Below are 72,089 nucleotides of genomic sequence, written 5' to 3'. Positions count from 1 at the left end.
TAAACCAAAGTCGACCATTTGCCTTCCCTACCACAGTTCTCACATGCTCGTACCATCTCATATCACTTTGCAACGCTACGTCCAGGTATTTAAACGACTAGTAAAACTGAATCCGAACATTAGAGGTTTGTTCTTCCTACTCATCAGCTTTAACTTACATTTTTTCACATTTAGGGCTAGCTGTCATTCATCACGCCAACTGGAAATTTTGTGTAAATCTTCTTGTATCTTCCTACAGTCACTCAACTTCGACACCTTGTAAGCGTATTGTCATATCGCTGGTTTAGTTGTGGAGTATCTTTCCGGGCAGTCTGTCTGTCGAGTCGTGCGCGGGACACGGAACTGTTATGTTGTGTAGTGTGTAGCTCTGCATGTGAGAGGCATTTTGGTATGGAAGTTGAAGTCCTGCTACAAGTGCTATTACAGTAAAGTGACAAAACAAGTAAATGATTCAGAGGAAAGTGCGTCAAGAAGTAATTTAAAATTGAGCAGTGCTGCTGATAACGGATTTGTGTATCCTCTCGTTGCGTGTCGTACCGTACTGTATCAATCATCCGCGCCGTGTTCGGTTTCCCAGAATGAACTGATGCGAATCAGTAGAAATTAGTTACCATAAAAGAGTGCAGTCAAGTGCCAGTGCCTTGTAGCGGGCGTGAGGACGTGCGTTCGATCATCGCGTTTCCGCATTATCAACAATCAGCCGCGCTGCGACGGTTACGCGCACGCTCGTACAAGTGAGAACTGAAAAATTAACTTTACGAACAGTGTTATATCATTAATAGTGTCAAGCAGGACTATTACCAGATATCTGTATGTGCGACGAGCGTAAGAACTTTCGGTCGATCATTCGGCTTCCGCATCATCAACAATCACCCGCGTTGTGTCGGTTACGTGTATGTTCGTCTGAGTGATATTGTGGACAGATAATCATCAAGATTGTTGATTGGGATAAACATTTACGACTTAGAATGTAAACAGTGCAACGTGCGCTTTTCTTTTATCGTCTCGGAATATAGTTGTTCATACCAAACGTAAGACAGTGTTGTGTTTTGACGTTGAGCGTCTCCCCTAAACCCGCTTGCATAATTCGATAGATAATTTCAGGCAAGCCAGCAGTAGTGTGGAGCAGAACAGTACGACCGCCGCGGGGTTATCAGGTACGTGGTGTGGACAGGGCGCACGCTCAAGAAAAGCAAAAACGACAACCCCAGTATAAGGTACCACCCCACCCAATTGTACTCCCGGGCGTGTTACAACCTTACCATACGCCACAGCACAATCAGGAAATAACCGCAGATTGCTGCACACCCTGTCCGCCAAATCATTTGTGTGTATAGAGAGGCGCCGGCCGAAGTGGCCGTGCGGTTAAAGGCGCTGCAGTCTGGAACCGCAAGACCGCTACGGTCGCAGGTTCGAATCCTGCCTCGGGCATGGATGTTTGTGATGTCCTTAGGTTAGTTAGGTTTAACTAGTTCTAAGTTCTAGGGGACTAATGGCCTCAGCAGTTGAGTCCCATAGTGCTCAGAGCCATTTGAACCATTTTTTTGTGTATAGAGAACAACAAAAATGGTTCAAATGGCTCTGAGCACTATGGGACTCAACTGCTGAGGTCATTAGTCCCCTAGAACTTAGAACTAGTTAAACCTAACTAACCTAAAGACATTACAAACATCCATGCCGGAGGCAGGATTCGAACCTGCGACCGGAGCGGTCTTGCGGTTCCAGATCTCGCGTCCGTCGGCCGTCGTAATTTAATATATATATTATTATTGTTATTATTATTTTTTGATTGTTGCCGACTTACGTGGTGGGCCATAATAAAAATGATATTTAAGTTGAACAATGTAATAAACTTTTCATATTAATTTCCTCGGCTAGTCAGTTCACTTTAAAGCAAAAGATCTTTAGTTATTAATTACAATTGCGGCCCACACACGCGCGAGAGTATTTTTCTTTCCTCCGTTAACCATTGTATTGTAGTCAGAGTCCTGGCTCTGGGTCTCGGCTATGGTACTGAAAATAAGAATCTTAAAGCTAAGTATTTCTGCAACTTCGTGCGGCTGTGGAGAAAAATTAATATTATGCTAATAGCGGGCGAGTTTTCCGCTTCCGCTAATTTTTCATAAGTTAATATCGCCACGTAATGGCGTCGTTGGCTGCATCGGCCGCTGCGATTGTTGAACTGTAAATTACTTGAATGCAGGTTAATTCAAGGAAGGCGGACATGAAATCGGGATCACCTCTTACAAATTAAAAGTGCACAATAATATTAAATCGGTAAATTATATGCTTAACTCATACAAATATGCTTACATTTGCCAGCACTCGCAAGATGTTGTACGTACACAATAAAGACAAGAGGAGAAGTGAAGTCGACTAAAAAAATTAACAAAAGAGCGTATCTTGTCGTCTCTTTAGATCATTCTGTCATAAATTATTTCTTTGCAATCTTAACCTACACAGAGAAATTATTATTTTACGGCTACATGATAAAAACTTGGCACTGGGGACGCTATATTGCCCCCCGAAATGTTTATGTCATAAAAAATGTTCGGGTTTTTTGACATAAATATTTCCACTTTCATGTCCACAGTGTCCACACGCAGATTTTTCTTTCACAGTCTATATATGTCACATCGTATATTTAAATCGGTAATTACTGAGGTGTGTTGCGCACAAAGTGTAATACAGATGAAGTTATCTACATAACAATATAATATACAGTTGGTTACGTATGCAGTCATGTACAAAAGGACATAGAATACAACTAGTTTTATTTTGGCTGCTTCTTCTTAGGGTTGCAACTTTTGCAGTGTTCAAAGGTATACAATCACGAGTTAGTCCATAAATTTGAAGTCCCAGGGGTGTCAACTGTTCGCTCCCCATTTGGCGCGGCCGTAGGGAAACCTGGGGAAAACCTCGGCGGAGCGACAGACTTACTGCTTTGGTCACTTTCACTTAATTGTTTCTGGAATGTCATTGGAGTACAGGATGTGCATACAAATATTTTTGTTGCACTATGCAAAAAATGAGGTCATTATAACAATTGATTGCGGTGTCATTGATGATCTACGCCGCGACGTTTAGCTCGCGACGGCGTCGGTTGGTGTGTTCGGTGCTCGGCGTTCGCGGCGGCTGCGGAGAGGTCAACGCCCGCCCGACGCCAGCGTGTATCTCGCCGTCGCGGAACGTCAGAATCAGCTGATCGGCTGCACGGTTGGCGATGCGCTTCTGTCTCGCCCGAGCGTGGCGGAGTGGGATGATATCCGCCTCCCGCGCTTGTTGGCAGGAGTCAGCTCTGCTACGCATCTCCGACGTAGTACATGAAACATACACACAACCAACGTAATATTTGTTTCCCGCTGCAGATGGCTACGCTAGTGGGAAAGGAGCATTTATTAGTGCGGCAGTTGTTGTTAAGTTTTCGCCAGTTTCCGAGTGTCAAGCTAGCACTGTCTTGCAGAATACATGACATGGATCTTCTCCCGTGAATGAAGTTTAGATGCGCCACTGTTTCCATTACACGTCAGTTTTTGTCTTGATAAAATTATTTATGTTTTCGCCGCACTCGCAGGCACTGATGAGTGTCCCAATACGAGCTTAGCACAAACATTCGCCGTTTCTGCGGTCGCTGTTTTGCAGCAGTCCACGCATCGCATTCAAATCTCGCATTATTGTGCTCACTGAAACTACAGTCTGTCCCAAAAATATTGACTGTGGGTTCACTTCACGTTAACAGTTCACATTTATAAGCAAATTCACAGTTTTTCGTGCGTAATATTGGCGTTTGGCGTCCTCACCGCTGTTGAACGTTCAATACTAGCACTTCACTGTCCATATCACAGTTTCACCTTCACAGTTTTTCACACTGTTTAAAGTAACTGTTTCGATTAGTTCACAAACACTAACGTATTTCATTCAGTCTGAACTGGATTTTGGCTCGTGCTGGATTTTACCAGTCTCTCGCACTAATTATCTCTTTTCATTTTCCACTTAGAGTCGTACTTGCCTTCAGATTTTTTGACTATACAATTGTATTTCCGTCTCATCTGAGGTAAGTCCCCATGTTATGTCTGCCCACTCATTGCGTACTTGCCCTCCAGAGCCAGGCTCGACTTGACAAAACTTTGCCTCTCGCATTATCGCACACATTTTATAATCTAGGCCTAGCGTGCAAGTTCCTAGATTAGTGTTTGATTTATGACTTTTGTTTACACGATAAATTCGTGTAAATCTCTGCCTTAGCAGATGGCAATGTATTTTAACACTGCTAAGCGGTAGTCGCGTTTACTGATTTGCTTTGTACCTTTTCCACAACACATGAGGTACCTTGGGTGATGTACACCCTGCACTCATATTGTTAAGTAAATTATGCTTGAGCATATTTCAAGATCGTATAGACATAAATACATGGAACAACATATACATTATAATATTAAATTTTCATAAGTTTCATTACTACTACAGTTCAAAAATATTCATGACACTCTAATGAAAAATTCTGTCATCATTACATGCTATTGAAATTTTTTTAAAATGTTTTTTAGCATTTTTCAACATGAAATTTTTAAAATATTCTTAAATCTACGTTCATTATTTTTCTTCAAAATGCAATTGTTTAAAAATACTATTATTCCTTAACATCTACAAAATTGAATCGCACTAATCCTGTGTGCCTCATTGTCTTTAAATGTTACACTAAAATCTTGACATTTACACACAGAAAAAAATTACACTATAAACTTAACCTACTACACACAAATGTAATCGTTGCTCTACTGAGCGAACTTCTTTAAGTCTTTATATGGATAGAGTCCTTTAATCTCTCCCGATTCTACGTCACCCAACAAATAGCTACATCCATGTGGTATGTCTATGATTTTGTAGGGCCCGGCATACACCAGTTGCCATTTTTTATTCTTTTTCGCTAACAGAGATGACTTGGGATGAGTCCTTATTAGCACCAAGTCACCTGGTTGATACACTGTTACCTTCTTTATTTTCTTGTCATACTTCTTCTTTCGGCGCTCCGCGCACCTCGTTAAGTTATTCAAAGTCTCAGCTATAATTTGTTCGTGAGGTACAACTTGTCGTGGTACAGTTGGTAATGGTGACAGCCAGCTGTCGGTTTCATTCTTTCCAAACATGACTTCTAGTGGAGTATAACCGGTGGCTGAATGTGGCAATCTATTGTGGAGTTCCTCAAAAGTCGAAACGTATTCTGCCCACTTGGTGTGGCGATTCGGAATGTAAGTTCTCATGAACCTGTTCAACTCTTTAAAGGTACGCTCTACAAGACTGCTCTCCGGGTGAAATCGGGCTACAAAAATATGTTTAATACCTTGCTCTTGTAGAAACGTTTTCCATTTGAGACCAGTAAAATAGGTGGCATTATCAGATAATATGATCTGTGGTTTGCCAACATTAACAAAATAATCTGTTCGTAATTTCTGAATGAGGGGTGTGGCCGTTGAAGCTTTTACAGGATACAATTTTAGAAATTTGGAAAAGGCATCATATACAGCAAATACATATTTCACACCACCTCTGCCAGTGGGTAGTGGTCCTAGAATGTCAACAGAAACTAGTCGTAATGGTTTGTTAGGAACAACAGGATGCAATTCACTTACAGTGGGCAGATTTGTAGGTTTCGTCCTTTGACAAACTACACATGTCCTTACAACATTCTGAATTATTCTTTTCATGTTCTTAAAATGGCATTGTCTTGTGAGAAGTGCTCTACATTTTTCAATACCCACGTGTCCCCACGAAAGGTGCACGTGCCAGATTAAATCACTGATACATACTTCCGGTACACAGATACACCACAAGTCCTTGTTAACATCCTTCCGGTAATATAATACCCCATTTTGCACAGAATAATGGCTACCTATCTGATTTCCACCCGAAGATAGGAGTTCTTGTTTGACTTTTCCCCAAGCGGGATCTTCGTCCTGTAAACTAGGCAGTTGCTTGCACGTCTGCAGGAACTTTTTTCGACAAGTAGGGTCTTTCATAACTAAAATTTTGTACTCTGTTGCCTGTTCTAGTATTGTTGTTAACTCAGGCAGACCTTGCGGCAACCGTGACAAAGCATCAGGTACTACGTTGTCACAACCTTTTATATACATTATTTGAAATTGATATTCCTGCAGAGCAAGCACCCACCTAGTCAACCTGTCGTGCATTAACTTGCATGTCAGCAAAAAACTTAAGGCCTGATGATCACAGAAAATTTTTACATTTTTTCCGTACACATAGTATCTGAACTTCTTCATGGACCATACTACTGCTAGTGTTTCGAGTTCGGTGACTGTATATGATCGTTCACAACTTGACAACACTCGGCTTGCGAAACCGATTATTCTTACGTTCTTGTTTCCACCATCCTCATCGATTTGAAATAAACATGCGCCTAGTCCGACAGTGGAGGCGTCTGTAGCAAGTCAAAATTCCTTTGACATGTCAGGATGTGACAGTAGATTAGCATTTAGAAGGGCTTGTCGTATTTGCTCAAATGACTGCTGGCACAGTTCATTCCATATCCAGGGTGTATTCTTTCTCAACAAGTTTAACAGGGTATTATCATTTAAAAGCTTGTCAGGTATGAATCGTCTGAAAAATGACACTAGACCCAGAAATGCCTTTAACTGTTTCTTGGTTCTAGGAGGAGGGAAGTTCTCAATTGCTGCCATTTTCTTCGGATCGGGCACAATACCTGTAGGTGATATTACATGACCAAGAAATTTTATTCTCTCCCTGCCAAATTTGGATTTTGCGAGGTTTGCTGTTACGCCTACCTCAGAAAATCTTTTTAGTACGCATCTCAGCGTGTCCATGTGGCTTTCCCAATCGGGAGTAGCTATTAATAAGTCATCGACATACAACGTTACTCGGTCCAACAAATCTGGTCCTAATACTTTATCGAGTGCTGCAATGAAGACACCTGCACTAACATTTAATCCAAATGGTAAAACTTTAAATTGGTAACTTCTGCCGGCAAACACAAAGGCAGTGTAATTTCTTGATGATTCAGTTGGTGGGATTTGCCAATACGACGAACGCATATCGACAGAGGTCAGATATTTAACTCCATAAAACTTCTGTATCTGTTCATCCAGGTTTTCTGGTCGCGTTCTGACAGGTACAATTATTTTGTTAATATCGCGCGCATCAAGCACGAGACGTATACTGCCGTCCGCTTTCGCTACGGCCACGAGCGGACTGCTGTACGGGGATAGAGATGGTTCAATTATCCCCCAATCAAGCATTTTTCTTATTTCCTTCGTAACTGCCTCCTTCTTTGACCACGGGATGGTGTAGTTTGCGTGACAGAAAGTATCGTGAGGTACCACTTCGATGTTATAGGTGTAGCCCTCGATAACACCGGGTTTTTCCGAAAACACATTCTCATAATCTGTAAGTAGTTGAGTCAATTCGTTTTGTTGTGCTTCAGTCAAATGTTCTGACTCCCTAACTTTCATGGGTATCAGTTTCCTTTTTTCCTCTTTGTCTTCAGTAATAAATTCTTTATAATATGCTTGTCTTGTACTTAAGTCAGAATATAAATTCATTACCTGTATTCCTTCGTATCTCGACTGAAAGTTCCGGCAATATTTACCGTGCACTTCCCGTGTCCTCAACAACTGTAAAATTACACGTCTATTCTCATTCATAAGGCTTACTTCCCCGCACAAGAGGTCGATTTTTGCGTCCCTCTGGCGTAAAAATTCCATCCCCAGGATGCAAGCAACACCTAATCCCTTAACTACTGGAACGAGCTTTTCATTGCTTCATTTCCTACCGTAAACTCGACTTGCACCTGGTGCTTTATGATATGAGATTGTGCACCTATTGCACCTGTTACACGACAATTCTTCACTGGCAATACTGGTATTCTATTATTTTGACTCAAGTACTTGTAAAAATTTGCACTCATGACATTGGTTGACGCACCGGTATCGACTATTATCTGTATTGGTGCTCCAAACATATCTGCTTGCAATATAGCCTGCACAACACTTTTGTCGGTTCGGTTACATTTCTGCGGTATGTCTACAAGTTCCTTTTCTATTTTTGTTCCTTCATTGTATCTCAGCATACAAAGTTTATGGCTGTCATCCGTGAATGTGCCCTCACTACACCATCCTGCAGCCAACAACGGAGAGCGTATTGTGGCTGTCTTTAGTTTAACGGATGAGCATTAGTGGGTTGACAGTTGTCTGTCACTTCCACTAACCTCACACTGTGGTTCTGGTTGTTGTTGTTGCTACTGTTGGGTTGGCCGCCATGCCTCCCCGATGGTGTATTTTGATATTGTGTATGGCTCTGGTTTTGCGGTGGTCGGTTGTAACTCCCTGACATATTCTGTGACGGACCTGGGTTGGCGTTCCATTGTGGCGCTGTGTTTTGTTGCCACTGTGGTGTCGGTTCGTTACGACCACGCCACTGGTTTCGGTTGTTCCGCCATTGCGGATTGCAGTTACAATTATATCCATTACTCATGCTTCCATCATGATGTCTCTTTCGATTTTGACGATTATAACCGTTGCCGTTATAACCATTGCCATTGTTTGTGCCTCGATTCTGTTGCCGGTGCTCTTGCCTATTCCCGTTATTACTACCGTTACTGTGGCTGCTATTGTAATCGGCTTTTTGTTGATTACAGCCTGCATGGTTCCACTTGTTTTCGGTTTTCATATCTTTGATCAATAAGTCAACAGAATCCACTATTTCCATGAATTGTTCTATATCGTATTACGGCACATTGATGAAATATCTTTTAATTTCGCTGGGCAACTTCATTTTTATTAATCTGATTATGTCACGATCGGACATTGGCTCGTCCCAGTACCTGGTTTTGTTTATATACTTTTCGAAATATTTGCGTAACGTTCCCATCTTAGGATTGTACATTTCTGGACTGTACAACTCCTTTCGTAGTCTTTCTTGGACGCTATCGGACCAGAATTTTTGCAAGAAGGCACCTTCAAACTGTTGCATCGTTAAACATTTTTCGGACACGTCGGTGGCCCACAGTGCCGCGTCACCTTGAATAAAGGAGACCACGAACTGTATTCCTTGTCTTTCCGTCCATGTCCTGGGAAACACATTCCTGAAGCTCTTAATAAATACAACAGGGTGGACATTTCGTTTTTCGCTATTGAAGGGTTGGAATGTCCTGTGTTTTATTACATTGTCCTCTTTTTTGCACATCTGACTGTCACATTCTGTGACATTCATTACTTCGTGATGTGCGCTGCACGGTATCGCATGTTGTTCGTGCTCATAATTCGCATTAGGTTGCGGTTGCGCACTCGCACCCTGCCTACCGTCAGCGTTATTACAGTAATCAGTACGCGGAGTCGGATTCATTATCTGTCCGCCACTGTTTACATTGCTTTCCAACGCAGACAGTCTCCGCGCGACCTCCTGTTGCCAATTTGGCAACTCCGCTGTCACACGGGACTTGATCTGTGCTAATTCGGCATGTAGTGCGGCAGCGCTAGCGTCAATATTTACACTCGCGGCCGCAGTCGCTTGTTCTACAGCTGTTTTTACATCGCTTTCAATCTTTGCAGATATCTCGCGATCCTTTACTTCTAGCCATTCATTTAATTCTTTTTCTACTTTTTGAGCTTGCACTTCCAAATATGCGTCAATACTTTTCCGTGCATCTATCTCCACATTATCCACGCGGTTGGTTAAAGTCTGGACATGATCTTCAAGCCTAGCCTGCGATATCTGTAATTTTTGCATTTCGCCGGCTAAGCTTTGCACAAGATCGGGTATTTAATTTGCACGCGTCCCGCATCTCGGCAAGTTCGCTTCGGATACTGTCTAGTTTCGCTTCATTGCGCTGCTCTTGCTCACGTAGCATCTGAGCCAGTTTCTCGTCTCTTTCTTTTTCCCTCTGTCCTAACATTCTTTCTTTTTCCCTATCTCTTTCTTCTAACCTGCGCAGAAATTCTGCAAATGGGTCTGCAATCGGTGAGCATACTGGTGCCCTGCTTAATCTAGCACTCGATTGGCCCCCCTGCCCAGGCAGTAGAGTTGTTACTCTATTCCCATTCTGCTGTGGAGCGTCATTCACCGTCCACAGATCCTCGCCCCCCGCTCCGGAAATTATGTTATCCGAGGCGGTGGCTTGGGATTCGTTTACGTATTGCAAATGACCCTCACTTTCCATATTAACAAAATTTTGTTCATCTGGAACGGATGCTTTAGCTTGTCCTATCTTACCCATAATAAATTCACTTTAAGCCACTGACAAATCTTTAACACTGATACACACACGAATAATTATCCCCTCCAAAAATAAACATATAAATAAACAAAACGAATAATTATCCCCTCCAAAAATAAACATATAAATACACAAAACACCGAAGGTATCTCATGTGCACATGGATTCGATATTCCGCACAGAGCTACCTACACAGGATGCTTGCACAGTAGGCCTTACCTTACTTATTTTTCTTTCTCGCAATCCTTTTTCTTTTCTACACTTTTTCCTCTCCAGATCTCCTCAGGGTGTGGTTTTGTTGTTGTACATGTAAAAGAATTCATATAAGCATTAATATTTTACAACAATTAGACACATACATAATTACATTCAATACAATAGAGTCAGATTTCGTAAATTTCGTATTTTCTTTAATCGGGCCCCAAAGTTGCGGCGCCAGTCTCGCGTCCGTCGGCCATCGTAATTTAATATATATATTATTATTGTCATTATTATTTTTTGATTGTTGCCGACTTCCGTGGTGAGCCTTAATAAAAATGATATTTAAGTTGAACAATGTAATAAAGTTTTCATATTAATTTCCTCGGCTAGTCAGTTCACTTTAAAGCAATAAATCTTTAGTTATTAATTAAAATTGCGGCCCACACACGCGCGAGAGTATTTTTCTTACCTCCGTTAACCATTGTATTGTAGTCAGAGTTCTGGCTCTGGGTCTCGGCTATGGTACTGAAAATAAGAATCTTAAAGCTAAGTATTTCTGCAACTTCGTGCGGCTGTGGAGAAAAATTAATATTATGCTAATAGCGGGCGAGTTTTCCGCTTCCGCTAATTTTTCATAAGTTAATATCGCCACGTAATGGCGTCGTTGGCTGCATCGGCCGCTGCGATTGTTGAACTGTAAATTACTTGAATGCAGGTTAATTCAAGGAAGGCGGACATGAAATCGGGATCACCTCTTACAAATTAAAAGTGCACAATAATATTAAATCGGTATATTATATGCTTAACTCATACAAATATGCTTACATTTGCCAGCACTCGCAAGATGTTGTACGTTCACAATAAAGACAAGAGAAGAAGTGAAGTCGACTAAAAAAATTAACAAAAGAGCGTATCTTGTCGTCTCTTTAAATCATTCTGTCATAAATTATTTCTTTGCAATCTAAACCTACACAGAGAAATTATTATTTTACGGCTACATGATAAAAATTTGGCACTGGGGACGCTACACAGACTGCAGCGCCTTTAACCGCACGGCCACTTCGGCCGGCTAGAGAACAACAGCAGTGCTATCACACTTAATTGGACCACCCCATTAATGTTCTTTTAAATAAGACATTTCCATTGCGCGACAGTATCATTGTTTTAAACTAATCTGCTTATCATTTTGGGTGGTTCCTCATTCTGTACATCGTAGGGGTATGCACTCAACAGGAACCGACACACCACATAAATCTTCCTCCCAAAGTTGCATGCGTCCCTGACTGAATAGCGAAGTGACAATCCACACCGAAACGTCACAACGTCGTTAAATGCGAACTTCTCTTGTTTTTATGGTTCTTGTTCGTTTCCCCAGATTTCTGCGTGCCTTGGTACTTGCAAAATGACGTATATCGTCACCGCTGTTGAAGAAGGAAAAAAGTGTGTTTATGCTAACATCGACCTACGCCTAATGTTGAACTGTAAACTTGTCGTACCATTGGTTCTTGATTTTAATGTTATCGTCTCGGAAATATCCGTATGACATCAGAGAGTGGAAGTATGCAAAGTATGTTATCTTACTAATTTCTACATCCTCAAAATTGGCAATTACTCTGATTGCAAAAGTTGCTGAACCTAGTCGCTTTAGGAGATCCAAAACATGAATTTTCCAATTAAGACTCTCACCTATATGTACACCCAAAAACTTAGTATGCTCTACCCTGACTACTGACTTCTTTTGATGTGTTATGTTTATTGAAGGAATTATACTTTTTGCAGCAGAAAATTGGATGTACTGTGTTTTTTCAAAGTTCAGAACAAGCCCATTCGCAGAAAACTAATTAATAACTTTTACAGGATTAATAGTTATGCTTGTATCATCAGCAAACAGTGTCAGTTCAGCATTTTTTTTTTTTCACATATGAAGGGGGGTCATTCACATATATCAAGAACAGGAGGGGTTCCATGATCGAACCTTGTGGAACACGTAATGTAATTTCACCCCAGTTAGATGAAGTGGCAAACTCCTTTGAATCACTTGACGCATATAAAGAGACTTTTTGTTTCCTGTTCTGTAGATACGATTCAAGCCACTCATATGCCTTTCCTTTTATACCATAGAATTGTAATTTCTCTAACATATTAATTGAGAATAATTAAGATTAATTGAGATCTGCAATAAATTTCAGCTAGTAACAGCGAATACTCTGTCCAAAAATCACAAGAAGCGGAATACTTGGAAAAGACAGGGAGATACAGGAAGATATCAGTTAGTCTACATCATGGTCAGTCTGAGATTCCGGAATGAGGCACTGGATTATAATGCTTACCTGGGGGCATATACAATCTCAGATCCAAACTTAGTAATAACGAAGAAAAGGCTAAAGTTTTAAGAGACTAGTCAGGAAGAATTAATGTGCACAGATGTGGGATACAGAAATACCAAGGAATGGTGTTCTCTAATGTTGTAGATACTGCGATAAGGAATAGCTCAGTAGGAAGTTACTTGAAGAGGAATGGACATCTCTAAAAACGGCAATCACAGAAGTTGGCAGGAAAAAGCATAGGTACAAAAAAGGTAAGTGCGAAGAAACCATGGGTAACAGAAGAAATACTTCAGCTGATCGAAAGAAGGAAGCACACAAATATTCAGGGATATTCAGGAATACATAAATACAAGTCTCTTTGAAGTGGAATAAATATGAAGTGCAGGGAAGCTAATGTGATACGACCACAGATAAAGGGTTAAAAACCGAATAAGAAATGATTGTCGGAAGCACTGATTCATCATATAGAAAAGTCAAAACATCTTCGGTGAAATTAAAAGCAAGGGCGGTATCATTAAGAATTAATGCAGAGGAGAGAGCGGATAGGAGGAATGAGTATATTGAGGGCCTCTATGAGGGAGAGTACTTGTCCGACGACGTGGTACAAGAAGCGGGACTCGATACGGAACAGGCAGGGGATCCAGTATTAGAAACAGAATTTAAAGGAGTTTTGAAAGACTTAAAGTCAAATTAGGCAGAAGCGAAGATAACATATCATGAGAATTTCTAGAATCATTAGGGAAAGTAGCAACAAAACGACTATTCACGTTGGTATGTAAAATTTATGAGTTTGGCGATGTACCATCTGATTTTCGGAAAAACACCATCCACACAGGTCCGAAGACTGCGAGAGCTGACAAGTGCGAGGGTTATCGCACAATCAGCTCAACAGCTCATACATCCAAGTTGCTGGCGAGAATAATACAGAGAAGAATGGAACAGAAAACTGAGGATGTATTAGATTTCGAACAGTTTGGCTTTAAGAAAGGTAAATGCACCGAAGAGGCAGTTCTCACGTTGCGGTTGATAATGCAAGCAAAACTAAAGAAAAATCAAAGTACATTGATAGGATTTGTCGACCCGCAAAAAGCGTTCGTGTTAAATGATACAACATGTTCGAAATTCTGAGAAAAATAGGGGTAAGCGATAGGTAAAGACGGTAATATGCTATATGCACAAGAGCCAAGCGGGAATAATAAGAGTGCTCTGATTAGATAGGGTGTAAGACAGGGAGGTAGTTTTTCGGCCCCACTTTTCAGTTTGTACATCGAGGAAGCAAAAACGGAAAGAAAAGAAAGGTACAAGACTAAAATTAATATCCAAGGTGAAAGGATATCACTAATAAGATTCGTTGATGACATTCCTACTCTCAATAAAGGTGAAGAAGTATTACGTGATCTTCTGAATGGAATGAATAGTGCAATGAGTACAGAATATGGGTTGAGAGTAATCGAAGAAAGACGAAAGTAATGAGAATTAGCAGAAACGAGAACAGCGAGGAACTTAACATCGGAATTAGTGGTCAAGAAGTAGACGAAATCGAGAAATTCTGTTACCTAGGCAGTAAAATGACCGGTTACGGATGGAGCAAGGAGAGCATAAAAAGCAAACTAGCACTGGTAAAAAGGGCATTCCCGGCCAAGAGAACTCTACTAGTACCAAACATAGGTCTTAATTTGAGATTGAAATTTATTAGAATGGACGTCTGTAGTTCAGCACTGTATGGCAGTGCAACAGGGGCTTTGGGAAAGCCGGAACAGAAGAAAATAGAAGCATTTGAGGTCTCATGCTACAGCAGAATGTTGATAATTACGTGGACTGATAAGGACTGAAGAGGTTCTCTGCAGAATCAGCGAGGAAAGGAGTATATGGAAAACACTGACAAGAAGGAGGGACAGGATGATAGGACATCTGTTAAGACATGAGGGAATAACTTCCATGGTACTAGAGGAAGCTGTAGAGAGCAAAAACTGTAGAGGAAGACAGAGATTGGAATACATAGGAATTCGTGGCTGGCCGTGTCGGACCAGTGAGAAGACTGTTGACTCAAAAAATAAAAGTGTTTTAAATAAATGAATGTTGTTCTTCAACTCAGATATAGTCAGGTTACTCAGAACCGCCTCAAGCGCAGCGAAACGTCGCTACTTGATTTTGGAGTCAACATTATTGAAATGCCATAAACACTTATCCACAGCATAGATGTCCAAGAGACGAACAATTTGCTTCGTACCCCACTTCATAATTAACTTTGTTGACACGCTACCAACTCGACAACTAATCCCAAACAATGCCCGACTACTAGTTTCGAGGCGCCAAAGTTGAAACAACCCGAAACCGTTTAGTTTCTCCAACGACATGCGCAACCGTACACTGAGCATGCCCCAAGACTGGAAGTACAATTTCGAAACTCGGTTCCGCAACCTAGTGTCGTCGAATAAAGGTCTTTAATTCTCATGCATACAGTCTTTCATCTCGTATCAAAAAAATTTTGTTTTTGTTTTTGGTGTAGTTCTGTCCTCGGTAACCAGTGTAGTTCCACAGAAACTATGGCACTGATTTGTTCAGTTTAACATATTGGAAATCACAGGAAAAAAGCGAAATATAAAGAATGTAGGAGAGGAACACGTGTGTTTTTCCTGCTGAGTATTGAGGCCGCGAGAACACCGACAGCTGAATACCGGGAGCACGTTGAGTGCAGTCTGTTAGCGAGGCCAGACGCATTAGCGTCTGGAGGGCGGCTACGAATGACCAGGATACTGTAACAGCCTCATGTTTCAGTGCATGTTCGACAACTGAATAGTGGCTGCCAATGCCGTATGTCAATGGTCCCAGACAGCTTACAGGTAACTACTACGTCTGTGTAAGAGGCTGATGTTTGTGTGCAATAGAACCTGTGAGCTCTGAACCTGCCAACTGTCAGGTAGCTTTCTGTTTCACCTACTAACCTTCTAAATCATACAGTAAAAATACATAAGGGAGAAGAAAATCGATGACCTTCGAGTAATGACGATGACAGCAAACATGACAACGACGGTCGCGTTAAGAAAGGTATAAATAAGTTTTTTTCCGGACATTATTCACTCAGCCAACTTCCGATAGATGACATGCTGAAAATTTTAATTAGCAACAATTACTTCCTTAAATAAAAGACGTATTCAGTCACAAACATATACCCATGACTTGCATTCCAAGCATGTGACAAAATATTTTGCAAACATATGGGAATTATACGCTATCTGTAGGGTGGTCGGAAACAGTCTCAAAAGCTTGTAAGGGTTAAAATTGAAAAAAATGAGCCCCCGGTCACAATTTTTTAGTCTTATTAACCAGGTTTCAACACTTCTAAGAGTACCTCCAACAGAACTTAGACATCTCATGATTTTTCATTTATTGAAAGGTTTATTGGCTGTATCTCATGTTATATCGTTTCCTTCAAGCTGTGTCATTCAGCCCTTTCTTTATTTTCTATAATGACGTTTTTATGCTTCAAAGTGTACTTCTAAGATCTGATGTAGACAAAATATTACTTTATCTGTCACTTTTAAACAATATATTGCCTTTTACATTATGTACTGAACTATAGCCGGCCGGTGTGGCCGTGCGGTTAAAGGCGTTTCAGTCTGGCACCGCGTGACCGCTACGGTCGCAGGTTCGAATCCTGCCTCGGGCATGGATGTGTGTGATGTCCTTAGGTTAGTTAGGTTTAATTAGTTCTAAGTTCTAGGCGACTGATGACCTCAGAAGTTAAGTCGCATAGTGCTCAGAGCCATTTTTACTGAACTATATTCATTATAATTTTCGCCTGTCTACATTCGAAAGTTAAGTAGCCAAGTTATACCTGCGGCTACTAGGTGGCGCTGTCGCTGCAAATGTCGTGTTCACCTGCCGCCCTTGTTAACGCGGGCGCCTCAGTCCGTTGACAAGACCCTGATGTTCTAGATATCGCCATAATCAAGAACATGAATCTCCATCTGCGGACGCTGGATGATCTTTCGCCGGACCACAGACCGGTGTTAGGACTCATAAAAAGGGCCACTTTGCGACTCCCACCGCCGACGAGAACAACTTACGGCTGGCAGCAGTTCCAAACGTACCTCAATAACAATGTGAGACCAACCCAGGTTGTTACTACCAGAGAAGAGATTGATGTGGCAGTCGCAGTACTCACGAAGAAGATTAACAGTGCGAAACTACGAGCATTCACGCAGCGCCTGCGACCAGAAGTCAGTTATGACGAGTTTCCACCACCACTGCAGGAACTTAAGACAAGGCGCAATCGATTTCGGAAACGAAGGGTCCGTTATCGCCATCCGGAAGATAGACGGGAGACTCACAGACTAACCCGAGAACTCCGGCGGAAGGTTCAGGACTGGAAGCAACACAGGTGGGAACTCCAAATGGACGACTTTCTGTTACGCACCAAAGATGAATGGCGGCAAATAGTTAAAAGTCTCAGACAGCAACAGCCCCCCAAAAGGGCAATTCGGTGACCCCATGGCCTCTTGTACGACTCATTGGCGTAGACGGAGCTTTATGCGGATACATACCAACAAGAGATGACTACGCCCCCCACAGAGGATGGAGATGATGCACTCCACCGTGCAGAGGAGGGCCGGAGGAAATTCGGAGGATTATCAAGTATAGTAAACACACCTCACCTGGAACAGATAGAATCGGCAACACGGAATTGAAACACCTACCGAGAAAGCCTATCGTGTTTCTCACCCGGATAGGGAACAGCTGCCTCAGGACTGGATACTCCCCAGAGGCATGGAAGATTGCCAGAATAATGTCAGTACCAAAACCGGGCAAGAATCTCTCACACCCTGACAGCTACAGGCCTATAAGCTTACTGCCGACGCTGGGAAAGGTACTGGAACGTGTCCTACTGAAACACATGCTGGACATCCTTTTGGCACACAACATCATCCGACCGGAGCAGTTTGGCTTCCAGGCGAAGCTATCGGCTGAGTTTCAACTACTACGCATCACGGAATCTGTCCAAGACAATTTCAACAAGAAAAAACATACCATTGGAGTCTTTCTCGATGTAGAGAAGGCCTACGATAAAGTATGGCGATGCAACATGATCGTCAAGCTCCGACGTACCACTCCCCTACCAGACTGCTATTTAAAACTTTTCGACAATTTTCTTCAGGATCGCAGATTATATGTTCGTCTTGATGACAAGAATACAACAACGCGGCCTGTCCTTGAAGGTCTTCCACAAGGCTCGGTCATATCCCCACTGCTGTTTGATTTATATATTAACGACCTCCCGACGTGCCACATGTTACTGCCAGTTTCTATGCCGACGACACAGCACTCCTGACTGCAGGCACCAGAATGGACCACCTCGACACACGGATGCAGCGCCAACTAGATTTAATGGACCACTGGACCCACAGGAAAAAAATAACGGTCAATGCAGGGAAAACCAAAGTTATTGTCTTCACACGTCGGAGACCCATCGCCAATGAACGCCTACGGATATCAGACCAGCCACTCTCCTGGGCAACAACTGTAAAATACCTTGGAGTGCATCTAGACGCCAAACTGCTGTATAGTCATCACATTATGGGGAAGAAGACGTCTGGCCTCTAAATGCTGGGAGCTCTCCTCCCATTTCTGAAGAGCTCGTACCTCAGCCAACGCACGAACCTCCAGCTGTACCACGCCACAGTCTAACTATCTATATTGTATGGATCGACCTCTTGGGGTACTACGTGTGCCACTAACTACAAGAAGTTACAGGTTATACAAAGCAGATGCCTACGATGGATCACTGGAGCCCAATGGTGGTTCCAGAATCATAATATTCATCGAGCCTTAAGCGAACCTTACCTCAAGGAGGTCAAGGAGAAGACACGAACCTTATTTCGGAAGTTGGACATGATACGCGACAGTACATCACAACTCACCACAGTAGGTACGGTAGAACCCTCACGTAACCACAAATATAAACTACCGAAGGCGATAGTATTTGAGCCTTCGTAAATGTTATCCCTACGTAGTTCTCCATAATTTAAGGACATAAAGTCCTTTAGCACTTCTACATATTGTTTTCAAACACACACCAAAAGCAGCGAGTTAAAGGACCCCTCTGTGTGCCCAAACTAAAGCTGAAAGAAGAATAAATAACTAAAGCGAAAATTTTTACCCTTTCCATTCCTTATAGAAGTAAAAATCAACAAAGTTGATCAGACTTCAGCGCCACCACAAAAAAACCAGTCCGTTGCAACCTGTGGCTGTACAAGTATGAGCAGACCTTAGAGGCTCGCCTTCACACATTTTGTGACTAAAGCCCTACTGGTCTGTTATTTATTTTATGCGTGACACGTAAGTACTGTCTCTGTATTGTATTGTTAGTACTTACACTTCTTTATATAAAAAAATTTTCTTCCCGTAAATTTGTAATTATGTTATAGACCACTTTAAATGTCTAAATTCGGATGAAGGTACTCTTAAAACTGTTGAAACCTGGTTAATAAGGCTAAAAAATTGTGAGCGTGGGTTCATTTGTTTCAATTTTAATTTATAAACGGTCACTGAACCGAGCAGCCATGTTCAAAACTTTGCTTGTAATGGTGTTGTAGGATAGGTTGTGCTGAGAAATGATTGCTAAGACAAAAATTCGGTATGTTGTTCCGTCTCCGAGTTAATTAGTATTATTCTTAGCCAACCAGGCTGTTGAGCTGGCAAATTCAAGCGGCCCATCAGATATAATAATTAGTGTCAATTGTTCTTATAGTGTAGATGGTAGTGCTCGAGATTGCTCAGCCTTTGGCTCGGGTTCCATCCTTACTGCGTCCCGTACCAAATTTTTATATCGCTCTCTTTGGTTTTAGGAAAACATACGAAGGACATATTTGGAGACACTGTCCTGGCGAAGTGCTTGAATTTGTGCGCTCAACGGCCTCATCGCCTAACCTCAATGCTAATTAACTCGGTAACGGCACAAAGTATCGAATTTTTTTTCTTAAAGATTATTTTTTACCATAACCTGCCCTCCAACACACTTACAAACTTCTCAGACTATTTCTGACCACCCAGTATGTATATACAGGGTGGTCCACTGATCGTGACCGGGCCAAATGTCTCACGAAATAAGAGTCAAACGAAAACACTACAAAGAACGAAACTTGTCTAGCTTGATGGGGGACATCAGATGGCGCTATGGTTGGCCCGCTAGATGGCGCTGCCATAGGTCAAACGGATATCAACTGGGTTTTTTAAAATAAGAACCCCCACTTTTAATTACATATTCGTGTAGTACGTAAAGAAATATGAATGTTTTGGTTGGACCACTTTCTTCGCTTTGTGATAGATGGCGCTGTAATAGCCACAAACATATGGCTCACAATTTTAGACGAACATTTGGTAACAGGTAGGTTATTTAAATTAAAATACAGAACGTAGGTACGTTTGAACATTTTATTTCGGTTGTTCCAATGTGATTCATGTACCTTTGTGAACTCATCATTTCTGAGAAAGCATGCTGTTACAGCGTGACTACCTGTAAATACCACATTAATGCAATAAATGCTCAAAATGATGTCCGTCAACCTCATTGCATTTGGCAATACATGTAACGACATTCCTCTCAACAGCGAGTAGTTCGCCTTCCGTAATGTTACCACATGCATTGACAATGCGCTGACGCATGTTGTCAGACGTTGTCGGTGGATCACGATAGCAAATCTCCTTCAACTTTCCCACAGAAAGAAATCCGGAGACGTCAGAACCGGTGAACGTGCGAACCATGGTATGATGCTTCGACGACCAATCCACCTGTCATGAAATATGGTATTCAATACCGCTTCAACCGCACGCGAGCTATGTGACGGACATCCATCATGTTGGAAGTACGTCGCCATTCTGTCATGCAGTGAAACATCTGGTAGTAACATGGGTAGAACATTACGTAGGAAATCAGCATACATTGCACCATTTAGATTGCCATCGATAAAATTTGGGCCAATTATCCTTCCTCCTATAATGCCGCACCATACATTAACCCGCCAAAGTCGCTGATGTTCCACTTGTCGCAGCCATCGTGGATTTTCCGTTACCGCTGTTAGTGAATGACGCTTCGTCGCTAAATAGAACGCATGCAAAAAATCTTTCATCGCCCCGTTATTTCGTTTGTGCCCAGAGACAGAACAGTACACAACGTTCAAAGTAGTCGCCATGCAATTCCTAGTGCATTGAAATATGGTACGGATGCAATCGATGTTGATATAGCATTCTCAACACCGACGTTTTTGAGATTCCCGATTCTCGCGCATTTTGTCTGCTACTGATGTGTGGATTAGGGATTAGCCGCGACAGCAGCTAAAACACCTACTTGGGCATCATCATTTGTTGCAGGTCGTGTTTGACGTTTCACATGTGGCTGAACACTTCCTGTTTCCTTAAATAACGTAACTGTCCGGAGTACGGTCCGGACACTTGGATGATGTCGTCCAGGATACCGAGCAGCATACATAGGACACGCCCGTTGGGCATTTTGATCACAATAGGCATACATCGACACGATATCGACCTTTTCTGCAATTAGTAAACGGTCCATTTTAACACGAGTAATGTATCACGAAGCTAATACCGTCCGCACTGGTGGAATGTTACGTGATACCACGTACTTATAAGTTTGAGACTATTACAGCGCCATCTATACCAAAGCGAAAAAAGTGATCCAACTAAAACATTCATATTTCTTTACGTACTACACGAATATGTAATAAAAATGGGGGTTCCTATTTAAAAAAAAACAGTTGATATCCGTTTGACCCATGGCAGTGCCATATAGTGGGACAATCATAGCGGCATCTGGTTTCCCCCTTCAAGCTAGACAAGTTTCGTTCTTCGTAGTTTTTTCGTTTGACCTTTATTTCGTGAGATATTTGGCCTGGTCACGATCAGTGGATCACACTGTATAGTAATACATCAGTCGTTGTACGTGGTGTCTTTATTCTGGTGGGACGGGATCCATGAAGCACTAAGCGCTGTGCTAAACTGGTTGTCGAGTGCCATCGCTCGTCATGTGCAGCGAAAAGTTGGACAGCGAAAATGATGTGGTCGATAGCCTCCTCCGTGTCGCAATCACGTAGGAGTGGGTCAGTCAGCTGTAGCCGATACATGTGCAGTCGGAACCGTCAGTAGCCAAACTAAAGGCGGAACATTACGACTAGAAATTTTCTGTGGTAAAAACCAAACGAGTACCACGGTCGTGTAAGAATACTTGCTAGTTCAGCTGCGTAATGTCTTCCCCTTTGTTGGTACGATAGTCACCACTTACTGATCCAAGAGTTCTTACACGGACCAATCACATTAATGCGACCAGTGCCTATGTTCGACGTCAACGCGCAGTAACTACTCAGAGGTGACAGGTGGCAGTACTAGCAGTGGAGGGTAAATAAAGCGTGTCTGGGGGACACGGAAAACAGTGCAGTCGTTGTCGTAATGCGGAAACGGAGTGGTTTATCTGAGGTTCGAATGGGAATGATCATTGGCTTTCGGACCAAGGGTGGAAAGCATTTCCGCAACGGCTAAATTTGTAGACTTTTCGCGTGCCCCCGTGGTTAAAATATACCGTGCATGGCAAAATGGCGCTATCCTGAACGGGCGCCGAGGCACCTTTGGAGGTGAACGACCACGGCAGAGATATAGACGTGCAGCTCTGATTTTCTGTGTGGGCAACTGCATCTTAATCTATACATAGTTAAAGATCTTATAAACAATTTTGTGGTAAAACCTAAAAAATAGTAGAGCCCACTTGTAGTTGCTAATCCTCATTTATTGTCGGATCAAGCTACAACCGGTGTCGCGATAATGTGCCGCATCTTCAAATTACTTTGGACTTAATGGTTTAATGTAATCCAGCCTAATCTACCTGGAGATGCGATTGGTTATCACGGTACTGGTTATACCTTGATCCCACAATAAATGAGGGTTAAGAGCTATAAGCGGACTCTACACATTTTTAGAAGACATGCAACTGCTGAACAACTTGTAAGTAGGCTGTTTAGGTTTTTATATTGGTAATGCCAAGTAGCGTTCTGTATGAAAATCACTGGCTGTGCTGTGTGCAGTCTGTGGCTGGTTAGCATTGTTGTAATTTTCGCTATTGTAGTGTTGGGCAGTTGGATGGCAACAGCGCGTAGCGTTGCGCAGTTGGAGGTGAGCCGCTAGCAGTGGTGGATGTGGGGAGAGAGATGGCGAAGTTTTGAGAGGGGACGATCTGGACGTGTGTCCATCAGAGACACTAAATTTGTAGGACTGGATGTCATGAACCGATATATATATATTATGACATTTGAACACTATTAAGGTAAATACATTGTTCTCTATCAAAATCTCTCATTTGCTAACTATGCCTATCAGTAGTTAGTGCCTTCAGTAGTTAGAATCCTTTATTTAGCTGGCAGTATTGGCGCTCGCTGTATTGCAGTAGTTTGAGTAACGAAGATTTTTGTGAGGTAAGTGATTCATGAGAGGTAAAGGTTATTGTTAGTCAGGGCCATTCTTTTGTAGGGATTGTTAAAAGTCAGATTGCGTTGCGCTAAAAGTATTGTGTGTCAGTTTAGTGTTGATCAGAAGAAGTAAAGAGAGTAATGTCTGAGTACGTTCAGTTTTGCTCAGCTGTTTGAAAAGCAAATAATGTAAGAGGTTTATCAGCACAATAATTCATTAATTTCTCTAAGGGGACGTTTCAAATTGACCGCCCAGATAAACCAACGGGCTACCATCAGTGTCTCCTCAGTGACCGATCAGCGAAATTTGCTGCGTATGGGCCTCCGCAGCAGGCGCGTAGCTCATGCACCCGTGCTGACTACTGGTCATCAGCGACGAAGTCCGCCCCCGGTAGCTGAATGGTCAGCACGACAGAATGTCAATCCTAAGGCCTCGTGTTCGATTCCTGGCTTGGTCGTAGATTTTCTCCGCTCAGGGACTGGGTGTTGTGTTGTCCTAATCATCATCGTTTCATCCCTATCGACGAGCAAGTTGCGAAGTGACGTCAACCCGGCGAACGGTCTACCCGACGGGAGGCCCTAGTCACACGACACGACATCGGCGACTGCAACAATGAACATTTTATATCAGTATGCATTTTAATATTTCTATGATAAGTTCCATTTACAAAAAAGGAAAAAGGCAGGACTGTAATAATAGACACATCAGTGCAACCAGTTTGATAGGAAGGTTCTATGGTCGGGTTTTGAGAACCAGAAACGAACTAGAAACTATATACATCGAAGAACATACTAGTTGATACAGAAACGATCTGAAAGAAAATTGGAAACACATTCAGTGTTGCCGGCCGCGGTGGTCTAGCGGTTCAGGCGCTCAGTCCGGAACCGCGCGACTACTACGGTCGCAGGTTCGAATCCTGCCTCGGGCATGGATGTGTGTGATGTCCTTAGGTTAGTTAGGTTTAAGTAGTTCTAGGGGACTGATGACCACAGATGTTAAGTCCATTAGTGCTCAGAGCCATTTGAACCATTTTTGAACATTCAGTGTTCATCGATTTCGAAACAGCTTATGACCATGTTCCATTAGCCAAGCTGTTAGAAGCACTGGAACATTATAGTATTGACACCTTATACATAAGATGTATTATACATATATGGCGTGTTATGTTATAAGTGAAGATATTTTTATTGATGACTGGAGACAGTGTACTGAACAATATGTCATCAGTACCTACTTCATTTGAAGACTAATAATTATGTCTATTAGCAGTATTATGTTTTTAGGATGGTTAGTACCCCCAAGCACATGTGTCAAGAGCAAGCCATTAATGTTTGTTTTACCCTAGGCAGCAGGTTGGTGTTCAAGTATGTACACATGAACAAAAAACTGTTAGCCTCCACTGACAAGTGTAATTCAGTTTTGTAGTGGAGTTACAACCATGCAGAAAACATCTGGTAGTAAATTAAGTAGAATCTGTCATCTCTAAATCGTTTAAAATAAAGGATTGAAACAAGGCTGCTGTTTACCTACCACATTGTTGAAAATATATCTATAAATCACCTTGCAGGATTAGAAAAATAAATAATCTGAAACGGCAAATCAGTTAGGAGACTAGTGCCTGTATACGCTTTTATTCGCAGATGACAAGGTGGTGGTTGCAACCAATGTAGAAGATATCTCCTGTATAGTGATAAAATTAATAGAAGAAGATCGCAGATGGGGACTGAAGTTGAACATCAAGAAGACAGTACGTAACTAAGGGAATGCAACCTGCAGCTCTTGAATTATCAGACAACGTAACCATAGATTTTGGAGAAGAACAGCAAGAAATGGACATTCTAAGATGAGCATCAGGGATCTCCCATTCGAACATACAATGAATGAATGTGAAATAATGCCCAAGGAAAACCGCATAATGGATGAAAAAGAAGGCAGTCATCTGGTTTAGACACTTAATGAGAATAGAACAAAAAATAATGCACAAGAATATACCTATTTGAATGTAGACTGAAAACCAGAATGCACAGAGGAAGGCAGTGACTTAAATGGATTCAAGGGATAGAAATGAGTATGACTAATGGACACTTGACTGTTAAAGACACACAAAATAGTTTATTATGCAGGATAAGATGCAAGATGCTGCAGGAGCCATAGGACTCCCCTCCCCATGATATATATGGAGGATGTTAGGATTGTAGGTACAGATATTTTAATAATTGGTACCTTAATATATATCCACTTCAGTATGTTAATTGGCTTCTTCTCTGTGTCTAATGGTGTTCTCACAAATGCGTCACTTAATTTACTACCTGATGTTTTCTGCATGGTTGTGATTGCAGCATGAAGTGAACTACACCGGTCAGTACAGACTCTCCATTTTGTGCCTACGCATTCACACTTCAATACATGACCTGCTGCCCAGGGTAAAATGACGTCAATGGCTGCCTTCTGTCACGCATACTTGGATTTACTAACCAACCTAAAAACATACTACTCATAATAACTGTAATAGTTATTCTGGATATTAAGTAAATAGTCATATGAGGTTGTTCAGTACACTGTCCTCAGTCATCAATAGAAATATCTGCGATTATGCCACTAACACAAAGTATAAAAGTTTTCGAAAACTCCCATTTCAAACTTCTAAGACTTCTAGAGGGGAGTGTGTACATAAAATTTTGAATAGGTACCCATGCCCAGAAACGTACCGTTTACGATGGTTTCACTTTAGATGTTTAACACATCCACTTCTGTATGAAGAACTGAATTTGGCGTGATGAGATGCATTACAATTATTAGGTAACAATTCGATAAGAAACATAACGAAACATCTATTTATCACATAAGGACATTTTTAGTAACACTTACACATTACATTTTTATATTATTCCAAAACAAAAAGAATCCAGCATACTGTATGTTCAGCACAGTACCGATGCATCACAACAACTGCTTGATACGTCAACATTTTACCTATGAAGCATTTCTATTACACACTTTCCATCCCACACGGTATCTCTTCAATTTCTAGTGCAGCAGCCAGAGCTCATGCCAGCAGATCTTTTTCTGCCTGTGCTAGTGTCGCATAACAAGGCAGACATTAACTGACTAACTGACACCAGGGGACCATCTGACATGGTACACGACATACTGCCTCCCTACTGCTTACGAGGACAAGAAACTCTGAGACTTTCCTGTTTCCCTCAGCAGACGAGGACGCGTTCCACATCAGAATTGAAACTGTCTTAGGATGGAAACAGTACATTTCCAGACATGGATTCCCACTCAGAATATTATTTACTCACTCCCCTCTACGAGCCCTAGAAGATTTTTAATGGGCATTTCTGAACACCGTGTATATTGGATGTAAACGCCATAAAAGCAGATATTTCTATTGAGGATGGTGTAGTGAACAACATTACATCAGTTTTTATGTCATTTTCAGACTAATAATCATCGCTGTTACAAACCATATGTTTCCAGGTTGGTTTGTACTTCCAAGTGGCAAGAGCAAGCCATTAATGCTTAATCTCCCTTAGGCACCAGGTCACGTGTTCAAGTGTAGATGCACAGATGGAAAATGGATAGCTTGTACTGACAGGTGTAGTTCACTTAATGCTGCAGTTACAACAGTGCAGTAAATATCAGGTAGGGAATTATGTGACCTGTTGGCAGGAAGACTATAACAAATTATTTTTTTAGTTTTTCCTGCAACAGCTTTTTGGGCCATCTTTGTACCGGAATATATCACCGATTTTGCATATCATCCGTCCTACATTTCGCTGGTAGATTTGTAGAGCTATGTGGGACCGGGTGTCTACGCACAAGTCGTGTTTAATCCCCATAAATAAAGGGCCGTTGATTTGTGTACGCGGGGACGGCGTTCGATAGCGGCCAGAATAGGAGCCATCGGATTCACATCAGGCGAACTTATATGAAGTTGGTATCTGTTCTTTCGGACATGTCCGAAAAAACAGATACCATCGGGGACCATGCAGCGCTCTGGAATGAAATGATAATTAAATCAAGACCCTACGCTGCCGACAGGCGTTGATATACATGAACGGGGACAGTTGAAAATGTATGCACTGACCGGAACTAGAACCCGGGATCTCCTGCTTACATGGCAGACGCTTTATCCATCTGAGCCACCGAGGGCACAGAGGATAGTGCAACTGCAGGGACTTACACCTTGCACATTCCCTGTGAGGCCCACATTCCCAACTTAATGTCGACACACCACATTCGTAGTGCCCCTGCCCATTACACTCATTACTCGCAGCAGACAATCTTACCGAGTCCCGTAAGCGTTCGGGCAATTCGTGTACATCCACACAGAAGAAGAAGGTCAATGGCCGGTTAGCCTTAACTATATGTAGTTGGTATCTGTTCTTTCAGACATGTCCGGAAGAACAGATACCATGGGTGCAATGGATAAGTCCCTGCTGTCGCACTATCCTCTGTGCTCTCTGTGGCTCAGATGGATAGAGCGTCTGCCATGCAAGCAGGAGATCCCGGGTTCGACTCCCGGACGGGGCACACATCTTCAACTGTCGCCGTTGATGTATATCAACGCCTGTCGGCAGCGTAGGGTCTTGATTTGATTGTCATTTCATTCAGACGAATTTGGTGGCCAAGACATTAACGTGATTTCACTATCATGGTCGTCAAACCACTGTAGCACGATTCCAGCTTAGAGACGCGGACAATATACTGCTGAAACGTGACATTCTTGTCAGGGAAGACGTCAGTCGTGAAGGGATACACGTTGTCCGCAGCTGACCTGATGTTTTCGATTACTATCACAGATCCCATGCAAACGCAGGAGGGTGTCTCCCATAGCATAACATACTGCTACCATCAGCCAGTGTCCGTGGTATGGCGCACGTTTCGAGCAGCCGTTCGCCAAGATGACGGCATTGGTGGAGACGATTATCGACCTGCTGTAGGGAAAACGTGATTCATCTGAATGGCCGATAGGTTTCCAGTGGTACACGGTCAAGTCTCTATGATCGCGAGCCCACTACAATCGTAATCGACGATGTCGTTGGTCAACACGTGGACACGTAGGAGTGGTCTGCTGCAGAGCTCCATGTTCGACAGTGTACGATGAGAGGTGTGCTACGAAACGCTTATGCTTGCAGCAGCATCGCGCTCTTTCGGCAGTGATGTCACAGATCACCATCTATCCTACATTACAGAGCAGGCAACCCTCCGAACCCCACCTTCTGTGAAGACTCGTGGACGTCCAATCACTTAGCGCCTAGTGGTAGTTTCACTACCCTTCTACCACTTTCCGTAGATGCCCACGACAGTAGCACGTGAACATTCGACCAGCTTCATCGTTTTCGAGGTTCTCGTTCACAGGCTGTGAGTAGTAATAATCTTCCCTTTGGCAGAATGCTTATCTGAGTGGCGCAGTGGTTAGCACACTGGACTCGCATTCGGGAGGACGACGGTTCAATCCCGTCTCCGGCCATCCTGATTTAGGTTTTCCGCGATTTCCCTAAATCGCTTCAGGCAAATGCCGGGATGGTTCCGTTGAAAGGGCACGGCCGATTTCCTTCCCCATCCTTCCCTCACCCGAGCTTGCTCTCCGTCTCTAATGACCTCGTTGTCGACGGGACGTTAAACACTAATCTCCTCCTCCTCCTTATCTGAGTGGATTTCTTCATTTGCTGCGCATATCTTCAGTAGGGTAATCCTTCATCTATCTCTGCTCGTCTTACATACTTTTCTTACTGGGTTTCGTACCCGCTACGTCACCAGGAGGCATCCAACCTTGCAGTGAACAGTGGACATAATGTTTTGGCTCATCAGGGTAATGTTCGACATGTGATTACGGTGAGACCAAATTGCCTTTAAGTTTCTACAGGGAACGAAATCTTTTGAAAGTTTTTCTTTTGTGCCAGCAGAATCCAAGGAATTGCCCCATATTTATCTTGAGCACCTCACATGACCTTTTATCTAGAAACAAAGTAAAAAGGTATCAAACAAATTCACAGGGACACGAATCAAAGTGATAGTCTTTCTAATGACTTTGTGCATTAGGAAGATATGAACAGCAGTATACGTCTTCCAGCACCCTGACTGCCACGAAGCCGCCAGCAGAGACTCAGGTTTGAAACTGTGGCCCGGCCTGGCGTCGTGGTGAAACATCCATCACCGTCCGCGCGGCAATCGACGTTTTAAACAGCACCTTATATTTTTTTGGTTGGTTATTCATTTCCTCTCCTACATAATCGTTTTACAATGCGCCACTCACTTAAATGTCATGGTATTAACAACGTTACATAAAACTGACTTTAACCTCCCGTAATAGCCCACAATGCGCGTAGCTAGGGTGGAATAACTCCTCGACTTGCTGGATGTGACAGTAAATAAATGGAATATAAAGGAAAATGTACACCAGTCACTCAGTCAACTTTCCTCAGTTGAAGTTTTGTGTAGGTATGATTATTCTCAAAAGTATCCGAAAGACCTGAATTGCATTTAGTATGACTTGTATGCAACCCACATAACATAACTGTCCTACAGGTTTTCTGTACAGCCGTCTGACTATACAAAATAGTTACTGCAAATGGCCACAAAAGATACACTACTGGCCATTAAAATTGCTACACCACGAAGATGACGTGCTACAGACGCGAAATTTAACCGACAGGAAGAAGATGCTGTGATATGCAAACGATTAGCTTTTCAGACATTCACACAAGGTTGGCGCTGGTGGCGACACCTACAACGTGCTGACACGAGGAAAGTTTCGAAACGATTTCTCATACACGAATAGCAGTTGACCAGCGTTGCCTGGTGAAACGATGTTGTGATGCGTCCTGTAAGGAGAGGAAATGCGTACCATCACGTTTCCGACTTTGATAAAGGTCGGATTCTAGTCCATTGCGGTTTACCGTATCGCGACATTGCTGCTCGCGTTGGTCGAGATCCAATGACTGTTAGCAAAATATGGAATCAGTGGGTTCAGGAGGGTAATACGGAAAGCCGTGCTGGATCCCAACGGCTTCGTATCACTAGCAGTCGAGATGACAGGCATCTTATCCGCATGGCTGTAACAGATCGTGCAGCCACGTCTCGATCCTTGAGTCAACAGATGGGGACGTTTTGCAAGACAACAACCATCTGCACGAACAGTTCGACGACGTTTGCAGCAGCATGGACTATCAGCTCGGAGACCATGGCTGCGGTTAACCTTGACGCTGCATCACAGACAGGACGAACCTGTGTGCACGAATGGCAAAACGTCGTTTTTTCGGATGAATACAGGTTTTGTTTACAGCATCATGATTGTCGCATTCGTGTTTGGCGGCATCGCGGTGAACGCACATTGGAAGCGTGTATTCGTCATCGCCATACTGGTGTATCACCCGGCGTGATGGTATGGGGTGCCATTGGTTACACGTCTCGGTCACCTCTTGTTCGCATTGACGGCACTTTGAACAGTGGACGTTACATTTCAGATGTGTTACGACCCGTGGCTCTACCCTTCATTCGATCCCTGCGAAACCCTACATTTCAGCAGGATAATGCATGACCGCATGTTGCAGGTCCTGTACGGGCCTTTCTGGATACAGAAAATGTTCGACTGGTGCCCTGGCCAGCACATTCTCCAGATCTCTCACCAATTGAAAACGTCTGGTCAATGGTGACCGAGCAACTGGCTCGTCGCAATACACCAGTCACTACTCTTGATGAATTGTGGTATCGTGTTGAAGCTGCATGGGCAGCTGTACCTGTACACGTCATCCAGGCTCTGTTTGACTCAATTCCCAGTCGTATCAAGGCCGTTATTACGGCCAGAGGTGGTTGTTCTGGGTATTGATTTCTCAGGATCTATGCACCCAAATTCGTGAAAATGTAATCACATGTCAGTTCTAGCATAATATATTTGTCCAATGAATACCCGTTTATCATCTGTATTTCTTTTTGGTGTATCAATTTTGATGGCCAGCAGTGTAATTGCTCTGCGTGGATTTCAGTCCAGATGTGAATTAATACCACGATAATGAAAATATTAGGAAATACATTGTTAGAAAAGTCACAGCAGTCACGCTTAAAAATTCAAATTAATTATACAGTGAATAACATGACAAAAAGCAACTGTCACCTTGAAATTATATCACGAAAATTTTTGTACAGGACTAGGATCCACAACTCCAATCCAGTAACTATCGTTCCTGTGAACTAACACCGAAAGACCTAAAACATTGTTTCAATCACAAGTAACAAAGTAGGCGCTGGTAATTTAAGCTTTAAATGACATGGCATAAAGTTTTGCGTTGCACGGAGATTCGAACACAGCACCTAATAGAATTGTTAACCAAGCGCAATCACATGTTAGAAATCGTAATTTTTCACCAGTATCTAGATGATTGAAAGTGAAATGACGAGAGGAAAAATTTTTACCTTGCCAGGATTCGAACCAAGCACCAACTGTCGTTGACTTCCATTCACGAGTCGACTTTAAACATCGGTTTATTTCACCGGTAGTAAGATGTGCACTTTTATGAGCTGGAAATAGTATGGCGCCAAGTTCTGTGTTGACAGAAAGTCGAACCCTGCACATATCATCGTTGATGACTACACATGAGGAGACGTTTACTATCGAATTATTTTTCAACCAGTAAGTAGAACTGGAATGTTTGAACCTGAAATAATATGATTAAACGGTTTATGTGAGACGGGGTCGAAACAGATATCAATCAATACTGTTGGAAATGCACGAGGGGAGCTAACAATCTTAAATTAGTGGTCACCTGCGTGCTACATTTTGAAATGACGCTATAGAACTTCAGTGCCAGATCAGATTTCGAACCAAGGTACGTTTTCTTGGAGACCTTCAGGATTGTGGAATCGTGGAAAAAACATGAAACGGTGGAAATGTCTCATATCAAACATATCAAAACCTGGTGAATGAGGGGGGGGGGGGGGGTGATCTCATTTCGAATCCCGGTCCAGCAGCAATATTTCCCACATCTCAAGTTCAAATACAATAAGAAATAAGTGTGCTGCGACGTTACATCACGATTGGCTCATTAATTAAAAGAAAATTCTCAATTAAGGAAGCTTACTGGTGACAGAGTTTCAACTTGGCGTGACTTCCGCCCCTGTCATGGCACAACATGCACCGACTCTTCTCCGACAGGTAGTGAATGCACATCATCTTTAATTTGGATTTGGAACCACGATGCAACACTACCATAGATGGAGAGGAGCTGCTTGTTCTTGTTGAAAATTTTTACCTGACGTGGGTATTGAGCCCAGATCTTAAGCAGATGTACCAAGAAGCATTCCAACAGAGCACCAACTTACGCACTGCACTGGCTAATGGCTGTGTCGTAAACAAAGATGCTCCACACTGAAAGAGAATTGTGATTCTCTGGAGGGTGATCACAACCTGGTCGAAACTTTCCTTTCCTTGTTCGTTCACATCGGTATTCTCTAACTGCCTTAGCTAGCATTGAGTGATTTTCACTTGATTTTGAAGTCAGTAAAATAAAATCATATAACAGCTGTCGTATCGGCCGCCGCACAGCAGCCGTCAACTCGGCGCGGCGTGCTACAACACGCGCGGCACACAGCGAGTACCGCTGGCGCCGCACACGATGTCAACAACTGGCGCAAGTGAACGCGTCGTCGCGGGGTTAGCGGCAGCGTACACCACTATCGATACTGATTACCCTGGCGGCGCTGCCCTTGCCACCAGAGTGAGCAACCGTATAAGGGCGCCATCTACCAACACTCTGATTGGCCGGACCTGCCGATTTAAGCGATCTCCCTCAGCCCGTTTAACCAGTTCAACCTTCACCGATGACTGTGTTAGTACCTGGTTGCTGGATTCACGACGACCGAACCGTACTGTGGCCTCCCTGGCTGGAAACTTGCGACGCATTGGTTTCGACTGGTTGGCAGTGGTTTGAACTTGTATTCTCTACTAGTGACTCTGATTTCTCCTCGGCGCTACAGCCAGCGAAGTGTTGTGTAGTCGAACCTAATTTTTGTTTTGAGTGACAGAAGGTCAAATAAGTTCGGTTATCACGGAATATTTGTTGTTATAGTGCGGACATAACAACAGCTAACTGCATGAACTGACAACAAGGTAGGAAGCGAAAATTTCTGCAGGAAGTGTTGCTTTCCACTTGTGATTCTGTGCTGCTGGATATATTTCTGGTCTACTCATAAATATGGCTCTGTGCGTACGAAAAGGCCAGACATCAACCACACTCTCATCTTCACGTTTTTAAACCGCATTTCGTCTCATACAATTGCATAGGCATGAGGATATTGACGTTTACTCATGCAACATTTTGTTGTATTTTACTATAGTTGGTCGTTTGATTTGCGGGAGCGTACCAAACAGCGAGGTCGTCGGTTCCACCGGATTAAGGAAGGAGGGGGAAGAAAGTCAGCCGCGCCCTTTCAAAGGAACCATCCCGAGATTTTCCTGAGGGGGATTTAGGGAAATCACCGAAAACCTAAATCAGGATGGCCGGACGTGGGTTTGAACTGTCGTCCTCCCGAATGCGAGTTCAGTGTGGTAACCAATGCGCCACCTCGCTCGGTCAGTATTTTATGTGAAGATTATTGATGTTAATATTCCACGAAGGCCAAATTTACCTGAACAGGTAGAATGGTACATAACTTCATGGAGTTTTTGTTGGCTTGTTGTTAACATACTTATCGTTTGTCATTTTGTGCAAAATTGTTTTTGCTATGGCTTACTGGAAGGTGCATATTTGAAGGTTTGCAGTTTACGCTTTAGAAAACGGAGCCTGAAATAGTAACTAAGGCTAATATTTGCGATATTTTGTTAAGATTTAATAGGTTGCAGGCAGCGAAGGCAGGTGGAAAGGTTTGTGCATAGAAGAAATTAAGTCAAAAATTTTTTTTCATTTCAAGTACAATCGCATTGACCTCAATTATTCGCCACATTCAAGAAGACCTACGGGCTTTAGTGAATAACCTTCTTATGGTTTATCAATGTCGTGTTCCCGGTTACTGGCAAATGTGACGAACTGCGACCATTTAATCTCCGTGGTACTTCTGCACTTAGTGTTACATGTTCAGTGAAAGCAAAGAAAGGATGTTTACGGCTAAACATTCAGACAACTATGAGATGATTAGAGACGAAGCAGATGCTAAAGGTGGAAAAAGTGGGAAATGAAATCGACTTTGCTCATACACCGAAAAGATCTGAACACTTGCCTTGGTCGATTTAAGGAAAGAAATGAAAACTTAAATAAGGATGGTCACATCTGACCATTTTGAATCACTGTGCATGAACTTCGTCAATAGAAAACAGAGGTTGGCAAAACAGATGCCAGTGTGAGTCCTCAAAATGTTACTTTATGCAACAGGTGTACAGAACTGAATGGAATGTGTCCATCGCAATTGTGATCTGTTCTTAACAGCTGAGGCGTCTTGGGGTCGCAACACATGAAATGCGTTCAAGGAAACTGCAGCTAGTGTTACTGCTGTACGAGAATGCCCGTCTACACTCTGCTAATTTCAAAAAACAAACGGCGCAGGAGTTCGGCGGGGAAGCAATACCTACCGCGCTTCTTCTTCAGATTTCGCGCTCTCAATTGTTTAAGTTTATCGCTGCTTATCGACCAACCATCAAGAAAATTTTTCTGTGGACGAAAATGCCCTTTAAAATTGAATTACCGACGTCTTTATATCCAAACTATTAGCTCTCTACAAGCGAGAGACCATCGGCAGACTATTAAAAGGGGGAGGGGGAATACATTGATCATTAATTTCTCTCTTATGTTTCAGTTTTATCTTCCATAAACCAACGAGAAACGCTATCAAATATGCACTGTTGTAATATAAATGAACTACAACTTACAAGGATACCCTTACGACTGAAGTCTAAGTTAATAAAACCAATAGTACTGTAACAGGAGCCCTGCGCAAACATCACGCATTGGCGAGATATTACGCACCTTTGCCCCCCAGGTGGCCTAAGAAAGTCGTCTTTACTAGGAAGCATTTCGGGATTAACACAAATATATATGTAAACGTTGCAGTGAGAGTAGACCCAAAAAGAACCAATTTATCAATTTATTCAGTACCACACACAATCAGTTGAATTGTGTCTTTCAAAACAAATAAGATGTGCGTCGGTATAGGCAGGAAAACATAGGTTTTAACAAGGGTGGAAGGTCTCAGTTTCTTAAATGATTCACATTTATATCCACGGGGAGGGGGGGCTAGATCGAAATTGCGATGCCACTTAAGATGGTGAAGTTAAGCAGCTTAACATTCATCTACCGACTCGGTGCTTCTAAGAGTGCTCTCTCAGTGGGGTATTATTTACTGATAGACATTTAGTGATATTAAATATGAGATTAGTTATAGAATCTATGCGGAATGACCTTCCTGGAATCGGATAATAAATTTGATATCCCATTGTCACACCTTAAGTGAGAATAAGTTAGATTATTTATCGGAAATGACAACAAACTGTGATGTGTATTTAGCAGGACAATTCTCAACCACACCAGGAAGTAAGTCGACGATTACATAGTTGTCACGCGTTTTCTATAATGATTCCAATTCTCCATTCAACTTGTGACAGGGAAAATACGTTTGCTCAGCTGACGTGCTGAACCAGCTAGCACTATGTAATCTTGCCTTTCGAAGAGGCGAGTAAGCTGTCTGCTGCCGCGTTTCTAGTAGCCAAAGTATCTGAAACAGAGATCAGTGAGTTTTATTCGCATTCCCATAACTGTGATTTTGATCTAAAACATAGTTACGAATAATATCCAGACTCACCAAGTGTAATCGAATATCAAAATAAAGAGTGGAGGGAATTATTTCGGTCTTCACCAGCTGCCGTAATTATTTTTTTTCTGTCAAACTATGAAACCCATTCGCCAGGCGCCTTTCAGTTCTTTTTATTTTCCAGCATCACTCGTTGTTATACAGTAAAATTTATGAGATGACACTTTTTATTCTTTCGATCACCATGAACTTACAAATAACTTTTCTTATGAATACTGTTATTTGCATATACAGAAAGCTATGAATGACGTGAAGTTGAAAATCAAGAAGCGAAGTGGATTCATAAACTTCAAATAACTGGACCCGGTGAATGTGCGCAGAGCAAATTCGATTTGTGCCTCTGCTACCACGAAGGGAGAAGCAGCTGTTGTCGGCACATGTGAATAGGAACACAAGATGCTGACAGTATTTTCTGTATTGTCTTAAAATGTACTTCTGTATCTGTATCTACATGAGTACTCCGCAAATCCCACTTAAGTGGCTAGCAGAGTGTACGTGGAACCACCTTCACAATAATTCTCTATACAGCACGCGGAGAAAACGAACAGCTATATCTTTCCGTGCGAGCTCTGATTTCCCTTATTGTATTATGATGATCGTTTCTCTAAGTAGGTCGGACACAACAAAATATCCTCGCATTCGGAAGAGAAAGTTGTTGATTGAAATTTCGTCAGAAGATTCGGCTGTAACAAAAAACACCTTTATTTTAATGGTGTCCACCCCAAATCCTGTTTCATATCAGTGACACTCTCTCCCCTATTTCGCTATAATACGAGACGTGCTGCTCTTCGTTGAACTTTCTCGATGTACTATCCCATATTACGCAGTGGTACTCCAAAAGTCGACGGACAAGCGAAGAGTAGGCAGTCTCTTTAATAGATTAGTTACAATTTCTAAGTTGTTTTGCCAATAAAACGTAGTGTTTGGTTTGCCTTCTCCACTACATTTTCTGTGTGTTCTTCCCAACTTAAGTTGTTCGTAGTTGTAATTACTAGGTGTTTTGTTAAACTTACGGCGTTTGGATTTGACTGATTTATCGTGTAATCGAGGTTTAACGGATTCCTTTTAGGACTCGTGTGTATGACTTGAAACTTTCAATTATTTATGGTGAATTGCCAATTTTCGCACCATACAGATATCTTTCTAAATCGTCTTGCAATTTGTTTTGATCTTCTGATGACTTTATAAGACGATAAACGGCTGCATTTTTTGCAAACAACCTTAAATATGTCTTCATTATGCGAAACTGCCATTCAGTCTGCAATAATTAAAATAACAGATATTATCATCTACTGGTAGTGATTACAATATTATAGCTGATATTTCTTTCACAGTGGGAGCGAAATGCATCTGATGAATGTCTGTGTCAATATCCAGTACGTTTCAGACGGAGGGAATCCAAAATATCAGTAAGAGGTCCATCAAGATGACCATGGGGTGAAGTTCCTATGGAGAGCTTAGCAATTGGCGTTGCTTGCTCTACAGTTAGTTTGCGGTTGTTTCATACCAGCGAAGCCTCAGTGCTATCCAAAACCTCAAATAAGAATTAACGTAACGTAATTGTTATAACAGGCTTCTACGTTAAATAGTACCCTAATTGTGGATGAATATGACTCAGTCGGTGAGTCTAATTTTAATTTTATTTCATCTGCTGATGACATGTAGTATGAGTCCGGACTGCACAGAAAATAGTGTTGCCAGCCTTGTGAACGTCTCAAAAACATTGCTGTATCGGCTGAGAACCAGAACTGGTAGCAGACGTGCGCAAAACCGTTTATTGTCGTACAGGATTATCTATTCTAAGCAACTAGTTGCTCACTATCGTAAATTCGTTGCTTGCTACAGTTATTGTGTTAATTCCCGGGGTCGGCTCGAGAATATCTTTCGGTACAAACGACTTATCACTTGGAGCTCGTCCTCTCCTCTCTTTTCCCTCGTACAGTCACACCCGTATAAATTTTTGCTGCTAAAGGCGACTTATACAGTATACAAATATTGCTTTTGGCTCTGCAAGCGGCCCCTACACATTGTGATACTCCTGTATACAAATCTCACGGTTGTGGCGGCCCTAGGTCCCCTCTCGGCTTGGCGCCCCAAACGGCAGCTTGTCACATGGGCCTAAAACCGCCCTGTTAATTCCATAGATAATTTGCATAACAAATCTTGCCATATCGAACACAAGCGAACTGATGGTAACTTTACATGTTTTGTGTGTTACAATTTGATAAGTAATCACTTCGCTGTCACCTATCTTTCCACTCCGTCTACAGGCCACAACTGGCGCATCGGGACCATCCGACCGCCGTTTGATCTTCATGTGGAGGATGCGGATAGGAGGAGCGTGTGGTGAGCACACCGCTCTCCCGGTCATTATGATGGCATTCTTGACCGAAGCCGCTGCTATTTGGTCAAGTAGCTCCCCAATTGGTATCACGAGGCTGTGTGCACCCCGAAAAATGGCAACAGCGCATGGCAGCCTGAATGGTCATCCATCCAAGTGCCGACCACGCCCGACAGCGCTTAACTTCGGTGATCTCACGGGAACCGGTGTATCCACTGCGGCAAGGCCGTTGCCCCCGATCTTTCGCCGTTCAGAATTTTACTGATAGTATGTCCTGCATGAAGGTTCCCAAGAGTACAAAATATTTTTGTAGACTCATTCAAGCCTACACTTAACTTTCGATGCACTACCCCGACTTCACAAGTTAGCGCCTCTTTACATAAGCTCAAAGAAAAGTCAAGATACTGGCTGTTCCTCAATGTTTTATAAGACGAGACAATTGTCTAACGTACTCTGTTGAATGTTCAAATCTGTGTGAAATCTTACGGGACTTAACTGCTAAGGTCATCAGTCCCTAAGCTTACACACTAGTTAATTTAAATTATCCTGAGGACACACACACACACACACACACACACACACACACACACACACACACACACACCCATGCCCGAGGAAGGACTCGAACCTCCGCCGGGATCAGCCGCACAGTCCATGACTGCAGCGCCTGAGACCGCTAGGCTAATCCCGCGCGGCTTACAATGGCACAGTCTAAAAATTTCTACACAGGAATTTTCGCCTTTGACAATTTTGTGACACAATTTATTTTCATCTGAAAATCGGAAAAGGAAGTCTATTCGTTCGAAGTGTTGTTTTACAGAAGAATGATGAAAATTAAGTGTCTTATAAGACAAGAAATGAGGAGTTTCGTGAAAAATATTAAGTGAAACAGGTTGAAAAAACACATGTTAAGACAGTTGGAGAAAAGATCCATGGTAGTAGAGAGAGCCGTAGAGGGAAAAAGCTGTAGGGGAAGACATGCTTCATATAACTGAAAACGTTTAGTGCAAAATGGCTCTGAGCCTCTATGGGACTTAACATCTGAGGTCATCAGTCCCCTATAACTTAGAACTACGTAAACCTAACCAACCTAAGGACATCACACACATACATGCCCGAGTCAGAATTCGAACCTGCGACCGTAGCGGTCGCGCGATTCCAGACTGAAGCGCCTAGAAGCACTCGGCCACACCGGCCGGCGTTTAGTGCAAATGGGGAGATTGGCACAGGTAAGGAAGTCGTGACGAGCTACAACAATTCAGATAATTGGAGGAAATTTTTTTTATTAAAACAGAATGTGTATGTTGCTGCAGTTGTGGTCTTCAGTCCGAAGATTGGTTTGATGCAGTTCTCTATGCTAATCCAAAAATGGATTATTTCTATGTAACTATTGCAAACTGCTGCCACTTCGACCTTCCTGCCTTATTCAAACGTTGGTCTTTCTCAACGGTTCTTACATCCCCCCCTCCCCCTCCCCATCCGCCACCCGGGTCACCCTACACACACCTCCATCCATTTCTAAGTCACAAAAGTTTGATGCCTCAGAACGTATCCTATCAAACGATCCCTACTTTTAGTCAAGTTATAAAATAAGCTTCTTTTCTTCTCCTCTCCACTGTCCGACCAACCCTTCTAATCTTCGACATTCTGCTGATGCACCACATTTCAAAAGCTTCTATTTTCTTCTCATCTGATCTGTTTATAGCCTACGTTTCAATTCTTTTCAAGGTTACGCTCCTGGCAAACAGTTTCCGAAAAGACTTTCCAGCATTTAAATTCTTATTGCATGTAAACTAATTTCTCCTTTTCAGAAATGTTCTTCTTGCCATTGCATCTTACCCTTTATATCCTCAGTACATTGACCATCTTCACTTATTTTCTGCCTAAATAACAAAACTCCTCTTCTACTGTTAGTGTCCCGTTTCCTAATCTAATTGCTTCATCACCATCTGGTTCAGTTAGACTGCGTTTCATTATCCTTGTTCTACTTTTGTTGATATTTATCGTATCACCTCTTTTCATGATACTATCCATTCCGTTCAACGGCACCTTTAAGTCTTTCGGAGTTACCAACAGAATTACTATGTCATCGGCAAAACACAGTTTTTTTTTTCTATAAACGTCAATTCCGTTCAAAATTTCTCCTTGGAGTCATTGACTGGTTGCTCAATGCATGGATTGACTAACGTCGGAAATACACTACTACACTCTCTCACTGCATTCTCAACTACTGATAACCCTCATGATCTTCATCTAGAATCTGATTTTTATGCAAGTTGTAAACAAACTTTCACTCCCTGTGTTTTATTTCTTTTACCTTCAGAATTTCGGTGTGTTTTCGTATCAACGTTGTCAAATGTTCTCAAAATCGATGAACGGTCGTCGTATTGCATTCAACGAGACATTTATTACCACACGGAATAACAGTTTTGGGGATGCCATAAAGAAAGGAGCGATCGAAATAAAAATTTGTGATAACACGCTCATTAAAGACGGTGGCCTGCAGCTAAGCACAGCGTGGGACCCGGCCATCGGAAAGTTGAAGCGGGCGCGGCTGCCGTACAACGCAAACATTACTACACTCCTGGAAATTGAAATAAGAACACCGTGAATTCATTGTCCCAGGAAGGGGAAACTTTATTGACACATTCCTGGGGTCAGATACATCACATGATCACACTGACAGAACCACAGGCACACAGACACAGGCAACAGAGCATGCACAATGTCGGCACTAGTACAGTGTATATCCACCTTTCGCAGCAATGCAGGCTGCTATTCTCCCATGGAGACGATCGTAAAGATGCTGGATGTAGTCCTGTGGAACGGCTTGCCATGCCATTTCCACCTGGCGCCTCAGTTGGACCAGCGTTCGTGCTGGACGTGCAGACCGCGTGAGACGACGCTTCATCCAGTCCCAAACATGCTCAATGGGGGACAGATCCGGAGATCTTGCTGGCCAGGGTAGTTGACTTACACCTTCTAGAGCACGTTGGGTGGCACGGGATACAAGCGGACGTGCATTGTCCTGTTGGAACAGCAAGTTCCCTTGCCGGTATAGGAATGGTAGAACGATGGGTTCGATGACGGTTTGGATGTACCGTGCACTATTCGGTGTCCCCTCGACGATCACCAGTGGTGTACGGCCAGTGTAGGACATCGCTCCCCACACCAAGATGCCGGGTGTTGGCCCTGTGTGCCTCGGTCGTATGCAGTCCTGATTGTGGCGCTCACCTGCACGGCGCCAAACACGCATACGACCATAATTGGCACCAAGGCAGAAGCGACTCTCATCGCTGAAGACGACACGTCTCCATTCGTCCCTCCATTCACGCCTGTCGCGACTCCACTGGAGGCGGGCTGCACGATGTTGGGGCGTGAGCGGAAGACGGCCTAACGGTGTGCGGGACCGTAGCCCAGCTTCATGGAGACGGTTGCGAATGGTCCTCGCCGATACCCCAGGAGCAACAGTGTCCCTAATTTGCTGGGAATTGGCGGTGCGGTCCCCTACGGCACTGCGTAGGATCCTACGGTCTTGGCGTGCATCCGTGCGTCGCTGCGGTCCGGTCCCAGGTCGACGGGCACGTGCACCTTCCGCCGACCACTGGCGACAACATCGATGTACTGTGGAGACCTCACGCCCCACGTGTTGAGCAATTCGGCGGTACGTCCACCCGGCCTCCCGCAACCCACTATACGCCCTCGCTCAAAGTCCGTCAACTGCACATACGGTTCACGTCCACGTTGTCGCGGCATGCTACCAGTGTTAAAGACTGCGATGGAGCTCCGTATGCCACGGCAAACTGGCAGACACTGACGGCGGCGGTGCACAAATGCTGCGCAGCTAGCGCCATTCGACGGCCAACACCGCGGTTCCTGGTGTGTCCGCTGTGCCGTGCGTGTGATCATTGCTTGTACAGCCCTCTCGCAGTGTCCGGAGCAAGTATGGTGGGTCTGACACACCGGTGTCAATGTGTTCTTTTTTCCATTTCCAGGAGTGTATATATCGCGCAGGAGTGGATACAAGTGACGTCACGGAAGGCAACAGCAGCCAGAAGACAGTCACCACTTGACAATGGCCGAGCAGTACTCGGCCGAAAGCTCTTGGATTTTAAACCACTTGACACAGCTGGGAGCCCAAGAAACCTTTATCAGTTAACATGTAGTTGTCAACTTTTTCCTTATCAGAGATTAGGGTATGGGTTATAATGGCGCAACAGCCAGGAGCTGTTGAATTGTGCCCAGCAAAGGAGCTTTTCAATTTGAGTCTCACATAAGACAGAATAAAATAATCACAAACGCTACTGAAGAGCTGGGCCACCCAATTAATTACTCGTCAACTAAATTTATGGTCATCAGGTTACCCTTCATTCAGAAGACTGTTGCACGCAGCGACTGTTATATTGACTTGTAAATAATAGGTTTCAGCTATCAGTTGTACTTTTTAAATTTTATTGGCAGATCTAGATTTCAGCTAGAAACTAGCCGTTCTCAATGCACTATCATTTTTGATCAATGTATGTAATGCCTGTTGGTCGGGCTTCATCCACAGTTGTGCTCCAGAGCCCCAGTGTGGTGAAAGTTATGGCGATTCTCTTGTACGACTGTGATGGTGTTATCCTAATGCATTACGTTACTCCACGGCAGACCGTCAATTCACAGTAATACTGTTCGTTTTTGGAGCCTGTAGAGAATCATTACGCGGCCCAAAGAGATGGAAGTCCGTGGTTGCCAGGTCTGGACTGTAGTGTAGATGAGGCAATGATGTCCAACCGAATTTGGCGATGTGTTCCCGGGTTCTCAGACTTGTGTGTGGGCGGGCATTATCGTGTTGGAGCAAGATTTCTGCTGGATTTTTGTTCGATCGAGCAAATGGTTCTTGAGTTTATTCAGAGTCTTCGCGTATGCCTCTGTACTGATGGTTGATCCTCTTGGCATCACATCCACGCATCACAACCCCAGAACAATGTCACCATGACTTTTCCGGCAGAAGGGGTTGTCTTGAATTTCTCTTCTTGTGGTGAATGAGGATGTCACTCCATGGACTGCCTTTTTGTTTCCGGCGCAAAGTGGTGCACCCAGCTTTCGTCCCCCTTAACGAACCGTGGCGCCAGTCTAAAAACGCTCCAACAGTTCATATGAAATGGCCTTTCTTTGAATCTTGTGGTACACTGTGAGCATTCGTGAAACCCATCGTGAGCACTCTTCGAATATCCGAAAATCTCGATCACTGCAGACGCACTTCCAATGCTGACCCACACCTGTAGAACCAACTGTCGAGTTGTGATGCGCCGATCGGCAAGAATAATGGCATCCGCACGATTCAGCATGTCTGGAGCAGTGGCTGTGACAGGACGTCCCGAGCGTGGCTGACCATGGGACTCTGTTTCTGCATTTCCTGAGGCTGTAACTTTCTTTACTCACTATACTCCTATCAACTGCAGCATCGCTATACACTACACACAAACGTTTGTCTATGTATATTAATGGCTTTTTAAAAAAATCGGGGCATTACTTATTGAACGTTCTCGTTCCTCTGAGTGCAGGCAGGAGAATGGCAGCACGTCACGAGGTTAAAATAGAGTATAACTATTCACTGTATGAGTAAATGGCGCACTGCATACTAGCAGCCAGTGCCCCTGTCTCCCAACATCACCCCCTCCCTCCCTCCTGCCGAAGAGTGTGACTAGACTAGCACTGCCTTGGGACGCTCTAGGGTGAGGGGCCACTGGTACACAAAAGAATGATACGAGGAAAAAAGACAATGGCGAAGTAAAACGGAAATGAAAAGTGGAAAAATTAGTAAGATCGATCAATCAAGTGAGATCTTTCCCTATATTAGAATAATCAAAGTTGGTTTAGGACATCGTTTTGAAGTAACGAAATACGAATCATTTTGTCGAGTTTAGCTATCAGGTGAGGTGTTGTGCCTATGAACTCGTAAACGAAAACTGACGTTTCACGGGGAGTTGGAGATCACGGAAACGTTATACTACGTAATTGAATTTGAAATGGTTCAAATTTATTGACATATTCAATGAAGATACTCTCTGCACGCAATATTGTAAATTAAGATTGGTAGCGACCAGAAACAAGTTAATATCGGTCCAAAGCCATACACTCTTCAGATTTCAATCGATACAGCTACCCTCGTAAGCTGGTCGTAGGTTGTCTTCAAAAAATAAACAGCCTAGAGACAGAAGTCATGACAACTTCTGCAGGACCAGGCCATCAATTTGCAGGTCAATGCTCAAGCACGTACAGCGCAAGCTGTTACTGATTTGTTTGACTGATGGGGCTGCTAAGTGCTATACCACTTACTGCACCCCCCTGACTTAAGCCCTCGTGCGTTCAAGTCGATTTTTAAACTGAAGGAAACACTTCACGGCATTCGTTTCAGAACTGCTACAAATTCGTCGGGCAATAGATCGCGCCGCTAGAACTGTCAATACAACTGGCACTTCTAAGAGTATGTTAAGACTTTTACATCACTGGCAGCGGGTTATACACAATGGTGGTGACTACTTTGAAGGCCAGTAAAACTTTGTACTATCTGCAAATAAATAGTTGCCACTATTAAAGTTCCGACCCTCGTATACAGTTCAGGATCAGTTACAAACTACCTAACTACAAGCAACCTACTAGCCGAATACCAATCAGGTTTCCGTTAACATCGCAGCATTAATAAAGGTAGCAGATGGGCTGACGCTTGCCAGGGATGCAAAAGACTCGACTATCATGTGCTCTTAGACTTCAGGTCTAGGATATCGTCGATTTCTACATTTTACTTGCAGAACTTAGCAGTCTAAATCTCTCGCAAAGTGCATTGCAATAGTTTCTCTCAAACTTAACACCTCGCCAGCAATGCCTAATGTCGGGCGCCATGAACTCACAGGGGAGGGAGGGAGTGAGTATGAGTCGTCCCCTAGAATTCGGTATTAGGTTCTACACTCTTTTCATTGTATGTAAGTGATTACTCACAGTTTCGTCCTACAGCAAATACAATATGTACGCTCACGACATCCATTTCTATCTGTCCAAGTGCGAAACCAATAAAGCTGCAGAACTATCGCGAATCTCAATACCGACATGTGTGCACTAGTAGGGTTAAAGCTCAACCCATATAAAATTCAAGCGGTACTGGTTGGTCATTCTAGGCTTATTATCCCGAAATATCAGGGATCCCTACCATCTTTAATCCTAAGTGGGACAAATATTACTTCTCTCCTCAGAGTGTGGGATACATAACAGATTAAAATGTAGATTAGACTGAGCAAGTGACTGCACTGTGCAAGAAGGCATAGGCATCTCTCCAAGCCCTAAAAAAATGTGAAAAGAACTTCCCTCTTGACCTGAAAAAGAAACTTGTACAAGCACTTATACTTCCAGTCATTCATTACAGCGATTTTATCCGGGTAGGTCTTTACAGGAACGCTCACGGTGTCTGGACCTTGTTATGAATACTTGTGTTCGTTACATCTGTGATGTTCGAGTCTTCAATTATATTTCACTATCATGTGCACTGCTATCATGACAGCGTGCAGACAGACGCTGCGATTTTCATGTCATCTGTCTTCTTTACTGTCTTTTCAACGTAGCTTATCGCAGCACGGGAGCACTGGCTGACACTCCACACCAACACCGGAAGGAGAGATGGCAGGCCAGATGCCAGCATCTGGATGAGTGGCTGATTCCACAAGAAACTCTTCTCCCCCCAGGCCACGCAGAGAAATGGTCCACATGGAAATCACTTAACCGCCTGCGTTCCTGTGTCACAATATCGAAGAGCAACCTGCAGAGATGGGGCTTCCAGATGGACTCTGTCAAGTGTGACTGTGAACTGCCGTGCAGACATCATCACATCTGCTACAATGCGCATTACCTCCAACGGTGTGCACTATGGAAGATCTGGTAAATGCTACACAAAGTGTACTGGACGTTGCTAATTTTTGGGCATCCTTACACATAGCCCTAACAAAAATCTGGATAACAGAAAAGTTTCCCGAACATTGGACCACAGCCATAATCTACCCACTCCACAAAAAAGGAGATAAAATCAACCCAGACAATTACAGAGGTATCTCTCTCTTAGACTGCACATACAAGATTTCTCCAGTATCCCATACAAGAGGATCAAAGATCTACTAGAGGAAGAATTAGGTGAATACCAAGAAGGCTTCAGACCTTGGAGAAGCTGTGCAGAACACACCATCACTTTAAAATTAGCCATAACATATTACAAGAAACGAAATAAACCTCTTGTAATAACCTTCGTGGACTTTAAAAAAGCATATGACTGTATCCATAGATGTTAAAAATCTTAAGAAATTTCGGGCTCCATACAAAATTAATCAAATTGATAGAACTCAACCAACACTGTATCAAAAGTCAAGTTCAGGGGGGAACTCTCTGAGTCATTCATCATAAAAACAGGTTTAAGACAAGGAGATTGCTTGGCACCCCCGCTGTTCAACTGTGCTTTAGAATACATCATGATGGAATGGTACAAGATTAATTCAAAGAACATCCAAATTGGAAGTCTCAAAGACAAAATAAGTTTAAATTGTGTAGGATTTGCTGATGATCTTGCTCTCTTGTCCAGCAGGACTCAGGAAACCAAACAAGAAGTTACCTCACTGCAGGAGATAGCACAGAAAATTGGTCTTGGAATATCCTTTGAAATAACAGTCATCATGTCAACTGACCCACCACTCATAAACAAAATTGCCATAGGAAACCAAGAAATCAAAATTGTAGATAAATTTAAATATCTGGGAGAAATCATAACATATAACCTCAATGAAAATCCAACATGGCATAACAGAATAAACAAATTGACTAGAGCACAATATATCACCAAGAACACCTACAAAAAAGAGCCTGTCAATAGCAACAAAATTAAAACACTACAAAACAGTCACTCAACCATAAATAACACACCCAAGTGAAACCATCTTCAAAACAACTAACACAGCACAAATAGACAAAATACTCAAAACAGAGAGACAATTATCAGACCGTGCATCAACAAATCGTACCAGGAAGATGGACACTGAAGTGTAGCTACAAATGAAACAGTCTACAAAGAAATATAACCGGTAATGAGTACGATCAGGAAGAAACGCATTTCATTTTTCGGAAATCTAATCAGGACACCAGAGAACAGGATCATCAGGAGAATAATAAAAAATTGTGGGATAGTAAGTACAACATTAAGTGGATTACAAAGGAGATATGGATGAGCTACAGATTACGTTGGAAGACGTAAGAAACAAAACTGACAAAACCAGGAAATTCACAGATAAACAAACCAGACTACAAACGAGAATCAACAAACAGACAATAGGAAGGGTGATTTCCGATGACGAAAGAAGGATAAGATCCGAGAAAATGAAGAAGTACTGGGCTGACAGAAAACTGGAAAATTCTTTGTATAAAGTTGGCTAGAGTGGTCCAACGAAGGCCATAAAATGTAAATAAATAAATGTAATCTTTGTCTGGTTTAATTTATAAACCATAATGTATGTAGTAGTGTAATGCAGTAATGAGTTCAATAGTGTTTTAATTTACATCTGACATGAAATAAATAAATATAAAACATACACTGTTCCTCATATCGCTCCTCGACCTTAATGCTCCTGTCTGTCAAACATGGCAGAAACACCCATTCCAATCAGAGCAAAATCCTTTCCGTCACACTCTATTGCTCAGCCACTTTTCGAAGTCCTTCTCAGTAGCAGCAACTCGACTCTAGAATGATCTCCTGCATTACAGCAGAGAACTGAATAACATCTCCAGCTTGAGAAGACACTTAACGGCATATCTACTAGGCAGCTACAACGTATTTTATCTATCCTCAGCAAATGTAGCTTTATGTAACCAAATAATAAGCAACCAGATGCATCAAAGGAATTTCTTTTAAGCAACTGGTTGCATATTATTTCGTTATACAGCAATAATGATTACCATTGTCCCTGGTCACCCATTGTCACTCGTCACACTTCTAAATCCTTCTTTCCAACCAGATATTTCTCATTTGCAGTATCCTTAGCTGATGCAGCCTCCTCAAATGTACTTTCCCCAGAACTTGCAATACCAGAAAACGTCTATTCTGTATGCCTATAAATTCTTTTTATATCTGCCACTTTCCTCTACTTCTACATCTACATCTACGCGATTACTCTGCTATTCACAATAAAGTGCCTGGCAGAGAGTTCAATGAACCATCTTCAAGCTGTCTCTCTACCGTTCCATTATCGAACGGCACGCGGGGAAAACGAGCACTTAAATTTTTCTGTGCGAGCCCTGATTTCTCTTATTTAATCGTGATGATAATTTCTCCCTATGTAGCTGGGTGCCAACAGCATGTTTTCACAAACGGAGGGGAAAACTGGCGATTGCAAGAAGATCCCGTCACAACGAAAAACGCCTTTGTTTTAATGATTGCCACTCCAATTCACGTATCATGTCTGTGGCACTATCTCCCCTATTTCGCGATAGTACAAAACGAGCCACCCTTCTTTGAACTTTTTCGATGTCATCCGTCAGTCCCACCTGATGCGGATCCCACACCGCACAGCAATACTCCAGAATAGACGGACACGCGTGGTGTAAGCATTCTCTTTATTAGACCTGTTGCACCTTCCAAGTGTTCTGCCAATACCCACAACATTATCTATGTGATCGTTCCAATTTAGGTTTTTTGTAATTGTAATCCCTAAATATTTAGTTGAATTTACGGCCTTAAGATTTGTGTGACTTATTGCGTAATCGAAATTTAGCGGATTTCTTTTAGTACTCATGTGAATAACTTCGCACTTTTTTTTATTCAGGGTCAATTACCACTTTTCGAACCATACAGATATCTTATCTAAATCATTTTGCAATTCGTTTTGGTCATCTGATGACTTTAGAAGACGGTAAATGACAGCATCATCTACAAACAATCTAAAAGGGCTACTCAGATTGTCTCCTACGTCGTTAACATAGATCAGGAACAATAGAGGGCCTGTAACACTTCCTTGCGGAACGCCGGATATTACTTCTGTTTTACTAGATGACTTTCCGTCTATTACTACGATCAGTGACCTTTCTGACAGTAAATCACGAATCCAGTCGCACAATTAAGGCGATGTTCCACAGGCACGCAGTTTGGTTAGATGACGCTTGTGAGGAACGGTGTCGAAAGCCTCCTGGAAATCTAAAAATATGGAATCAGTTTGACAGCCCCTGTCGATAGCACTCAGTACTTCATGAGTATCAAGAGCTAGTTGTGTTTCACAAGAACGATGTTTTCTGAATCCCTGCTTTGTTTTAATAAATCGTTTTCTTCGACATAGTTCATAATGTCCGAACACAGTATGAGTTCCAAAATCCTATTGCAAATCGACGTAGTGATATGGGCTTGTAATTCAACGGATTACTCCTATTTCTCTTTTTGGGTATTAGTGTGAACTGAGCAATTTTCGAGTCTTATGCATGGAACTTTCTGTGAGCGAGCGGTTCTATATAATTGCGAAATATGGAGCAATTGTATCAGCATACTCTGAAAGGAACCTGACTGGTATACAACCTTGACCGGAGGCCTTGACTTTATTAAGTGATTTAAGCTGCTTTGCTACACCGAGGATATGTACTTCTACGTTTCTCATCTTGGCAGTTGCTCTTGAATGGAATTCAGGAGTATTTACTTCGTCTCCTTTGGTGTTGGAGTTTCGGAAATCCGTGTTTAACAATCTGCTTTAGTGGCACTGTCATCAGCGACTTCGCCGCTGTTATCGCGCAGTGAAGGTATTGCGTCTTTCCACAGGTGTGCTTTATGTATTACCAGAATCTCTTTTGGTTTTCTGCCAGATTCCGAGACAGAGCTTCGTTGTGGAAATTATTAAAAGAATCTCGCATTGAAGGACGCGCTATATTTCGAACTTCTGCAAAACTTTGCCAATCTTGGGGATTTTGCTTTCTTTTAAATTTGGCATGCTTTTTTCGTTGCTTCTGCAACAGCGATCTGACCCGTTTTGTGTACCGTAGGGGATCAGTACTACCATCTCATTTGCCGGTGACACTATGTCTTTGAAATTATTCCACATCTTGTCTACGCTTACGTTATCAGATCGAAATGAGTGGAGACTGTCTCTTAAAAAGGCGTTAAGAGCATTTTATGAGTTTTTCTAAACAGATGTCCTTTGAGTTTCTTTTTAATGGTTGTGGGTGTTACGGTATTCAGCATAGTACTCCTTCCTTGTAATCGCTAATACCTGTATTCGTCTTGATACTCCCTATTAGTCCAGGATTACGTGTTGCTAAGAGGTCAAGTACGCTTTCGCAATTCGGGGGACGACGGTTCAATCCCGAATCCGGCCATCCTGATTTAGGTCTTCCGTGATTTCCCTAAATCGCTCGAGGCAAATGCCGGGATGGTTCCTTTCAAAGGGAACGGCCGACTTGCTTCCTCGTCCTTCCCTATTCCGATCAGACCAATGACCTCGCTGTCTGGTCTCCTTCCCCAAACAACCCAACCCAACGCTTTCGCAACCATTTACGCTTCGAGTGGGATCATGAACTAATTGTTCAAAATAATTTTGTGAGAATGCATTCAGTACAATTTCGGATGACGTTTTATGCCTGCCCCCGGCTTTAAACGTATATTTTTTCCAACATATCGAGGGTAGATTTGAAGTCACCACCGAGTATAATTGTATGAGTGGGGTACCTATTTGAAATGAGACTGAAGTTTCCTTTGAACTGTTCATCAACCATATCTTCTGAGTCGGGGGGTAGGTAAAACGAACCAGTTAATAGTTTAGTCCGATTGCCAAGTATAACCTCTACCCATACTATTTCGCAGGAACTCTATACTTCAATTTCACTACAAGGTAAACTACTTCTGACAGTAATAAACACTCCACCACCAACTGTATTTAATCTATCCTTTCTGAACGCTGTTAGGTCGTTTGAAGAAATTTCGGCTGAACTTATTTCTTGCTTTAGCCAGCTTTCCATACCTATAACTATTTTAACTTCAGTGCTTTCTATTAGGGTTTGGAGTTATGGTTCTTTCCCAACACAGCTATTGTTATTATTGTCGTTATTATTATTATTATTATTATTAGTGGCAGTAGCAGCAACTGTAGTATAAACACTGTCAGCATTAACTTTATTAGTTCATAGTCAGTATTATTTACTCACATTGTCTCTACAGACACTGCGAGGCAAATGCGGGATGGTTTCTTTGAAACGGCATGGCCAATTTCCATCTCGATGCTTCCCTAACCCGCGCTTGAGCTCCGTCTCTGATGACCTCGTTGCCGATGGGATGTTAAACATTAATCTGCTCCTCCTTTTTCATAGACACTAAGATCCTTTTAATACTATTTATCGTATTAATATCGTTATTTATCAGGTAACTATGATGAAAAAAGGTACTGTAAATGTGAAAAACTGGTCCAGTGTAAGAGAAGGCTTGAAGGTCCTAATCAGAACAGGTTAAATGTTAAAAAAACGTAATCTTTTAATACAGTTGGCTACACAATGATACATCAAACAAGTTTGCTATAGTGTTTTCCTCTTAGCACTTCTTCCAAATGCTTACCCAGAAAAAAATTATGTTGACATAATGCTGTCAACATCTAGATCTTATATACATTCAAAGGCATGGATTGTGATGTGAGTGGAGTAAGTTGTTGGAGGAGGCGGATCCTACACCACAATACTCCTCCATAGCTAGAAGAATTTTTAAGGTACTTACGTCCACTATAGTACCATTATATTAATATGAACTTCCTCTAAGAGGGGACTGCAATCTGTGACCTGTTGATAGACCTAATCCAGCTGTGTTTACGTTAGTCTCGCCCTGTTTTCATCAGAGGAGTAAATGTATTTGTGAAAGAGGAATGCAGAAAATATTGGTGAGTATAAGAGAGCCAACGAAGGAACAAAACGCATAAGCAATGTTCAAGGGACAAACGTCTGTGTGTTACCAGAATATCACACACTATGTTTTGGCAACTACATGAGAACAACGTAGGATTCAGATTCTCTGTATATAATAGCTAATGGTTTATGCGGTATCCAGTGTCAGCTCCAAGTCTTCCCACAATTCGCTACAGTCAACGGGCATTACTACTTCTTATAGACAACTGCATCCAACTTCTGTCTGTATTGTGAAAATGCAGCTCAATTCTGTCTTTCTCTCGTGATTGACTCAATACCCAGGAAATTTTTATGCAAATACCTGAAAAACTCCACCAGATTACAAAGCATGAAATTCCCTCTAAATTTAAATCTTGAGATTTATTAGGTGTTTTTGCGATATTAAATTCTACAAATGGGGGAAAATGTTATCCAGCGGAAATAAAAACCGTAAATTGGTAGGACAGGTCGTAAAATTGGCAGATTGGCAAGACAAATTGGCTCTGTCACTGCTGGCATGATATCCACGAATGCGATCTTCTCTTTGCAAAAACGTCCTCTGAACTGTTTTGTTGGGTAAGCTCTGTAAGTATATACCACACATTTCCTAACATATCGATGAAATGCTCGTACCACCAGAGATGCTCATTCATAACATACCGTATGGTTACAAAATATCTTTCTTTAAAACATGAAGTCACTATCGCTTTTCTAAGCGGAGGGGGGGGGGGGGGGGGGAGAGGGGGACAATCCGTTACTTGATGTCAGTGCCTTGTAAATGATAAGATGAGAATCAATTACTATGATCCTCGTACCTCCTGTAGAAACGACATTCTACAGAACACCTATCTGCGACTCCAGAACTCCACGCATCACACTGGCCTCCGTGGTATCTGGATAACTACATCACGAAGAACATTTAAGGATTGTAGTGCATGTTGTGTTAGGTGGAGAGAGTTGGAAAGCTCGAACATTTGTTAACGGCAGGAATACAGGGAGTAAATTTTTTAATGGAGTGGACGACATCTGCATTGCACATCCGACCCCATTGGTATTTAGCTGGCATGGATAGATTACCGATATGTTGCCACTTGCTATGCCTGAGTACTGGCTAGTCTCCGTATTGTAAAGTTTTCTGTTAATACAGCTCAATTATACGGATGCCGGACTACACTGATTTAGGACCGCTCTGTCGAATGACTAACACTGTATCTCTGATCGTTCTGTTAGTAAAACGTAAACGAGGGAATGGGTTATATGGTGTGATTAATCAGAATTTGGTCTGATCTACATATACTGTCTCACATGCATTGGCCTTGAAATTGTCCTATTACTACTGTGATCTCTCTCGTAACTGGAATTTTACATTGCTTTGCTTAGTATAATGTTATGCACTACACTGACAAATTCTAGATAGTCTCCTGTTTACGATATTATACGTGTGTCTTTTGGATGGCGACGTTGCGAAGTAACGGAAGGTGGATAGCTGGAGCCTCAGTAGAATTGTTTGGCTCGTCTCTACAGAAACAGAAAGCCACGGTAAAAAAATACCATGATTCCTATATGAGTGGGACAATTAGTGTCAATTAGAAGAATACCAGGGAGAATTTCGAAGAGGCAGACAGAGGGAGTCCTCCTAGTTGTATCATTTGTGTCCATGCGTCAAGTAGTATAGACCATACAGTATTTAAACAGTGTGTAGTCTACTGCACATCTGTTGGTTAGCTAACTGCTCTGTTGGCTATGTTGTATGCTCCGCTAAGATAAAGTGGTGCAACGGCTCTGCAGTTCAAAATTGTGTTTAGTAGGTTCTCTGTAATATCTGATTTCTTTAATACGTATTGGACATTAGGTGTGCTAAGAAAATGGAGCGTTTTGTCCAACAGACTTGGGCAGATCTCTCTTAAAGAAATAAGTACCAGGTTCCTGCAGCACATGAAATATACACAGCCGGAAAAAAATCGCAACATCAAAAAATAATGGCTCTGAGCACTATGGGACTTAACATCTATGGGACTTAACATCTATGGTCATCAGTCCCCTAGAACTTAGAACTACTTAAACCTACCTAACCTAAGGACATCACACAACACCCAGTCATCACGAGGCAGAGAAAATCCCTGACGCCGCCGCGAATCGAACCCGGAAACCCGGGCGCGGGAAGCGAGAACGCTACCGCACGACCACGAGCTGCGGACTCAGGACTTCATGTTGACACTCTGTAGAGCATGTTGGGTTACAACAGTAGTGCGTGGGCGAACGTTACCCTGTCGGGAAACATCCCCTGGAATGCCGTTCATGAATGGCAGCCGGCCGCTGTGGAAGAGTGGTTCTAGGCGCTTCAGTCCAGAACCGCGCTGCTGCTACGGTCGGAAGTTCGAATCCTGCCTCGGGCATGGATGTGTGTGATGTTCTTACGTTATTTAGGTTTAAGCAGTTCTAAGTCTAGGGGGACTGAAGACCTCAGATGTCCCATAAGGCAAAGGTCCCGAGTTCGAGTCTCGGTCTGGCACACAGTTTTAATCTGCCAGGAAGTTTCATATCAGCACACACTCCACTGTAGAGTGAAAATTTCATTCTAGAAATAACCCCCAGGCTGTGACTAAGCCATGTCTCCGCAATATCCTTTCTTCCACGAGTGCTAGTTCTGCAAGATTCGCAGGAGAGCTTCTGTGAAGTTTGGAAGGTAGGATACGAGGTATTGGCGGAATTAAGGCTGTGAGGACGGGGCGTGAGTCGTGCTTGGGTAGCTCAGTTGGTAGAGCACTTGCCCGCGAAAGCCAAAGGTCCCAAGTTCGAGTCTCGGTCCGGCACACAGTTTTAATCTGCCAGGAAGTTTCAAGTCCCATAATACTTTGAGCCATTTGAACCATGAATGGCAGCATAACAAGTCGAATCACCAGATCGACGTACATATTTACAGTCAGGGTATGTGGGATAACCAAGAGAGTGATCCTGCTGGCAAACGAAAACGCATCCCATACCATAACTCCAGGTGTAGGTCCGGAGTACCTAGCACGCAGACAGGTTTGTTGCAGACACTCAACTGGCCTCCTTCTCGCCAACAAACAGCCATCACTGGCACCGAGGCAAAACCACCTTTCATCAGGAAACACAACGGAACTCTACCCTGCCCTCCAATGAGCTCTCTCAAGTGGCAAGTGGCGGTATTAGGGGTCAGTGAAATGCACACTACAGGACATCTGGCTCGGAGCTGTCATTAAAGTACCCGATTTGATGAAGTTTGTTGTGTCACTGTGGTGCCAATTGCTGCCGAAATTGCTGCTGAAGATGCCCTACACGAAGCGCCAGAGTCATACGCCGAACACCATGGTCTTCCCTCTCCGGCGCACGAGCGTTGGGACACAGCATCTCCGAGGTAGCGATGAAGTGGGGAATTTCACTTACGACCATTTCACGAGTGTATCGTGAGCATCAGGAATCGGGTAAAGCATCAAATCCCCGTCACCGCTGCGACCGGAAAAAGATCCTGCAAGAAAGGGACCAACGACGACTGAAGAGAATCGTTCAACGTGACAGAAGAGCAACCCTTCCGCAAACTGCTGCAGATTTCAATACTGAGCCATCAACAAATGTCAGCGTGCGAACCATTCAACAAAACATCATCGATGTGGGCTTTCGGAGCCGAAGGCTCACTCGTGTACGACACAAAGCTTTACGCCCGTCAACACCGACATTGGACTGTTGATGACTCGAAACATGTTTCCAGGTCGAAAGAGTCTAGTTTCAAATTGTATCGAGCGGATAGACGCGTGCGGGTATGGAGACAACCTCATGAATCCATGGACCATGCATGTCGGCAGGAGACTGTTCAGGCTGGTGGAGGCTCTGTAATGGTGTGAGGCGTGTGCAGTTGGAGTAATATGGGACCTCTGAGACGTCTAGATACGACTCTTACAGGTGACACATACGTAAGCATCCAGTCTGATCACCTGCATCCATTCATGTTCGTTCTGCATTCTGACGAACTGGGGCAATTCCAGCAGGATAATGCGAAACCTGCCCGCATCTCGTGGTCGTGCGGTAGCGTTCTCGCTTCCCACGCCCGGGTTCCCGGGTTCGATTCCCGGCGGGGTCAGGCATTTTCTCTGCCTCGTGATGGCTGGGTGTTGTGTGATGTCCTTAGGTTAGTTAGGTTTAAGTAGTTCTAAGTTCTAGGGGACTGATGACCATAGATGTTAAGTCCCATAGTGCTCAGAGCCATTTGAACCATTTTTGAATGCGAAACCCTAAACGTACAGAATTGCTACCGAATGTCTCCAGGAACACTCTTCTGAGTTTAAACACTTCCTCTGGCCACCAAACTCCCCAGACAAGAACATTATTGAGCACAGTCTGGATGCCTTGCAAAATGCTGTTCAGAAGAGGTCTCCCCCCTTCTCCTATTCTTACGGATTTATGCACAGCTCTGCAGGATTCATGGGGTCAGTTCTCTGCAGCACTACTTCAGGCATTAGTCGAATCCGTGCCACGTCGTGTTACTGAAAAATTGCACAAGCACAATACTAAAAGTTGTTTAAGTATAAACCAGTTTTTAATATATTATGTTTTTAAGTCACACTAAAAGTATAAAATAATGTCTCCTAGCTTCATACACATTCCTAACCCTAAGCAGGCGGTCCTGAAAATTAGTGACTGTGAAAAGTTAATAGCTACGAAAATGTGTGATCCATACTGAAGAACGTGGCGTAGATGCAATATATGTTTGATACATGAATCGTTCACCTTCTCACTATTATCTATTTCATGTGCTACACCTTTCTCGTTAAAATTTTAAAGTATTTTCATATTTACTAAAAATTTACAATAACAGATTTTCTGCACTGTCTATATGGGGTGAGGAATGTGTACAGGGTTAGGATAAATTATTATTTTAAAAAAGTGTTATTTTTTTTAAAAAAAGTGTTTTATTGAAAACTGATTTTTATTGAAATAATTATTTTAATTTTTAATTTTATTGTACACATTTAATTCCAGTGGACCAAACTGACGAGCAAATCTCCATGGTTATGGAACGAGTCAGTACATGAAATTAACAGCACAAAAGATAACAAAGATAACATGAAATTTACACGAATCCTATGCAGATGACAAGCTGCCTTAATGAACAAAAACTTCCGGGATGGATTTAAAAAGTGGTGGAAACTTTTGAGTGGATGTATTCCCTCTGAACGGGACCACTTTGAAGGTGTTGGTGCAGAACAGGATCTCAGTAAGACGTAATAATTTTAAATAATATCATTCCAGGGACCACCTTGTAACAAAGAAATTATGTTTGAAACTTTGATATGATATTTCAGTCGCTGGGCTAGAAGGAGAAAGAAAACATGAGTTACCAGAAAATTAAAAAGGAAAAAAGTGAAAGAATAAAGAACTGCAGCTCTGATAACATTACACAATGCGTACTAAAGATTAGCAATTAACCATTTGTGCAACACACGGGTGAAGTATGTGCTACCTGCATCGTATTCTGTTTTGTTTCTAATGCTATGCTGTCGTCGCTGTTAGGCAATAAAACACAGCTGGCTACCTGCCCCTTGCTAGGTTGATAATTTGCGTTTCATGAGACATGCGTTTGTAACAACTGGCTTCCTTATTGGTGCAAAAAGAGGAAATGAAATAATGCTTAGTCCGCAACATACATGAATGTGTCATGCCTCCACGTGTGAGTAGCCGCTCCCTTTGACCTCGCCTGAGAAAGGCAGCCACACACGAGAACTTCAGTAAGGCACTTCTTATATTTCCACTGCTCCTGATAGTTTTCCACATCCCATGTTCACGTCAGCAGTATTACACTATCTGAACAAAAGTATCCGGACACCTGCGATTGCTCATTAATGTTGCATGTGTCGACTCTTCGTCTTTATGACGACTTGGACTTTGCTGGGGACACTTTCAAAGAGGTGTGTGATGACAAGGCAGCCCATTTTTTCCTTACCAAAACTACAGGGTTTAGTGACGTTGGATGCATAAGTCTAGAGCTGAGTCGACACATCCCAAAGATGTTCCATTTGTTTCAGCTCTGGATTCCAGGCAGGTCATTCCATTTCAGGAATGTTATTGTCTGCAAACCATTTCTTCAAGGACACTGCTTCATGACTGGGTGTTTTTCATCTACATCTACATACATACTTCGTAATCCACGATACGGTGCGTGGCGGAGGGTACCTCGTACCACAACTAGCATCTTCTCTCCCCGTTCCACTCCCAAACAGAACGTGGGAAAAATGACCGCCTATATGCCTCTGTACGAGCCCTAATCTCACGTATCTTATCTTTGTGGTCTTTCCGCGAAATATAAGCTGGCGGCAGTAAAATTGTACTGCAGTCAGCCTCAAATGCTGGTTCTTTAAATTTCCTAAGTAGCGATTCACGAAAAGAACGCCTCCTTTCCTCTAGAGACTCCCACCCGAGTTCCTGAAGCATTTCCGTAACACTCGCGTGATGATCAAACCTACCAGTAACAAATCTAGCAGCCCGCCTCTGAATTGCTTCTATGTCCTCCCTCAATCCGACCTGATAGGGATCCAAAACGCTCGAGCAGTACTCAAGAATAGGTCATATTAGTGTTTTAAAAGCGGTCTCCTTTGCAGATGAACCACATCTTCCCAAAATTTTACCAATCAACCGAAGACGACTTTCCACCTTCCCCACAACTGCCATTACATGCTTGTCCCACTTCATATCGCTCTGCAATGTTACGCCCAAATTTTAATCGACGTGACTGTTTCAAGCGCTACACTACTAATGGAATATTCAAACATTACGGGATTCTTTTTTCTGTTCATCTGCATTAAATTACATTTATCTATATTTAGAGTTAGCTGCCATTCTTTAGAAGAACCACAAATCCTGTCCAAGTCATCTTGTATCCTCCTACAGTCACTCAACGACGACACCTTCCCGTACACCACAGCATCATCAGCAAACAGCCGCACATTGCTGTCCACCCTATCCAAAAGATCATTTATGTAGATAGAAAACAACACCGGACCTACCACCCTTCCCTGGGGCACTCCAGATCATACCCTCACCTCCGATGAACACTCACCATCGAGGACAACGTACTGGGTTCTATTACTTAAGAAGTCTTCAAGACACTCACTCACTTGGGAACCAATCCCAAATGCTCGTACCTTAGTTAGGAGTCTGCAGTGGGGCACCGAGTGAAACGCTTTCCGGAAGTCAAGGAATATGGCATCCGTCTGATACCCTTCATCCATGGTTCGCAAGATATAATGTGAAAAAAGGGCGAGTTGTGTTTCGCAGGAGCGATGCTTTCTAAAGCCGTGCTGTTGCATGGATAGGAACTTCTCTGTCTCAAGGAAATTCATTATATTCGAACTGAGAATATGTTAGAGAATCCTGCAACGTGTTAACGAACACAACCATAATCTCTGAACCATTCGTCTATTGTACTCAGTACACAGTGCAGTTAAATGTGCTGATATCCTTCCGCATTTATCGTTTTCTTAAGCGCAATAAATGGATCACGTCCTAAACACTAAAAACACCCCTGTTCCTTAACACTTCCCTGTCTTGGCACTGCACACGACGCAGATAACGTCCTCCAGGCATTCGTCAAACCCATTCCCTTCCACTGGATTGTGATCCATCACTTCAGACAACCCGTTTCCAGTCCACTTTTCAGTGGCGCCGCTCGTGACATCAACTCAAGAGCCCCATAGCATTGACTACAGAAACATGTGGCTTATGAGAAGTTGTTTGACGATGGTACCCCACTCTATTTAATTCCCTATTCTCAGTCATTATGCTAGGTGGACTGTTGGTAGCACTTTCAAGAGTTCCTTGATTACATATGAGATTTTACAATACTCGACGGTCCCTGCCCAACAGTACATGTGGTTTGCCTGGTCTTGCTCTAGCTGTGAATGTTCATTCGCGTTTTCACTTCACCAACAGTCGACTTCGGCAGCTTTAGGCTGGTTGAAATGTCACTGATAAATCTGTTACTATGGTGACATTCAGGGACTGCTCCGCGTTCGAATTCACTGAGCTCTCCTGACAGATCCTGCTGCTGCTCATCTACTGACAACAAAATAGGGGTATCCTGATATTTTTGGTCAGATGCTGTACTTGATGGTGATTTATTTATCTCTTTCCTCTCTACAACCCTTCATCACCGAATGTTCTATAATGCAGATACATTTGACAGATGGGTGGTTACCTCTCTACATCAAAACTATTACACACATCAAAACAAGTTTTGCATCACCTTAGTTCCGATAGTTCCGGAACCTGTACAGAAAATTGGAATAGACATAAACATAAACATCATTTCCCCCCTTTTTATTGCTCATGAAAACCACACATTGCATGTTGTACCACCATGCAGCGAGACCTTCAGAGGTGATGGTCCAGATTGCTGTCCACACCGGTACCTATAATACCCAGTAGCGCGTCCTCTTGCATTGATGCATGCCTGTATTTGTCGTGGCATACTATCGACAAGTTCATCAAGACCCTGTTGGTCCAGATTGTCCCACTCCTGAACGGCGATTCGGCGTAGATCCCTCAGAGTGGTTGGTGCGTCACGTCGTCCATAAACAGCGCTTTTCAATGTATCCCAGGTAACTTCAATAGGATTCATATATGGAGAACATACTGGCCACGCTAGTCGAGCGGTGTCGTTATCCTGAAGGAAGTCATTCAAGACGTGCACGAAGGGGACGCAACCTGTCGTCCATGAAGACGAATGCCTCGCGAATATGCTGCCGATATGGTTGCACTAACGGTCGGAGGATGGCATTCACGTATGGTACAGCGGTTATGGCGCCTTCCATGACCACCACCGGCCTACGTTGGCCCCACATAATGCCACCCCAAAACAGCAGGGAACCTCCACCTTGCTGCACTCACTGGGCAATGTGTCTAAGGCGTTCAGCCTGACGGGGTTGCTTCCAAACACGTCCTCGACGATTGTCTGGTTGAAAGCATATGCGACACTCGTCGGTGAAGAGAACGTGATGCCAATCCTGAGCAGTCCATTCGGCATGTTGTCGGGCCCATCTGTACCGCGCTGCATGGTGTCCTGGTTGCAAAGACGGACCTCGCCATGGACGTCGGGAGTGAAGTTGCGCATCATGCAGCCTATTGCACATAGTTTGAGTCGTAACACGACGTCCTGTGGCTGCACGAAAAGCGTTATTCAACATGGTGGCGCTGCTGTCAGGGTTCCTCCGAGTCGTAATCCTTAGGTAGGAGTCATCCACTGCAGTAGTAGCCCTTGGGCGGCCTGAGCGAGGCATGTCATCGTCAATTGCTCTGTATCTCCTCCATGTCCAACAACATCGCTTTGGTTCACCCCGATGTATGTATATTCATTTTCATTTTATAAAACCACAGATATTTACCCTTTATAGCTCTGGTAACGTCAAACGCTGCAGTAACTCGATCTTTTGCACTGCCTAGTTACGACGATTATAACTTAATAGTTAAAGAAACAACGAAGTTCTTTTCTCTTTATAGTATAACTTCGTAATTCTTTTTCATAAGCAACTTCTTTATCACGACAATTATTTCACCTATAAATTACAAGTAAGTTTTTATATTTTGGACAACATTTCACATTCATTTTGTTTAGCTCTTACGTTGACCTAATTTTTACATGCCTCATTCACATCAGTACCGTAAAAGTGAGCAAATCTGTGACGCTCCGCCGGCCGAAGTGGCCGTGCGGTTAAAGGCGCTGCAGTCTGGAACCGCAAGACCGCTACGGTCGCAGGTTCGAATCCTGCCTCGGGCATGGATGTTTGTGATGTCCTTAGGTTAGTTAGGTTTAACTAGTTCTAAGTTCTAGGGGACTAATGGCCTCAGCAGTTGAGTCCCATAGTGCTCAGAGCCATTTGAACCATTTGAATTTGTGACGCTCTTAGCGTTGTTTGTAACATAATTCATACAAATATTTTCTGCGACGTTTAATTTCTATGTATCCGAAATTTTATAAACGTTATTCTTTCACTTTGACAGAAATAAAATTTTTATATGAAATGGGGTATTTTGAATACCGAATACTGTATTAATTGCTGCAAAGTATTCCCTAGCTGAGAACAACATTGTGACATGGAGCCTATGACAGGAAAAGTAGAGCTAAATCCATCTCACAACGGTGATCTGTCCTTCTGTTTCTTTATGACACACAATTACAAATTTTATGAACTTCGCTTTATCTATACACAGAAAAATATCTGTCAAAAAGTTCGCCAATTTGGAGAGATTTATTTTTATAATTTTCTTAAAATCCAAATCATTATTGGCCCACCCTAAATGACGCAAAATGAGAGTGAAAAAATTAAAGTGAACTAAGCACTGTAATAAAACCAAACTTTTACACATTCATTTACGCGTCTGATTAATAGAAACGTATGAGCAAAAAAACGGGTCAGAACACCTACACTCAACACAAAATCCTCTAAGCATGGTGTGAAATGCATTGTAATGATAGTCCATCACAACTGCTTTTTTATATATTGTTCATTCATTCCTACTAGTTTCGAGTACAGCTCATTTCAAGCGATATCCTCCTTCTGAAGACATCCCGCAGCCTGTGGTTAGGTTAAGTAATGGTTCCGCAATATCCTCACATGCAGGAGTGCTAGTGTTGCAGGTTTCGTTAGGAAAGCTTCTAGGACATGAGGTACTGGTGGAAATAAAGCTGCGAGGAACGTCGTGAGCATTGCTTGGGTAGCTCAGTTAGTGGTGCACTTTCCCCTATTTGACACACAGTTTTCATCTGCCAGGAAGTTTCGATACGCTGTAATATCATAAACTGTTATACACTTATATAAAAGTTCAGTGGTATGAGAAAAAAACAAATTCGTGACACATTCAATACAATGTTTGAGCAGCTGGAGTTATATTTAGAAACAAAGTTGTAATGTGAAATAAAACTTTGTCTCTCACGCTAAACGATTCACAAATGTCCCAAATTTCATGAATCAATTACGTTGTCTCCAATTCCAGTCGCCACACTTGTTTCTGCAGGATGAGCCAAACCATCATGTCCACCTGCTTGATAGCATGTTTGTCCGTCTTTGGAACGGAGTACATCACTGATTCTGGGTATCAGTGATCCGACAGTTTATTGGTAGGTTTTTGGAGGTATGTGGCATTAGATGTCTACGCACAGGTCACTTAATTTGCGTATCGCAAATAACGGGCCGCTGATCTGCGTATGCGTCGATGGCTCCAGACAGCGACCCAGATGGGTTCCATAGGATTTGCGTCATGAGGATTTGGCCGCCGACACATCAACGTGAGTTTACTATAATTCTCCCCAACCGCTGTTGCACGTTTCTGTCTCCAAGATACGGACATTTACGAGGGTCGCTCCAAAAGAAATGAACACTATTTTTGTAAAGATATATTTTTCATTCTGCATGTGTGAGAGTTTTACATTGTGTAGGTACATCCTTCCCGCTTGTTTTCAAACTTAGTTCAGCCTGTTCCCGTGAGTGGCGCCGTCACAGCATGTCTTCAAGATGGCTGCTACACTTGACGTTCGTCAGAAACAACGCGCTGACATAGAATTCCTGTGCTGTGAGAACGAGACAGTGTGAAACATCCACAAGAGGTTGAAAAAGGTGTATGGAGATGCTGGTGTCGATTGCAGTACAGTTAGTCGGTGGGCAAGCAGGTTACGTGATGATAGCGGTCACGGCAATATTGAGGATTGTCGTCGCAGCGGCAGGCCTCGTACTGCACACACTCCAGACAATGTGCAGAGAGTTAACGAATTGGTGACTGCTGACAGACGCATCACAGTGAACGAATCATCACGCTACGTTGCGATAGGGGAAGGAAGCGTTTGCAGAATACTGAAAGTGTTGGCGTTAAAAAAGGTTTGTGCCAGGTGGGTTTCCAGGATGTTCACAGTGGCTCACACAGAAACAAAAAACCGGCATGCAGCGAACTTTTGGAACAGTACGAGAATGGTGGAGATGAATTTCTTGGAAGAACTGTGACAGGTGATGAAACATGGCTCCATCATTTTTCACCAGAGACGAAGAGGCAATCAATGGAGTGGCATCATGCAAATTCACCCAAGAAAAAAAAATTCAAAACCACACCTTCTGCTGGAAAAGTTATGGCTACGGTGTTTTTAGATTCCGAAGGACTCTTCCTTGTGGACATCATGCCAAGTGGAACCACCATAAATTCTGATGCAAATGTGACGACACTGAAGAAACTTCAAGCTCGACTGAGTCGTGTTCGACCACAACGGAAAAGGAGGATGTTTTGCTGTTGCACGACAATGCACGGCCACATGTCAGTCGAAGACCCATGGAAGGGATCACAAAACTCGGATGGTCAACACTGAAATACCCGCCTTACAGTCCTGACCTGGCTCCATGTGACTATCATCTCTTTGGGAAACTGAAAGACTCTCTTCGTGGCACGCTGCCAAACAGTGGCTCCAACAGGTTGGTCCAGAATTTTACTGTGCAAGTATACAGGCGCTGGTTCCAAGATGGCGTAAGGCAGTTGAGAGGGAAATAAATAATGTGGAGTAATGGAAATATTGTTCCTAATGGATGTATCTATACACACTTTAAAACTTTCCAACATGTACAATAAAAGATGGATTTAATAAAGTAGTGTGCATTTGTTTTGGAGTGACCCTCCTATGTTGCCCAAAGATGACATCGCCCTCGGGAGAGACATCAAGCATCAAGGGATGCAGTTGGCTCGCAGCTCACAGAGTGTCTCCGATTACTACCACAGATCCCGTGCAAGCGCATGAGAATGTCTCACGTGGCATAATATTGCTGCTACCATCCTGCTTCCGTAGCGCACTGCTCGTTTCGAGCTGCCGTGCACCTCGATGACGGCGTTTGTGGAGATAACGACTTATAGCAGCAAAAATGTGATTCACTCAAACAGTCGACACGTCTCAACTGATAGACGGTCGAATCCCGATGGTTCCAATGGTTCCGTGCCCTCTTCGCTAGGGTGTCTTCTCCGCTTACATATCTTACCACGTCAATGCCCGCAACGCTACCAGGCGGCATCCAGCGTCAACGTTAGCAGTGGCCATAATGTTTTGGCTGATCAGTGTATGCAGTCACAAAGTAACCCCTGTAATCCATGGAAATAAGTTTATTTTGCTTTCCAATGGCTGAAGTTTTTTTTTTTTGTGTAAAATTTAACTCTTATACAAAATGATCTGCACATATAACTTATTTGTGTTTAGCAAACTGCGATATTGTCGCTAATAAAATAGTGACCCGTATATACAATAAATTTCCTTTAATTTACGTCTGTGGTCACAAACGATTACCGGTTTCGGTCTATAATGACCAGCATCAGGTCAGCAGAAAAAAATGGGAAAATAAACATAAATACACTCGCAGATTGTCTACAGCTTAAAAACAATAAATAGACCATAATGAAAAGTACTTCTGTCAAATAGATGCATTTGTGCGCTTTGAGTATGAAGAGGCATACCTGTTTTATAAAACAAAGTCCTAATGTACTGCAGCCATAGAGGCATCGTCAAATGTTAAATGCAGAGTCAACACCAGCATCGTCAAATATACGGAGGGGTCCAAAAAATGCATCCACTGTTTAAAAGTCCATAACTTGCAAACTAATTGACGGAGTTGTCTCATTTTTTATGAAAGTGTAGCTTAAAGTCCAACTTAAAGATATCACTGTAGGTGTTCGAAATGGTCACCATTGACATCCACACACAAACGATGACGCCGAACTGCAGCACGAACTACTGACTGCAACGTGTTCAATTGGATATTTGCACATGAATGTACGAGGGATTCTCGAAGTTCATCCAATGCGCGTGGCTTTTGTCGATAAACGACACTGGTAGAGTTTGAACTGTGCCTCATCAGACCACACAATCATCTCTGCAAACTCTTCATCGTTGCGCACCATGTTAGTAAACCACTCGCAGTACTCCATTCTACAATCTGGGTCGTCCTCGTTCATTGCGTGCAGCAATCGTGGGATGTAGCACTTTCACTTTGCTGTCTTCAAAATTCACCGAACACTTGAGCGACTCACTCCAGTTTCACGGGCACACTGCCTCACAGACTTCTGCGGCGAGCGAGTGAATTGTTGTAGCACACGACGGGAGTTAGCTGGACATGTTACTGTTGCAGGTCGTCCAGATCGTTGTTTCTGTACATCTTTAACACAGCCTTCGGCTTCAAATTTGTCTCGAATGTGACGAATCGTTAAACGTGTCGATGGCTCTGTTTGATATTCATTTCGCCATTACCGTTGACCCTCATTAATGTATTTGTACTTAAAATACCACTTCAAAACTGACTTCCTTTCATCGAATGTAAGGCTTGCGCCAGCCATGTTTACTCGAGTAAGTAGGTGCAATTAAGAAGAAAACACTGACTATCTGGCGACTGTCATCTCACAAAACAAAACAACGCAATACAACGCTTGTGTGGCGATTGCCGGAACTACAAACTATTACACTACCAAAGATGAGACAACTCCGTCAATTAGTTTGCCAGTTATGGACTTTTAAACAGTGGATACATTTTTTTTTTGACCCCTCTGTATATAAATAACATCATACGAACGAGTCATGTTGTCAGTAGCACTACTGTTGAAAAAAAGCTGCCGTACAGTAGCCACAAGATGTTTGTGTTGTAAGTTCATCAGATGTCGCCAATGTCGGCATACACTAGTTTTCAATAGTTAATTGAACGGCGAAAATAGAGGGGGATACAATAGTTGAAGTCTGTAATGAGCTTATAGCGTATAAAAGGCGTTACAGTAATAAAAAGCAATGAAATAGAACACGACAAAAGTAAGATTGTTAAAAAGAGCTGTTGACAATCTGCGAGTGTATTTATGTTTTTTTTCCATTTTTTGCTGCAGATCTGATGATGGTCATTATAGACCGAAACCGGTAATCTGTTAACAAAAAGTTTGTGACCACAGACGTAAATTAAAGGAAACTTATTATTTATGTTTTTCGGCAGTTGACTTTTGAATCGAATTACGGTATTTAAGAAGAAAATCTAGAGCCTGCTGTAGTCACAAAATAATACCTTGCCTGCCCTCTTTTACAGTAAGTTATACCTGATACCTGCCAGTACGAAAAAAAGTTAGTGATTCTCGAAGTTTTATTGGCGAATAGCATGTTGTTGTTGTAGTAGTCATTAGTTCCAATACTAGTTTGAAGCAGTGCTCATGCTAATCAATCTTGTGAAATCTTTTTCATGTCAGTTACAGTAACACTTCTAAAAAGAAAGACTGGTTGACATGTAACATGTGCAATACCTGGTCTTAGGAAACTACTCTTCTTTTACACACATTTGCCAGAGATGCTGTAAAAGCGCATCCAGAAAGTAGTAGAAGCCGTCGAAGTGAGGTTATTTTCCATTAAAAGTACTTAATTTTTGACGATTTCCACTTCTCAATATTACTTACTCCTTGTGGCTAACTCTCACATATTGTACTGATCAATTGTGATAGATGGTCATTTGTAACTTCCTTTCATTATCTCTTAAATATAAATGCTTTTTAGTACTTCTGCATTAAATTTTTGTGTGCGGCTTTACATTGGTAGTAAGTCACTATTGAATGATAAAACATTAGTTTCAAGGACTTATAACCCACCCGCGAAGTGTAAGTTGTTAAAAATTAATATAAGATGCGGTTGGGATGGTTTTAATAAAATAATGGTCCTTTCACAATTATATCCAGCCTTGTCACCCAAGAACAGTTACGGACAAAATCATATCAGTTTTAGTGGAGAATATGGCTTTGCCGTATCTGTATCTGTGCACGCTCCACAACTGAATAACGGCAACAAACGTCGTCGTATTTCAATTTCTGCTCAATATTTCTCTACACAGACAGCCCAGAGTTTGTTTACCGTTTGTCGAAGGTTAAACACTATTTACTCTGAAGTAGTCGAACAGGTCCCTATTCCTTGTTACGCAGGTGTGGCTTCGGTTTATGGAGTTCCACACATATAAAGTACAACAGAGAAAACTAGACAAATAATGACCTCGCTAGAACACATATTTCCACGTATCTAAACGCCACCATCACAGATAAACAAGCCGTAATCATTTCCCTTAGAGTCTTACTAAATACCAGCCGTTATAGTCGAAGGGAGAAACAATGTTGCTACCCACACTCAACCAACCTTCAAAAAAATTTGTATACACAGCTACGGTGAGAGAAAAAAACATTGTCTAGTTCTGAGGCAATACACTGTGGTGACAAAAGTTATAGGATAGCGATATGTTCACGTTTCGGACGTGATTATGGCCTCACGGCGGGAACTAACACACTTCGAACGCTGAATGGTAGTTGGAGATAGACGCATGGGACATTCCATTTCGGAAATCGTTACGGAATTCAGTATTCCGAGATCGAGTGTGAGGAGGGCTATGCGAGAGGCGTTCAACAAATTCGAAAGTAAAGTTCTATGTACAGGCTTGGCAGAAAATCCTAAGAAATTTTGGACTTATGTCAAAGCGGTAGGTGGATCAAAACAAAATGTCCAGACACTCTGTGACCAAAATGGTACTGAAACAGAGGATGACAGACTAAAGACCGTAATACTAAATGTCTTTTTCCAAAGCTGTTTCACGGAGGAAGACTGCACTGTAGTTCCTTCTCTAGATTGTCGCACAGATGACAAAATGGTAGATATCGAAATAGATGACAGAGGGATAGAAAAAAATTAGAATCGCTCAAAAGAGGAAAGGCCGCTCTACCTGATGGGATACCAGTTCGATTTTACACAGAGTACGCAAAGGAACTTCCCCCCTTCTTGCAGCGGTGTACCGTAGGTCTCTAGAAGAGCGTAGCGTTCCAAAGAATTGGAAAAGGGCACAGGTCATCCTCGTTTCCAAGAAGGGACGTCGAACAGATGTGCACAACTATAGACCTATATCTCTAACGTAGATCAGTTGTAGAATTTTGGAACACGTATTATGTTCGAGTATAATGACTTTTCTGGTGGCTAGAAATCTACTCTGCAGGAATCAGCGTGTGTTTTGAAAAAGACGATCGTGTGAAACCCAGCTCGCGCTATTCGTCCACGAGACTCAGAGGGCTGTAGACACGGGTTCCCAGGTAGATGCCGTGTTTCTTGACTTCCGCAAGGCGTTTGATACCGTTCCCCACAGTCGTTTAATGAACAAAGTCAGAGCATATGGACTATCAGACCAATTGTGTGATTGGATTGAAGTATTCCTAGATAACAGAGCGCAGCATGTCATTCTCAATGGAGAGAAGTCTTCCGAAGCAAGAGTGATTTCAGGTGTGGCGCAGGGGAGTGTCGTAGAACCGTTGCTATTCACAATATATATAAATGACCTTGTGGATAACATCGGAAGTTCACTGAGGCTTTTTGCGGATGATGCTGTAGTATATCGAGAGGTTGTAACAATGGAAAATTGTACTGAAATGCAGGAGGATCTGCAACGAGTTGACGCATGGTGCAGGGAATGGCAATTGAATCTCAATGTAGACTAGTGTAATGTGCTGCGAATACATAGAAAGAAAGATCCTTTATCATTCAGCTACAATATAGCAGTTCAGCAACTGGAAGCAGTTAATTCCATAAATTATCTCGGAGTAGGCATTAGGAGTGGTTTAAAATGGAATGACCATATACAATTAATCGTCGGTAAAGCAGATGCCAGACTGAGATTCATTGGAAGAATCCTACTGAAACGCAGTCCGAAAACAAAGGAAGTAGGCTACAGTACAGTTGTTCGTCCACTGTTTGAATACTGCTCACCGGTGTGGATCCGTACCAGATAGGGTTGATAGAAGAGATACAGAAGACCCAACGGAGAACAGCGCGCTTCGTTACAGGATGATTTAGTTATCGCGAAAACGTTACAGAGATGATAGATAAACTCCAGTGGAAGACTCTGCAAGAGAGACGCTCAGTAGCTATGTACGGGCTTTTGTTGAAGTTTCGAGAACATACCTTCGCCGAGGACTCAAGCAGTATATTGCACATTCCTACGTATATCTCGCGAAGAGACCATGAGGATAAAATCATAGAGATTATAGCCCACACAGAGGCATACCGACAATCCTTCTTTCCACGAACAATACGAGACTGGAATAGAAGGGAGAACCGATAGAGGTACTCAAGGTACACTCAGCCACACTGTCAGGTTGCTTGCGGAGTATGGATGTAGGTGATTGCTGAGAATACCAAATTTCAGACATTACCTCTCACCACAGACAATGCAGTGGCCGACGGCCTTCACTCAACGACCGAGAGCAGCGGCGTTTGCGTAGAGTTGTCAGTGCTAACAGACAAGGAACACTGTTCGAAATAACTCAATGTGGGATGCATGACGAACATGTCAGTTAGGATAGTGCGGCGAAATTTGGTGTTAATGGGCTGTGGCTGCAATGACCGACACGAGTGCCTTTGCTAACAGCACCACATCCACTGCAGCACCTCTGCTGGCCAGGTCAGTTCGACCCTAGAAGATTTCGAGTATGGCGCAGACCCCAAGAACCCATGGACCCAAGTTGTCAACAAGGCACTGTGCAAGCTGATGGTGGTTCTCTGTTCCAATTGAACCGATCATTGACTGGAAATGGTGATGTTCGGCTACTTGGAGACCATTTTCAGCCATTCATGGACATCATCTTCCCAAACAACAATGGAATTTTTATGGATGAAATGCGTAATGTCACCGGGGCAAAGTTGTTCGCGACTGGTTTGAAGAACATTCTGGACAACTCGAGCGAACTTTTTGGTCGCCCATATCACCCGATATTTACAATTTGTACAGAAACCAGATGGCAGTTATAAGAGTTGAGGGGCATGAAAGAGAAGCAGTGGTTGGGAAGGGAGTGAGACAGGGTTGTAGCCTCTCCCCGATGTTATTCAGTCTGTATATTGAGCAAGCAGTGAAGGAAACAAAAGAAAAATTCGGAGTAGGTATTAAAATCCATGGAGAAGAAATAAAAACTTTGAGGTTCGCCGATGACATTGTAATTATGTCAGAGACAGCAAAGGACTTGGAAGAGCAGTTGAACGGAATGGATAGTGTCTTGAAAGGAGGATATAAGATGAACATCAACAAAAGCAAAACGAGGATAATGGAATTTAGTCGAATTAAGTCGGGTGATGGTGAGGGAATTAGATTAGGAAATGAGACATTTAAAGTAGTAAACGAGTTTTGCTATTTGGGGAGCAAAATAACTGATGATGGTCGAAGTGGAGAGGATATAAAATGTAGGCTGGTAATGGCAAGGAAAGCGTTTCTGAAGAAGAGAAATTTGTTAATATCGAGTATAGGTTTAAGTGTTAGGAAGTCGTTTCTGAAAGTATTTGTGTGGAGCGTGGCCACGTATGAAAGCTTTCGAAAAGTCGTGCTACAGAAGAATGCTGAAGATTAGATGGGTAGATCACATAACTAATGAGAAGATATTGAATAGGATTGGGGAGAAGAGAAGTTTGTGGAACAACTTGACTAGAAGAAGGGATCGGTTGGTAGGACATGTTCTGAGGCATCAAGAGATCATCAATTTAGTATTGGAGGGCAGCGTGGAGGGTAGAAATCGTAGAAGGAGACCAAGAGATGAATACACTAAGCAAATTCAGAAGGATGTAGGTTGCAGTAGGTACTGGGGGATGAAGAAGTTTGCACAGGACAGAGTAGCATGGAGAGCTGCATCAGACCAGTCTCAGGACTGAAGACCACAACAACAACATCACCCGACATGAATCCCATCGAATATTTATGGGACATAATCGAGAGATCAGTTG

General features: G+C 42.8%; 1 pseudogene; it reads right to left on the bottom strand.

Moving 5' to 3' along the window:
- Nucleotides 1-38,508: 38,508 nt before the first annotated feature.
- Nucleotides 38,509-38,626, bottom strand: LOC124597716 (annotated as a pseudogene).
- Nucleotides 38,627-72,089: the final 33,463 nt, after the last annotated feature.

This window comes from Schistocerca americana, chromosome 2 (assembly GCF_021461395.2).
Source record: "Schistocerca americana isolate TAMUIC-IGC-003095 chromosome 2, iqSchAmer2.1, whole genome shotgun sequence".
Lineage (NCBI taxonomy): Eukaryota > Metazoa > Arthropoda > Insecta > Orthoptera > Acrididae > Schistocerca > Schistocerca americana.
This window is presented reverse-complemented; position numbering and strand designations above follow the sequence as displayed.